This window comes from Neodiprion virginianus, chromosome 2, assembly GCF_021901495.1.
Source record: "Neodiprion virginianus isolate iyNeoVirg1 chromosome 2, iyNeoVirg1.1, whole genome shotgun sequence".
Classification (NCBI taxonomy): Eukaryota; Metazoa; Arthropoda; class Insecta; order Hymenoptera; family Diprionidae; genus Neodiprion; species Neodiprion virginianus.
In genome coordinates this window covers 19,602,291-19,674,379 of record NC_060878.1, presented here as the reverse complement: position 1 = coordinate 19,674,379, position 72,089 = coordinate 19,602,291, and the positions used below count along the sequence as shown (strand labels likewise).

The following is a 72,089-nucleotide window of genomic DNA, read 5'->3' as shown; positions in this document are numbered from 1 at the left end:
TGTTGAGATTTTCTGCTGTATTGTCGTCTGTAGTTGTGTGTGTTGTGATTGTGTGAGTTCTTGTATTCCTGCGCATATCTGTGGTTCGGTTTCTTTGTCGGTTTGTGTGTCGTCTGTTGTTTGTGCGTTTGTGGGTATGATTTTTTGATTTGTGATTTGTGTGTTCTGTGGGTTGTCTTTTTGGGGGGTGTTTTCCGGTGGTGTCTTTGTGCTGGGTAGTGTTGATGTTAGTGGTTTTTGTTTCATGGTTGTTTTTTTTGTGTTTTCGTGTCTTTCTGTTGTTTTCCGGTTCGTTTGTTGTTTCGTTGCTTCTAATTTTTCTGCTGCTTTTGCTTGTTTTGTGTGTGTTTGTGTTGATTGGTGTCGTGTTTCTCGTGTTTGATGTGTTTGTATGTATTCTTTGAGTGGTGTTGGTAGTTTTTGTGGTCTAGCTTGCATGTGGTAGTGTGTCTGTGGGTCGTCTATCAGTGACCATGTGTTTTTTCCATAATTTATTAGTATTCCAAATCTTATTAAGTCGCTGTTCCCAATGATACCTTGCGAGCCTAAGTTTGGTATTAATCCGAAATTAATTTTTTTTGTTATGTTGCCGAGGCGTATTGGGAGTGTTACTGCTCCTTCTATCGTCACTTGTGTTCCGTTTCCCATTGTAGCTGTTCTGTCGGGTGTGTTGTTTATTTGTGTGTCTGTGTTGTGTAGTATTTGTATTACTTCTGCGCCTAGGTATGAGTGTGTTGCGCCTGTGTCTATTAGTGCGTTAAATTCGTGACCGTGTATTTCGATTCTGATGTGAAACCTACTTTCCGTTCTGTTGTTATCTGTTGTAGGTGCTACTGTCTCGGGTGTGTTTGTGTTGTTTGTGGGGTTGCCCTCCACCCTTGCTGGGTCAACCCTTACTCGTTTCCCTGGTTCTGTGTTTGTGTGCATTGCCATCTGAAGTGTCCGGGTTGGTTGCAGTTAAAGCATCTGCGTGGTGTTGTGCCTGTGTTTGGGTTCGTTTGTGTTTGTTGCTGAGTGTAGTGTGGTGAGTTATACGTGATTGCGGGGTATCGAGTCTGTTGCGTGTTTTGGTTTGTTTGGTTTCGTCGTATGTTGTCTGTGAGTGCCGGTGGTATATTTGGTGTTGGGAGTATTGGTGGGCGGGGTTGTGTTTGTGTGTACTTGTATGGGATGTATTGTGTGTGGTGTGTTTGGTGTGTGTAGGTTTCTCGCGGGTGTGTGTAGTTGTTTAATATTGTTTGTCTCGTGTTTTCCCATTCGATATTTGCTTCCCATTCTTTTGCGGCCATTTCCAGTTGGTCGAAGTTCGCGAAGTCGTATGGTTTTATGTATGCCTTGTATTCTATTTTCATGTTTCTGTATGCCAGGTCTAATTGTGTTCGTGGGTGGTATGGTGGTTTTAGTTGTGATAGTAGTGTTCTAAATTGTATTAGGAATTGTGTGATTTTTTGTGTTGGTCCTTGTACGTAGTTTTTGATTTTTTGTTCCAGTCTGTCCCTATGTTGTGTGTCTTGAAATGCGTGTGTAATGTCTCTTTCGAATTCTTCCAGTGTTCGCCATTTGCCTCTATTTAATCTGTACCAGTTTTTTGCGTCACCTTCGAGTATCGGGCTGAGGTTGTTGATTAATTGTGTATCGTGTATTTCATAACCCGTTTGATAGTCGCGGAGATTTTGTAAAAATTCGTCTATGTCTTCGTTTGTGTTTCCTGAGTATTTTATGTTCCATGTTTGTATTGTTTTCATTGCCATTGCTGGCTGATTCCAGTATGTACTGTTCGGGTTTGGTGTGTGGTTTAGGTGTGTCGTGTTTTGGTTGTTTGTGGGGTGTATTGACTGTGTGCTGTATATGTGTGGGTCTTCGTATTCGTTTCTGTCGCTTGGTAGTGCTCCGAGGTCTATCAGATTTTGTATAAGTCGTGTGTTACGAGTGTTGGTGGCTGAAAATGTGTCTGTTCCCGTGAAGTGTCGGTTCGATTGACTGGTTGTTACCGTGTTAGTTTGCGTGTGTGTAGGTGTTGGGATTGTATTGTATGTTTGTGTGGGATTTGTTGGTTCTGGGCTTTCTTGATGTTGAATTTGTGTACTATGTAAATTGTGTGTATTCTCTATGATAGCTGCATCGATTATATTTATTGCGTTTGGTGAATTTATCGAGCGTCTTCTATTTATTTCCTGCGGTTGGGTCGGCGTTTGTTGATCTCGTGTCGCGCGCGGCTCGCTCTGTGTCGAGTTGTTTTGGTTGCGTTCGGGTGTGTGTATGTCCATGTGTTCGCGCGCTAGGACTTGTGGTTCTCTGTGTCCTTGGTCTGCCATTGTGTGTCTCGTGTTTGGTAGTGTGTGTGTTCAACTGTCTTTATTCGAATTTTCGTGACTGTGTAGCTTTGTTTTGTGAGTCTGTGTGTACTTTGTTAGCGTTTATTCCTGTGTTTTGTTTCTTAATTGTTCGTATTTGGGGTAAAAATGTGGGTAATTTACGTTGGGCGCCAATTTGTGACGGGTTTTGAGTCCGCACGAATAATATGGGGGGTGGAGAGACAATTAGAGACGGGGCGGATATAATTGGTAAAACTTAGTGTGTGTATTTTTGCACCAGGGGGTCGACTTAACCTAAGAGATACAAAAGGGTTGTAGACTTGAGCGGTGGCTGATCACGCCTCAGCCCTTAGCGTTATTTAATACTAACTTACAGATACGCGCGCGGCGGAGGGGAGGAGTGTGGGAGATGACGGGGAATATGAGGTCGGAAGGGTTGATATGGCGAGGGGAGGGTGGTGTAGTGTGATGGGGAGTGTGTGGTAGACAGGGTTGGTATTGCGAGGGGAGGAGCAGATCGGCGGTAGAATGCAGGCTAACCTGGTGTCGTCGGCGTGTGGGTGGGTGTCTCGAGGTGTGGTGGAGTGTAGCTGGGTGTATCGGTGTGTGTGGGTGTGACTCTCTCTCTTTCGTTCTCTCGGTGTGGTTGAGTGTAGCTGGGTGTATCGGTGTGTGGCTGTGACTCTCTCTCTTTCTTTCTCGTTCGCTCTTAGGCTGGGCTGCTCAGGTGTTGCCGCTATTACTTCCGTGCTCGTACTGACTCTGGCGCTCGGCTCTGCCGAGCGTCGGGGGGCTTCGGTGATGTTCGGGTCTTTCCCGACGGGACAGGGCTCACCCGTTCGGCTCTTCCCCGCGGGTTTGGGGTTTGTTATGACTTGCACTCTAGGTGCAACGTCACAGTGTTGTTGTAGGACTTCATTAAATCAACCCAAAATATTAATCCACTTGTGAAATCCTAGGAGAGTAAACCACATCCACATTTTATTTTTTCAATGTTCGACTAAAAACGTTCGCATATCGACGCCTTTATGTTGCTGAGTGTCAAATACATGTTGATATTGTGCTGCATCATGAGGGCTTTCAATTTGCTGTTGTGAAATTCTTTGCATTGATCAACGTATAGATGTGCAGGTATACGGCTCTGGGGTTAGTACAGATTTCATAGCAGCAGCCGCATCTTTCCCCCCCACCACGGATGAGGATGAAACAAAAATGTGACAACGGTGTTAAAGTGGGTAAGCGTGTCAAGGATGCGAAAACTGCAACGATGAATAACATCACGTTTAATGATTATAAGAACCGTCTGAGGGGCTTACCAAGAGTTGATCAACCCCACAGTGCTTAGTACGTAGTAAAAAAATGCGAGGTTAGCTCCAATGTACTGAAAAAATTGATCATGAGTTGACAAGACGGTAATATGCAACCGATACCTGGGCAAACAGGCACCAGAACTTGGAGAGTGTGCTGCAACCCCGCAATAAACTAGCCGTAGGCTGGAACTGAGGGCATAGAACCGTTGTAAATATATGCGTTTGACACCCATGGCGATAGTTCATGAGGCAGAGACGTTTCGCCGGCAATACGATATTGAGCAGATCGAAGTTTTAAAATTCGAATACCGTGTAATTTCATGTATTCATCAATTATTTATTTATTTAATATTAATATATTGAACAATTATTCATATTTATCCGCTTACCACGAGAAAAGTTTCCAGAAAATGGAAAAAAGTTTCCAGAAAACGAAAAAAAGTTTTCCGAAAACTTTTTTTCCATTTGATTAACACGTGAAAAAAGTTTTCAGAAAATGAAAAAAAGTTCATCAAAAAATAAAATGAGCATTAATCGTATCGAAAAATTATATATTATCATTATTATTATTATCATCATCATTATTATCATCATTTGAAGGCCTTTGATCACGGCAGGCGATGGTGGAGGTGTCCCCTGCTACCAGGGTCCGGCACTATCGACGTCGAGGCCGCCTGCAGCCCCTCTCTTCCGCAGTCTAGGAGGACCGCGATCCTCGCCCCTTCCAAGGTCGTCGCAAGAGCTGTCATTGCTCGCGTAGTAATGACCCCTGGATTTAGAGTTCGCATGATTGAGGTACGCATACGACGTCCTGGCGCGGAGCTTCAGGGGCGGCTGTGTCCTAGGATTTCACAAGTGGACCAATATTTTGGCTGTGCCGCCCCGAAGCTGCGCGCCAGGACGTCGTATGCGTACCTCAATCATGCGAACTCTAAATCCAGGGGTCATTACTACGCGAGCAATGACAGCTCTTGCGACGACCTTGGCAGGGGCGAGGATCGCGGTCCTCCTAGACTGCGGAAGAGAGGGGCTGCAGGCGGCCTCGACGTCGATAGTGCCGGACCCTGGTAGCAGGGGACACCTCCACCATCGCCTGCCGTGATCAAAGGCCTTCAAATGATGATAATAATGATGATGATAATAATAATAATGATAATATATAATTTTTCGATACGATTAATGCTCATTTTATTTTTTGATGAACTTTTTTTCATTTTCTGAAAACTTTTTTTACGTGTTAATCAAATGGAAAAAAAGTTTTCGGAAAACTTTTTTTCGTTTTCTGGAAACTTTTTTCCATTTTCTGGAAACTTTTCTCGTGGTAAGCGGATAAATATGAATAATTGTTCAATATATTAATATTAAATAAATAAATAATTGATGAATACATGAAATTACACGGTATTCGAATTTTAAAACTTCGATCTGCTCAATATCGTATTGCCGGCGAAACGTCTCTGCCTCATGAACTATCGCCATGGGTGTCAAACGCATATATTTACAACGGTTCTATGCCCTCAGTTCCAGCCTACGGCTAGTTTATTGCGGGGTTGCAGCACACTCTCCAAGTTCTGGTGCCTGTTTGCCCAGGTATCGGTTGCATATTACCGTCTTGTCAACTCATGATCAATTTTTTCAGTACATTGGAGCTAACCTCGCATTTTTTTACTACGTACTAAGCACTGTGGGGTTGATCAACTCTTGGTCAGCCCCTCAGACGGTTCTTATAATCATTAAACGTGATGTTATTTATCGTTGCAGTTTTCGCATCCTTGACACGCTTACCCACTTTAACACCGTTGTCACATTTTTGTTTCATCCTCATCCGTGGTGGGGGGGAAAGATGCGGCTGCTGCTATGAAATCTGTACTAACCCCAGAGCCGTATACCTGCACATCTATACGTTGATCAATGCAAAGAATTTCACAACAGCAAATTGAAAGCCCTCATGATGCAGCACAATATCAACATGTATTTGACACTCAGCAACATAAAGGCGTCGATATGCGAACGTTTTTAGTCGAACATTGAAAAAATAAAATGTGGATGTGGTTTACTCTCCTAGGATTTCACAAGTGGATTAATATTTTGGGTTGATTTAATGAAGTCCTACAACAACACCAAACATCGCACGATTCGGATGAAACCGGTGGATGTTAGCACGGAGAATGAAAAACAGCTGTATCGTAGCGTGTACAAGCCTCGGCAAATCAAACGAAGTGATCGAGCGCGGAAATTCAGTGTAGGCGATCGAGTTCGAATCAGCAAGTACAAGAATGTATTTGAAAAAGGCTATACACCCAATTGGACGACTGAAATATTCACCGTGAGTGAGGTGAAAAATACCAAACCACCCACCTACAAACTTACCGATTATCAAGATCATCCCATCGAGGGGGGCTTCTACGAGGAAGAGCTCACCAAAGTGAAATATCCCGACGGCTACCTTGTGGAGAAAGTGTTACGCAAACGGGGGAATCTGTTCTATGTGAAGTGGTTGGGTTTTGATAATTCGCACAATAGTTGGATAAATAAAACAGACATGTAACATAATTTGTATGTATTTTCCGAATTACAATAAAAGATTTTGAATATACAAATATTTCCACATTTTATCTCCTTTGTGCGCACATGTGCCATACTCTGTACTACGAAAATAATAATAATAATAATGATAATAATAATGATAATAATAATGATAATATGAAATTTTGTCATACGATTATTACACATTTTATTTTTTGGGAAACTTTTCTTCATTTTCTGAAAACTTTTTTCATTTTCTGAAAACTTTTCTCGTGGTAAACGAATAAATATGAGTAATTGCTCGATATATTAATAATAATAATGAATAAATAATTGTTAAGTATATGAATTCACATTTTTAAATCCATTAAATATCGTATTGATGGTGAAACGTTTCCGCCCGATGGTGGATCCTTCGAGGCGTCAAACATCAAATATTTTCATCAATTCTATGTCTACAGTTTATCCTATAGCTATTGGGGGGCTGGGACAAACCCCCAAGGTACGGTGTCGGTCTGTCCAGGTATCAATTGCCGCTTGTCATCCTGCCAACTCAGAGCCAATTTTTTTTGTACGATCGTGCTTACTTCGTGTTTTTTGCTGCGTATCAAACACTGTGGAAGAGTCAACTCTCGGTAAGCCGTCAGACAGCGCTTATAATCATCAAACGTGATGCTATTTATCGATGAATTTCTTACACCCTTGGCACGCTTACTCACTTTTACGCCACTGTCATATTTTTCCCCATCCTCACCCATCGTAGTAAATGTGTACAGCTTTGCTCGCAGTCCCACAAACTCTGTCATAATTTTACCATTATTTTCATCCTTCATTAGCCCTAGTTGTTTTTTGTTTTTAAGGGGAATACCATACACATTGTCGGGCGGATAGTCAGAGGTGTCAAACATTGTATCTACATCACGTTTAATGATATCGTAGATATTAGGCACATTGAATTGATAAATAAGGCTGTCTGTGTCGGTATACATCAATTTAGCCTGTTTATTCGAAAAGTTGGTTTTAATATAATTATAGTGGAAATCGTAGAGAAAGATTTTTGACAGATTTAGAATTGATGCGCCGACGTAAATAGGTTTGGCGAAGTGAACTTTGACACTATTCATTTCAATGATAACCATATCAGTGTCAAATATGGTGCAGCTGTGAAAGTTTGCTCGGGCAATAAGCGTTCTCGCACCACCTTTTCCCTCCCATTTTGCAACCAATTTAACATCTTTATGATTTCGCACATTTTCCATAGTCTTGCCGAACACAGCGTTATTCATGAGTTTGTCAAAGTTTTTCTCAAATTCATTCCTAGATTGCTTACGCATGTCTGTATTGAGCGTGATGTAAGGCTCGAGCCATGGAGATTGTGCAAACTTCAAAATTCTATGCACTTTCGTTAATTTTAATCCTAAACTCAAACACTGTTTCAAATTTCTATAGTGCAATATATACTTTGTTTTGGGGTGAAGGGTGGTCGCGAGTTTGGCATTTTTACTACCTGGAGGAGTAAAATGTTCGGGACAAAGAGGTAACTCTTTGTGATCCTTGTGGAGTTCCACAGGGTAGTCCAAATCTACCTCCAGAAAGTAGCCGATCGGCGAATCGTCCGGATGGTTCGTTATATCGATGTGCTGATACTCCCACTCGAACGAACCGATTGGTAAATGCACGCTCATAGCTGCACCGTACAGGTTATTCACGTCAAAATACATGAGATACGATTCCGCTTTGTTTGGATCAAAATCTGTTCCCATGAATCTATTATTGGCCCGAGCGTGTCGATTGGAACATTGCGCTACGCCCCCTCGAATGACTCTTTCAACAAATAACACCATTTCAGGGTTGTCTCAAAGTTGCAAATTTACATTAGTATGCTTGAGCATCGCGTCAAAAGCAAGCCCCGGTGCAGTGTAGTAGTGCAACGGATCTAAATTGTATGTTTTGAAGCAGCTAGCGCGGAAATTTTCGAAAATATCTGCAAGCAAAAGAACATCGGTCTTTAAATATAAATCTGAGTAGCCCCCTAATGACTATAAATGGAATTCCCTCCAAACAGTTTTCGCGTGCTCGTAATCGGTGTCTGAAATATTTGCATCGCAGAGGTGCGAGTAGAAATGCTTCTTTGCAGGTAATCGCGGTTCATCGAGTTTCCCCCAACAAACGACGTATTCATAGGGAAAAACGCCTTTGCGGGTCATCAAACTGAACTGAGTCGGGTTATTATAAAATTTGCGTGTTATGTGTTTATCGGTATCGGTCAAATATGTGGAAAATTTATCGATGCTGCTAGCCATAAATCGGAACGAATCGATGAATCTCAAGTGCATCATTGTTCCATCGACGCGTTTCGTGAAGGATATATATTTTACCTTATTTATGGGTAGCAGTGTAATTTTACCGGGAAAAGTTGACGCGAGGGATTTTATTAAAAAATGAGAATCGTAACCGGACAAATTGTGGAAAACTATTGGAATTGTGTGCGACTCTCTGAAATTCAAATTACACCGATTATGAGCAGGACCACGATATTTACCCGTGAAGTGACAGTGATCGTAACACTTTTACTCCTCAGGGGTAAACGGTTTTTCACAAATATAACAATTCTTTGCGCGCATGTGACGATCGCGTTGCACTTGGGTAAGAGACTTCATCGGAATTATGTTTTTGATGCGTGACTCTACTTGAATTGATAAATCTTTAAGCTGTTTCATAAACCAATCTATGCAATCGACACCGCGTTTACCGTGGAACTCCGATAAAGTCTCATCGTACGCGCAATGTACATAGTACGCTACACTGTGCGGGATATGCTTTTGAATTTCACAAGTCTTACGAGTTTCAAATTCATCCACAGGTTCAGGGATTAATATACATTCGAGATCGGCGTATACGACAAATGGAACGGTGCCTTTGTTTTGAAAATTGGAAAATACTAAATCTTTACACTTGGGAAACTCCATGCGTACTTTATTTAGCGTAATACAATCTTGTCGGTGATTGCCGTAGACATGTTTCGCGCTAAAGTGGCACAAACATCTGTCACATAAAAACGTTTTGTGTTCATGAATGGACAATTGTTTGCTCACCAATCGGGAAAGATCTTTAATCCAAGCAAAGTGGAATCTCGGTGCAAACTCACCAGTCATATCGTTGATTTTGCATGATGCGAAAAAGTTTGAGATTCTATTCCATATACATTGATGCGCAAATTATTCAATCTCTCAAGCTTTTTCACATCATGTAGAGTAGCAGGGAATTTGATACCTGTACAGTCCAACTCGGAAATATATCGATGATAACGGCTAGTCCTATCGGCGTTGATCTTGACCGGGTGGAGGGCTGCTATGACGGACCATAGAAGGCATCTTTCGTCCTCGTTCCTCACGTTCACCACAGCCTTCTTCCGTTGAATGTCTTGGGGCAGCTCGACGAATGTTGAAGCCTCCGCGGCGAGAGGCTGGTAGCGATTGATATTTACAGCGAGGTTAAGGATCTCAATCATACTCCAGCCGGAATCGCGTTGCTCGAAATCTTCCACCTTTGACTGCAGATCACCCCGTGCACGTATAAACCAACCATTTATATCGCTTGATGGGAGGAGAATCGCCACGTTGGAGGTGTTGAAACTCTTAACGTCGGTGGAGATCTCTTCGTGCTTGGCATTTTCAAATTTGCACGATAATATGAGGTTAACCTTCACATTTCCCTCCTCGCGCAGTATCAGCTCCAACTTCTCGGTGACGACGCGCTGCACATCGTCCAGAAAGGCGTCCAAATTTTTATGACGGAGATTTGTGACAACCCCCGTTCTGATTCGGCTGGCAAAAGCGCTATCCACGTCGTCCCATTGTACACCCGCAGGAGTACCGATATTTCCACCCATCACCACTGGGCGCTGCTGCAACTGCTTGATCTTCGTCACCCAAGATTGCAGGAGTGTGATCGTATGTTGGATCCGTATTTTCGCACCAACGGTTGTTCCTCGTTGCATGGAAATTGTAATGTATTGATATACATTCCTAGTTGCATATGTATGTGTGATACCGTAGCGCCTCTACTCTCACGTTCAGAGAGCGAGTCAGTTGCGTGCATGGCTCCGACAAGCACATAGGTACTCCGGCATGCTCGTAGCATAGCCGTATCTTTATACATAATAAATCCATACGTTAAATATCATCCAGCTGTGTTGTGAGTAATCATTTATACCCTTACGTTACACCATTGATATATAATAATCGCGCAGAACTTGGATATTCGCAATTCCAATATCAATCCAATGATTGATGACAGCGTCATTCTCTTCTCCGGGTGGTTACTCTCTCAGCAAATTGTACGTCCTCTCCATCTGCTCCGCAAGTCCCATATACGCTTCGACTGCCATGACTTTGACGTTGATATAAGCTGAACTTTGTATAACTTTTTTGACTTGCTCGTATCGTGTAAGACTGACGAGTCTGCATCGGATGCGTTGAGCTTATATGTATATAGGCCGATAGATCGCAAGAATTTGGGAACGATGCGCACTGCGTTCTGCGCATATCGGAGGGTAAAATGACGTCAGAGATGCGGTGCGCACTGCGTTCTGCGCATCTCGGAGGGAAAAATGACGTCAGAGACGACTGGGCCCACCCTTTATCCGACCCGCCATCCCTAAATTTTTGGGTTTTATTGCTCTCCCGGCTCTGCAGAGATGATGAAATTCATGTAAAAAGTGACGCCAAAGACGGCTGGGGTCCGCAGTCCCCGCCCCCACCATCCCTAAATTTTTGCGGTTTATCTGCCAGTTTGAAGTCACCCAGTTCCGCAGCTGCATCTTGCCTAAAAGCGTGTTGGAACAGGTTTTCACCCCCTCCCCCTCTCCACGAACCCACCGCCGCCTAATGTAGTTTTTGAGTTTTATGAGTCGTTAAGCAGCGTGGGCCATGTGGTGGGAAAAATCGGTCAACGAAAAGCGGGTGGCGAACAGTGTGTGGTGTGAGAAAAATCTTATCTTGCCCGCTCTTCACCGGATGGTATGTGTACACACAGTTTTGGGTTTTACCACTTTTTATAGCGAACAAGTCCAAGCCTGCACACCCCCCGCCATTCTCTATGATATGTATGTTCGGTTTCAAATGAGCTATTATAACAAAGAAGCTGAGCCTTTGCTATCGAGGCGTGAATTTATAAAACCCAAGCTCCCCTTATCGTCATCGATTGCTCCAAGCAGAACGAAACATTGAAAACTGGACCTGTGGACATTCGATTGGAATTTGACTGTAGCATTACGTTCCCACCACACACTTCTGCCTACTGCGTGATCTTGCATGATCGCATTGTTGAATATAATCCGATCAGTGGTACTGTTAAAAAATTGGTATAAGTGAATTTTGGAATAATAATATGTTTAATTAATATGGATATTGAAAATAATATGTATAATTTTACTCGTTAAAATTTAGAATAAGATAATTTAGAATAGAATAAGAAAACTAAATATAATTGATGTTGAATAAAAAAATTGTTAAAAGCATTCAAAACGTCGTTTTAAACCTTTCTTCAGGGGTCATTTCCTGGAATTTTTTCAATAGATCTAGCGGGTTTTACCCTATCCGATTTATGTGCGGCTTTCCTGCGCCAAACAAGTCTCGACAGTAATTATTTTGTGTGTGTGTGTGTGTGTGTGTGTGTGTGTCAAATCCTATGAAAACAGCGACCGAAAATGACCGGGGGGCGGGGGCGTCGTGAGTCGAGGGGGGGGGGGAGCTAGGGGGGAGCTAGGGGGGAGCGCCGCCATCTCTGAGTTAGAACCGGCATATATACACTACTCTGGCGGTTCTCGAAAAAACTCGGGCAACAACGCTTAGTTTATTGCCTGCACTGAAGCAAGCTTTGCCGCGTATAATTCCAGAGGAAATGCATCAAAAAGTCGATGATGAGTGAAGAATACTACCACAGTATGAAATATCGCCTCACGTCAACATTTCTGACGAGCCAGATCTATTTTAGCACGAATTATGTCAATACGAAGAAGAACACCAAGTCGGATTTTCGTTTAAAAATTTGTCCAAATTTGTATTTGACGTTTTGGCACTTCCGCATGCTAATGCCGACTGTGAGCGCATTTTCAGTGCAGTAAATTTGGCAAAGACGAAAACACGAAATAAATTAATAATTCCGACACTTAATGGAATTATTTTATGAAAATATGTAAATTTGAACAACTGGTGAATTTGAAAAATTAACGACGGAGCCAGGAATCAAACCTGGTATCTAGAGATGCTTTACCGGAGACTTACTCCACTAGACCACCTAGCCGCCCTGATTCTATTGTCATTAATTTCTTTAATAACCAGTGAGTTCAAATTTGTTTTCATGTGCCAACTTTATGTGTTGAGTGAGAATTTCATCTCTGTATGCACGATGTAAGGAGACTGTAGTGTGTAGATGTTATGTTTACCCTTTCAATCCTTTGCTTCCGATGAGAAGCCCGTAGGAATTATTTTATCCAGACAACGCATTAAAGATAACTGTGTGACATTATAACCAGATAAGGATGATTATAATAGAATGACAAAGAATATATTGTACCAAGCTAGTCAGGAAAAGCTTGCTTCATCCCAAGACAGAGAATCGGAAGATGACGTCGATATGCCGAATTAACATTAATTTTAATTGTTGAAAGAGATGATTCTATATTAAAAATTTTAAGAAATTGTAAAATCCAATTACCGTACCTACTAATGATAAAAAGTCCGATTTATTGATATTCGTCGGAATAAAATGCATGAACTGACGTTGTTTGTGGTTTTTATTTAAAATAAAGAAATGTACGATAATTTTCTTGTCAGTACCATAATTTTACGGCCCTGATACCATAATTTAGTCTATCAAGGTTGTGAACACTGGTTGACTGGCACAGCGCCGAACTGACTCACTGTTCAGGTGTAGATTTTGTAAAAGAGCAGTTGACCGGCATAGCGCCATAGGTGTTCCTCGTCTGGAGGGCATCGAACTTATTGTTAGCTTCAGTGAATTGTATTATCGAACTTCAAGCAAAGCGCTTAGTTCCGATTTCGAAACATATCATACAAGTAGAATCCACGATAGCACGGGATGTCTGGAGTGATAGGAATTACTTCATAGAGCACAGAATAGAAATTAGAACCATGAAAAGAACACGGAGCAGAACATATAAATTCTGTCAGTATTATTTTATTTCTATATTTTTTGTTTGTTAATTTTCACGGTTGGTTTTAGAATTCAGTTAATCCAAACGCAGAGGGCGACACTGTATCTGATTTGTTGAGTTAAACTTTGTTTACCTGGATTAAAACTTATTTGGGGTGGTTTTCAAAATTTACACAACGCGTTTGTTTCTCTGTTCTACACATAGAGGTATTATAGATAGAGCAGACAAGCAAGCTCTCAACGCGGCCGTGTCGAAGGGAGAGATAGCTGCAAATCAGGGTGGCTGCTGTCTTTCTCTAATGGCGCATGCGCAATGTACCGAGGTAGTAGCATATACGCAATTGCAAACGGGAATATCATATAACGGTTGAATTGTTTTGGAAATTGAAGATTTTTTTATTTTTTAATAAAAAATATGAGAATAAATAATCTACTATTTTAACATTCTTTTGATGAAAATGTTAATTCATTATAGTTCATAGATTACATATAATGAATACATTTCAATGCGTAGAAATACTTTATCGTATATAGACCTACAGTAGATTAACGTTCTGAATTTTATTCACTCACCTTTAAATATTGTTAATTTATTATATTTCATACGAGTACGATATTTAATGTCTGCTAATTTGTGACTTTCGTGTTTCAGTCTAGTATCTATATAAGTTTGTACGATCAAGTAAATAACTTTGTGACGATGGTCGTTCAAAAACTCTTGATCAAGAGTATGATTGTTATCATCTAAAATTCATGGCGGTATAATTGTTAGAGTTGCAGTAACAATTTTTTTGAAAATACCTTTTGTAAACATAAAGCTTTTGAAACCGCGTATAACTTTTTCAGTACATCGACAAATGAAATTAACATCGTCAGAAGCAAAGATTAATTTTCCTCTATTTTTTAAAACAGTTAGTTTTGATTTAGATGTCGTAGGACCATTTAACATCTCCAAACATTTTTCACAATGAATTTTGCTTGTTGCTGATCGTACAATAAAACCAGCCGTCTGTCTTATAATATCATTTAAATACTCAGATTCCATCCATGCTTCACTTTTAGTTGAGTCATCAATATTATAATTACTACACGGAAAAAAAAATTCTGTTCGGCGAGCTGTATTCTACAGCTCCAGTAACTATACGCACTCTACGGTCTATCTTGTAGTTACAGCAACTATATATTAGTCAGCTCTGATAGCTGCAAGTTGTTCAGCTCTCACAGCTGAATGGTTTTGCTCTAAGAGCTGTAAGTTGCGCTGTGCTCTGGTGCGTTGACATATTTCATAACCTTCAAATTTCATGAGTATGATTTAAATACAGTTGATGGATAATTGTTTAAATAGTCCATTCAAATATGTAAATGACACTGAATAAATAATGATAATAATGATGAAAAATAATACTAATAGCAATATAATTGTACTATTTAATAATAAGCGCTGTGAGCGGAGCCGAAAAATTCTGGTCTAGCTCTTCGAACGAAGCTGTTTAGCTGAGAGAGCTGAACAACGTACAGCTATGACAGCTGACTAACAGTCAGTTATACGAACCATGCAGTGCTCTTCCAATAACAGAATGTTTAGTTCGACGAACTGTTTACAAGTAACTATCTAATATTTAGTTCCACGAGCTGAATTTTTTTTTCCGTGTATGAAAATAATCTTTAATGTCAAATTTACAGAAATTTTTTTCTTTTTCGCTCTAACTCTTTTATTTGTCACAGTAGCATTTCCGTGTTCTCAACATCTTTTTTTTGCTTGACCGAAGTTTTATTAATACTATTTATATCGATAATATCGGAAATCAACAAGGTATCATCTTGCGGCTGACGATTTGCAGAACGAGACACTAAAACGTCTACGCTATTTAATAGTAACTTTTTAAATGCAGACCTAAATTGTTCGGTCGTAGGGTTATTACAAAACCCAATCATTCTACGGACCAATGCAAAGAACATTTCAAGATGATCTTGTGAGAGTTTATATGATAAAACATACTCGCATTTATTTTCTTTAAATAACGTTTTACATAAAGAGTAAAAATTTTGTAAATCTGATAAAAACCCAACAAAACCAGTTCGAACATTTGATGTTTCAATAACTTTTTTTCTTACAACATTGAAAGTAAGTTCACCGCCGCTACAATTCTTATTTACTGTTATCACCTCACTATTATCACAATTTTCATTTATTACGTCAGTCTTATTACATATTTTCTCATTGAATAAATTTTGTGATTTATTATTTATCGTAGTTTCCCTATTGACAAATAAATTTTCATCTGAAAATAGTTGTTGCAGATCACATTCATTATCACAAAACTCATTTTCATTCGAACTATCGACAGTATCACAAACTTTTTTATTTGGCAATGTATGACTTATCTCGCTTTTATTTACATCTTTTATCAGTATTTCATTTTTATCTCTACTTTTTTTACTTTTGCAAACTTTTTTTTTTTTAATTAGAACTTGAACATCGATTTCCAAGCTTTCGATGTAAGCAACATGTTTGTCAATTTTTTGTTTTAAATCTCCTAAGGTTTCTTTTGTAACGGCACACCTTCCTGGTAATTTGCAAAGTTTATTTTTTATATTTAATAAATCACTAATGTCGTTGAATTGCAAGCAAAAATCAGCAGTCTCAGCAGCACCTTCAAACTCTGAATCTCTTTTCAACTTTTCTAAATAATGTGAAGCTTTTGATGTACCAGAACTTAAAACTTGTTGAGCAAGAATAACTTTCATTTTTTCATTTTCAAATTCGATATGCCGATTTTTTATTTTACTAGTACAATGCAACGCTTCGCTATACTGTTTTCTGTTTAATTTAACCATATACTTCTACTCTATAGGATTCGAATTTCTGTAAAGTGGACCTTTCAATGCAAAGAAGTTTCTTACTAATTTAAGCATGTGACATGAATCGAAAAAATATATACAGGTTTAGATGTCGATTCGCAAGGAAACCAAGGATGAAAATCTTTATCACTGTACTTGAAATTTGCCCCTAAAATTTTACAAGAATTTTTGTTCGATTCATCACCGTGAAATATAACACTTGATACATCAATTTTTTGTTTGTGTGAATTAATAAGTAGTTCTTTTAAAAGTACACTTTTTTCTTTGCCAGTTAGAGAATTAGTCAAATAGTACGTAAAAGGAGCTTTGATATTGCCATTAATACTTACAAGCATAAAAACTAAAGCTTCACTCGCTTTGATAGGATTTCCATCCTTATCTACTACTTCCTTTCTACTTAATTGTCCGCCTAAATCCACTAGTCCTTTTCATTCTTTTGATGCTTCACAATAACACGCCCACTTTTTAATTCCCATTTAATTAAATGTAACATTGAATTTGAATTTATTACCTTTTTTTCTTCACTATTGACAAATGTAGATACCGGGACAATCTCTTGAAACTATACACACAATGCGCATGCGCCAAATAATTCAATCTCATTGGTCGGTGAAATCGCCCCGCGGTGATGTTGTCGTCTGTTGAGCAGGGGGCCAACGTACACAAAATGAGACAAGATTCAAGAGTTGTAAATCTCTCGTGCATAAAACCGCGGATTGAGGTTATGTTGCTGTTTATTTTTACGTAGCGTGAATTGTCTAAGAATACTATCGTTTAGCAATACCGTGGTCGATATCGGAAAATATTCAACCGACGCAAATATCAAATGATACAGAAATTGGATGTTATTTATTGAAAGAAAAAATCTGAAATTCAATGTGAAATTTCATTAACAAGTGGGAGTCTGGACAAACAGAGGTAGGTGAGTAAAAACAATGTTTATTGTGAACAGATTCTTTATTTACATAAAATTAAAAATGCGACTCATTAACGATTTATGTTGTGTGCATTTTATTGGAAATTAGTTGTATCCAAAAATACCAAAAGATCCAGTCTGATAATAATAGCTTCTAATATTTTCAGGTACGGAATAATTCATTGTCAAAGCGGAACTAAGTTTGTCAGGCATCGAAGCATGTAGGTAAATTTCTAATTACGTGATCTTTGACAATTACAATATTTTAACATGGATTCAATGATAAAATTCAAACTAAACTTCAGTTAAAAATGTCTTTAAATTTAACTTCAGTTGACGGTGTCATCTGGCTAGCTAGTTGCACGATAACTTGAAACCCAATTCAATCTTTCACTCTTTATAGGGTCCTACGCTAAGACTGAAAGCTTGTGAATCTCCATTTAGCGCAATTATTTCTGCATTTCATATTAGCATTGTCTGGAGCAAGAAAAATCTCATTTTGAGATTGGAAATAGAACCTGAAACGCAGAAGTTATTCAGTAGCACGAATTGAAAACCAAGAATTTTATAATGCTTCCTGCAACAAACGGACTCTTTCCAAATATCCTTGTTACAAGGTGATGTTCGGAGGACTATGAACAAGATATTGTATCGGATTACATTATTTGGAAAAAAATCTTCATGAACTTTGTTAAAAATTAGATATTCATTTATTTTGATGGAACAAGGGGCACAATCTTGAATCCGATAAGTCAATATCCTTGTAATAATGTTCTGACATTACTCTAAAACATGATTGTCCTTGAAGCTAATTGTGACGTTAGGGCGCATTTTGAGAAAGTTGATTTTCAACTTGTGTCACAGTATGTGATCTACGTTCCTGGGTTCTGCGCCTCAGATTAGATTTTCTTTATTTCGAACCGTACTAACATGTAATACAGAAATCATTTTAATAAATCTAATATTAGTCGAATTTTTAATTTGAGTATTAGGTTCCCTTCACTTATTTAATTGAACATCATTAAAACATCATTAAAAATACATTGACTATCGACTATTTGTAAATTTTGTTGAACTATTTTCGAGAAAAAAAAGATTCACAGTTTTGTTACAGATAGTGCGATATTTAAATTTCTTGAACACTCGGTTTAAGGGGACCCGGTGGTCTAGAAATTTCAAAAAATCGATTTTTTTTTTTGGTATTTCGAAAGTATAGTATCTTAAGAATATACTGTGAAATTTTCATGCGGAAATTCCCAATATTATAGCTTCTACAGCCCATTCCAGGTAGAGAGCGGTCCGCGCGCTCCTAACGGGTTCAGCACTCGGAGCGCGGCAGCTGTCCCGACCCTTCTCCGCATTTTACCTTTACATTTGTAACCGTCACCTTTACATTTGTAAACCAATTTATGAAGAATTGACCGCCGAAAATTTATTGGAAAGGTGTATTGGCAGCAATACGCAGAACAACAACGAAAGTTTCAACGCTTGTGTGTGGCACCTTGCGCCGAAACATATGTTTGCCGGCAAAAAAATCGTGGATATTGCCACCTATCTTTCCGCGTGTATATTCAACGAGGGCTTTGCATCGCTATTAAAAATAATAGAGACCATGGGCATAACAATTGGGCCACAAGCGGAGCAACTCGCGCGAAACCGAGACGAGCGGCGAGTATCGAGCGCCAACCGTAGGAGCACCGACAACTCCAAAGAAGCTCGAACAGCTCGAAAAAATGAAAGAAGTGACGAAATCGAGGGATACAAACGTTCCGAAGGGATCCTCTATGGTGCCGGAATCGCGGATTAACTGTAAGTATTCAAAATTTGCTCAATTTTTGAAAATATCTGTACCTCAAACTTTAAACTCATTTATCTCGAAACGACTTTTTTCGGCACGGCGGGGGTGAAAATAAAAAAACTATTCAACCGAATGACTTGAAATTTGGATATGTTATTCACAACATGTATGGCTATCGTCGGAACTAGAATTATAATTTTATTTAAATAATTTCCTATTGTTTACACTAAAAAACTAGTGAAAGAAAACCCGATTTTACAAACTTTTTTTTTCAACGCCCGCCATTTTGTCAATTTTCAATTTTTTCGATTTGTTCTAGTTCCGACCATAACTGCACTCTTTCTGATTAAGAATGTCTTTGAATTTTTTGTTTCAGATGAGTAGAAGTCTCGAAATCACCTCCGCAGTCCGGATCCGATTTTTCGAGAGGGTCATCTTTAGCGGCATTTTTATAATAATAAATATTGTTTTCAAAAGAGAAAAAAAAATTTTTTGTATGATTAATGAACGTAGTAATAAGCTCGAAAAGTTAAAACATCGTTTTTTTTATTTTTAATAGCAAAAAAAAAAAATCGTGAAAATAGGTGTCATTTTCGTGCGCTAGACCACCGGGTCCCCTTCATGTCCCATTTTCAAAAGTGATAAAATTCAATATTACCGCCTGAAATCACAAGCGAGTTAGAAAGTCGCTTAGTTGCTTGAAAATGGCGATGATCTTTGGTAGTATAGCAATAAAGGTTCTGAGTACAAACACCTTCTTTACTGACTCAGCTGCTCCGCGCACACTAGACGCAAACCCTTGAAGGTTACACCCACTCTCGTCAGATAAAACGTGCTCTGCCGTACCGACTTGGGGTCAAAAACGTGCAACCTTACCGACAGATGTATCGGTCGACGATGAAAAATCGCACTGCCTTACCGACAATTCTTATCGATCGAGGGTCAAAATCGTGCTGTTTTACCGACCGAAGGTCAAAGTCTTTGTGTAGTGGTCGTCTGCCAACGGTAGAGGGTGCAGCGGGGGCGAGAACTTTTTTACCGTCCCGCATTCTTTTCCCACGATAGGACTGCTAATGTGTAACATTAACCACTTCAAATTCCTTTCCCACGGTAGGACTGCTGATGTGTAACATCAACCACCCCCACATTCTTTTCCCACATTATCGACCACGTGACATTCCATAATTATTAGTTGCGAGAATTGTTTTTTATCCACTCGGATATCGCTAATGTGTAACATCGACCACCTTACATTCCTTTCCCACGTTATCAACCACGCGACATTCCAAAATTAATGGTTCTGAAAATTGTTTTTCACTTATTCGGTTGCCGGTTTGATATCAACCACGTGACATTCTTTAAGGCTTGTAACTATCATGTGAACTCAACGATGAATTTTGAACGGGTTCAGTCAGGACTAGAGTGCAAGGTCGGCCGATGGCCGCGGTACGGTCAGAGACATGGATCTGCGGTGTTGGGTTACTATCGCTCTAAGAATGCTAAAAAGTGCACGCGCATACACCAACATACGTACAGCTGCCCTATAAAAAGGACGCTCATCACTGCAAACGATCATTAAGCCACAACTTGTTAAGTATACGTGAGGAAAAAGCTCAAGATGGAATCCGCGAAGTGTTTGAGATTGATCGATATTATGGAATCGGCGTACAAAATCTTGGACAAATCATCATCAACAGCAGAGATTCAGAAATAGGTAAAATTTGGAAGTCAAAATATTCGGCTTCTGAACAAAATTTTTCGAAAAGCATTATCGATTGGAGAAAAGATGAGAATTATCACAACGATCGGACTCTTGAAAGCGCTCGCGGAAAAATTCAAACGTTTTCAGAAAACAGGTGGAGGTACACGGAAAGTAAGAAGAAGCGTTCGAGTTCACTGGGAAGATTTGGAATCAGCTTTCAAGGGGAGAATTCGAACTGGATCTATCGTCAATTTAAAGCATAAAGATGTGGAGAGATTTCCAGAAGACGCAAAGGTACTAGCTGTGACAAGACTAAAAAACGCTCTGAAGAAAGACAGGAGCTTGAAAGCCAACGTCAACCTGGCTTGTAAATTTTAAGTTAGAAAAGATGATCACACGGTGAAAGGGATCAAATTTTTCAATACGAGAAATAAAATCATCCTCCAGACAACAGATATCAACGAATGGTTCATCGAAAACGCGACGGAGCGTTTGTTGAAAACGGTGGAAGATTTCCAGAAAAGGATTCAGGCTGGTCGTTACTTGAAATTATAAATCTTACCGTCAACATTAACAAGTACGTGCCACTGCGAGGTGGTGTCTTCACATACACATTACTACCCAAAGATATTCAAGATAAGAAGGCTGTCGTCAACATCCGTAACAGCGACTCGTATTGCTGTCTTTGGTCGGTCACCGCAGCTCTGTTCCCAGCCGACAACAAAAATCCCAGTAAAGTTACTTCATATCCGTATTTCAGCTCAGTGATACAATACGAAGGTTTGCATTTCCCAATGTCTTTAGACCAGATTCCAAAATTTGAGGAACTCGACAAACTTTCAATGAACGGTTATGGTATAGATAGTACGGAAGAACAAAAGCGCAGTGAAATCGTACCCATTTATTTGAGCCGAAACAAGTCTGACATACTTGTTTCATCTTTTAGCGATAGAAACTGAAATCACTGACGATGACGATGATGATGTTGATATAGAAAATTATGAAAAAAATAGAATTTTTCATTTTACTTGTGTTCGAAATATGTCTCGATGAATAAGATCTCAAATTTCTAAGCATAAATGTCGTACTTAGTTATGTGATGGATGTTTGACTTACTTTCATTCTGAAAAGTGTTTGACAAAGCGGCATGTAGATTGCATGAATTTAAACAAAACCAAAGTTATTCTACATACACACGAGAAAAAAAAATACTAAAATTTAAAAATTTCAAGCACAAAGAAACCGTTCCATTCTGCATTCACGCGGATCTCGAATGTTTACTGAAACCTACGCTCAAAAAGATGGGAACAAGAACAATTTATCAGAAGCATCTTCGGTATAGTATGGCTTACTATCTACATTGTGCGTTCGACTATTCGCTTTCAAAATTCAAAATTAATCGTGAAGAGATTTGCATTCAATGGTTTGTGAATGAGTTAGCGGAATTGGCACATTCGTTAGAAGTTTATTTCAAAACTGTTGTACCGATGAAACCGCTCAATTTCAATCAAATCAACGAATTTCATTCAACAACAGTGTGTCACATTTTTGAAAAACCGTTGACACTCACAGACGTGAAACATCGTGATCACTGCCATTCCACAGGAAAGTATCGTGGTGCTGCTCATCGAGGTTGCAATCTAAATTACCAAAATTCGCACACTATCCCAGTAATATTCCACAATCTGTCGGGTTACGATTCACATTTTCTGATCAAAGCACTGGCTACATCGTTCGTAGGCACAATTGAGCTTCTACCCGTAAACAAGAAGAGAATACATTTCTTTTACGAAATATGGTCAAGGGGACAGATGTAAAGTTTAGATTCGTAGATTCGTACCGTTTCATGCCCAGTAGTCTTGGGAAATTAGCAACGTATCTCGGTGATGATCAAAAATCAATCACACGAATATATTATCGTAGCTCAGATGAATTTCAGTTATTGACCAGAAAAGGAGTGTTCCCGTACGAATACATAGACAGTTGGGAAAAGCTCGAGGACAGATGACTACCATCCAAACAACAATTTTACTCAAAATTAAATGATCGGGATATATCAGACGACGACTATGCACATGCATGTAGTGTTTGGCAAACTTTTAACCTTCAAACTTTGGGAGAGTATTCGAACTTGTATTTACAGACGGACGTGTTTTCAATAGCCGACGTTTTTCAAAACTTTCAACAGAGCTGTTGGACGACGTACAACCTGGGTCCTTTACATTATTACACCGCGCCCGGTCTGTCGTTTGATGCGATGTTAAAGTGTACCGACATCGAGCTCGAGCTTCTCACCGACATAGATATGGTTATGTTTATCGAAAAAGGTATTCGAGGTGGTGTGTCACAGTGCTCGAACAGATACGCAAAGGCCAACAACAGGTACATGGGAGAGGCATCCAATCCCGAGGTCGAAGAATCTTATCTCATGTACTTACACGTTAGTAATTTTTACGGTCCTGCTATTAGCTTTGCTCTGCCATACAGTTCCTTCGAATGGGTATCAGACTTCGGACAATGCGACGTTCTTACGATCTTGGACGATGCGGAGTTTGGTCACATGCCGGAGGTGGATTTGGAATATCCTGAGGAACTGCATGAAATTCATAAGGATTTACCACTGTGTCCGGAGCACTATATAACTCCGATCTCGAACAATGAAGAACCGAAATTGACGCTCACGCTAGTTTCCAAGAAAAACTGCGTTGTTTACTATAGCGTTTTGATACAATGCTCACAATTAGGCTTTAAATTACTCAAAATTCACAGAATTCTCAAATTCAGACGAACCCCATGTCTCAAAAAAAAACATAGATTTGAATACCCATTCGCGGGAAAAATCTCACAACGAATTCGAGAAAAATTTTCACAAACTGATAAACAATGCTGTTTTTGACAAAATAATAGAAAATGTTAGGAAGTATAGAGATGTCAGGCTGATCACGAAATGAGATGGAAGATACGGTGCTAGAGCTACTATAGCCAAACTTAATTTTCACAGCTGCACCGTTTTCGCCTAGAAGATGATTATCGTCGAAATGAGTGAGACGAAAGTCAAATTGAATAAACCATTGTATGCAGGTTTCTCCATCATGGATCTGGCTAAAACACATATCTACGATTTTCATTATAATTATATTGAGCAGAAATTTGGCAACGGAGCAAAATTAATGTATACGGATACCGACAGTTTCATTTACAACTCTACCTTCCCCGACATGAACGAACATATGAAGGAGGACTTGCATAAATTCGATACGTCTGATTATCCGCTTAACAACGTTTGTGGAATGCCTCTAGCAAACAAAAAAGTTCTCGGCTTGATGAAAGATGAGAATAACGGAAAAATAATGCTGGAATTCGTAGGATTAAGAGCTAAATTTGACGCATTCCGAGTCTTGGGAGATGAGAAAGACAACAAACGTGCCAAAGGTGTCAAAGGATTAGCGTTGAGAAAAATTACTTTCAACGATTATTTGGAATGTGTTTTGAACCGTGAAAATTTGTCTACAAATCAGCATTTGATATTGAGTCGAAAGCACGAGGTATACGAGTACACCGTAGAACAGCAGAAAGTGGCACTGAGCTGGGATGACGACAAGCGGATCTTGTTTCAAAACGCAACCGACTCACGTCCGTGGGGCTACACGCATGCACCTTAGCTTTGTAATTTATAACTTGTGACGTGGTATTTCGTACCCCGTCACTTTGTTTAATTATCGCATTCCCCTAGGTGCAGATATCGCTAAAAATAACGAAAGCACGTCTGAGGCCAATACTCCAAAAATGAACGACCAATTATCTTTAAGTTGAATTCTCTTTACTAAGCTAATTGTATGCTATTTTCTAATTCTGTAACGCTCTACGAGAACCATATGCGAGACCTTCGCGTCAAGATACCAGGACACTGCCTGACAGGGGTCACGTACCAGCTCAACATCGACCACCACCGACTACAGATGAACGAATACCGCTAAAACCACTCCCGATGGATGCCTATCTAGTTGTCGAACAGGGTCGTGCGTGATGCACAAACAGTACCTCTGACTATTTAAGACTTATCGGCCAGGAGCCGAACCACGAATGAATGCTTCTACCGCTCGGATGCATCGTTAGGCAGCGTACAGGGCTGTGCGTCAAAAACACAACAAAGCCTTCCGTCGACGATACTTATCAGCCTGGAGCTGAACCGACCCCAACATCTACTAAGTCGTTGTCTATCAAATAGAGGACAGTTTTCTCTTCACGAACCGTCCTATCGAAGGACTGCGGCGTGAAATAGGCTAATGATATGCTGACCACGTGGATCTGGTGGATCTAGTGTGGGGATCCGGGTTGAGGGCCATCACCACCAGATTGTTCCGGCATAAGGGCTTCAATGAGCGAGGGCCGGGATGCAGCGCCGACGAAATAGCTACAACGGGGAGTACCAGTAAAGCAAGGAGTGAGTTACAGTCGGTCGCAAGTCCGAAGGACCGGTGACGTACTATTGCCGCACACCTCAATATCGCAATACATGAGCAGTACGACCCCCCCTCTCACCAACGATACCGCACAGCTGAAGGAAAACATCTCTGACCACCTTCCGACGTCCCGATACCTCGATACCTGTCGTCGAGGGAGAAGAAAAACAAGCGGCGAGGGATTATCGCCGCCTACCCGTAGACCAGACCTACGCGACCTGCTGGTCCAATTAGAATACCGCAAATTTGAGGAAGAATCACGTGACAGCAGCTCGACGAAAATCAGGATCATCACTCATCTCGTCACTCTACGTTCAGTTTTTGACTAACCAAGACGTGCTATCGTAATATTCAGTGCCATTATCGCTATCTATCGACTTAGTTCTCGCTATTGTACCGCATTCGCTAGTACCTGCTATATCTTCTTTTACGTGAGTGAGGTTCCTTTTCTATTTTGTGAAGCCACGAGATTACTTGCAATATATCGTACCTTTGCCTTTATCTCTTTCTCTCTTTATCTTGCAATTGGTCTGCTTGAGCCACCTGGGCTCGTACCTTATTCTCTCTTATCTCTTATCTTGTCCCTTTCTCTGTCTTATTGCAAGTAACTTCGCGACTGGTTGACTATTACTTACGCATTGTAGTGACTATTGCTTTATTTTATTATCTTTCTCTTCTGGAATATTTGAATGTCTAATATCGCTGTCTAGCAGCGCGTTCCGTCAAAGGATCAAATTTTATCTTAGCTATTGAGCATTTCTATTTCGTTATATTTTCTCCGATTAGTTCATATCTGTCTCTTGACCTATTACCGTTGATTATCGTATCTTAGTGAGTGTACCGTGGGAGCGATCTTACATCGCTGCGCGGTCCCGCTCGTCGTTCATTTGACATTGGAGTATTGTGCCGTATCGCATAACATCTTTTTCATTATTTTCTTCGCTAATATCGCTGATCGTTGTTGTCCGTAGTCTATTTGGTTTGCCGTACGTTGCATATTAATTATCTTGAATATTGTTTGCCTTATCTTGAATTACCTTTTATCGTACCGAATATTATCTCTCTTTCTCTCGCACTTACCGCAAACTAGAGACTACGTATTATCTGTCAGTACCTATATTTTATGATAATTTTCTACTTGACCTGTTGCTTGAATTTACCTTGTAATTCATAATTCCCTGTCTGCCTATTTCTGATCATTCTGGTAATGTGATAACTATTACAATTGTTGTATTTCGCATGTGTTTATAATCGCTTCTCATATTTTATGGTTTATTTGCTTAATGCTTAATTTAAGTACAGTATATCTTTTTCTGTTCTGCCTATTTATCATAAAACCGTGTTAATCATTACCTTGAATCATAGTATCGCGAGCTTGCGCATATTTCCCGCTTATTCGGAAAACGTTCCGTTATTTGTTAAATCTCTCGCCTAACTCTTCTCTGGCTGTAAATATTGTTAATTACCGCATTTATCGTAGTTGTATCTCAATCTCTTCAGTTACTTGCTTGTCATTAAACTTATCGCTTCTTACTTAATATATTTGATACTATTCCTGCTTCACCTGTTTCTTATTTTATCTATTGGATTCGACCCCGCCCCTCCACCATTATCTTGTCTATCTGAGCAAACTGTGCAAAATCGTCGTAGAACCTGACCTTACCTTTATCTATTATCTTCACCTTCACCTTTATCTTTTTCTCTAATTATCTAATTTTGACGCATGTGCGTCTGGCGCCCAACAATCGTATCTTTCTCTCTTATTACCTCTCTCTCTATCTAATTATTTAGGTTAGTGACTGCGCCGTAGGGTAACCAATTATCTCGTTTCTATCGTTTTACCCTCAACTAACAAAAATTGGTTACAAACTGTACCATGATGTATAGAATATTATTATGTAGGATAGTGAATAGGAACGCGCCGAAATATAAAAAACTGTACAACGATGAATATGTCTGTCGATTGTCGAAAATATAAAGATGCATACTTGTGATGTGTCGGATATAAAATAAAGAGGCGCATACGTTTTTACAGAAAATTTATTTATTCAAATGTTACATGTCTGATTCGTTTATTCAACTGTTGTGTGTATTGTCAAAACCTAACCATGTAACGTATATTTTTCTTCCACGCTTCTTGAGCACCTTCTCCACCAGATAGATATCCGGATGTTCAACCTTGAGGAGCTCTTGTTTGTAGAATCCACCAGCGATGGGTCGATCTCGGTAGTCTTTGAGCTTGTACGTCACAGGATGAGTATTTTCCACTCGACTTATCGTGAATATCTCAGTCGTCCAATTGGGAGTGTAACCTTTCTCGAAGACATTTTTGAATTTGCTGATTCGAACTTTGTCGCCGGATTTGAATTTTGCCGACATGGTAGGTATCGCTCGAACCCCTCTGTACGCCTGACGTGATAACAGCCTCTCGTTTGCAACGGTGACATCCGACGGTTTCATTCTTACAGTTCGGTGTTTGGCGTTGTTGTATGCTGAAACCAAATCAGAAGAGATGTAGAGCCACTTGTAGCTTCCTTGCATGCTGAACCGTTTTGACATTTTACCTTTCAGCGTGCGATTGAAACATTCACAGATCGAAGCCTCCAAATTACTGTAACAGGGGTAAAGTTTGATTCCGTAGCGTGTCATAAGCGATTAAAATTCCGAGTTGTGAAATTCCGTTCCACTGTCGCCGTGTCAATTTTCCGGAACCCGTCCTTGGACAAGCACAGATTTTATTGCCTTCGTAGCATCATCTCCAAACTTGCTCCTTATCGGTATAGCCCACCTATGCTTTGAAAAAATATCAATAACTGTGAGCATGTACTTGTAGCCTTTGTTTTGTCCAGCGTACGACGTCATATCAGCAAGATCCGCTTGCCAGGTCCAGTGCTGGACAAAATTGTGATAAAAAATTAACAATTACAAATCACTAAGGATAATTTTTAATGACATCGAATTCCATTAAAATTATTTTCAGTAATAATAATTGAATCGGAGTTCAGTGAAATTACTTTTGATAATTGTAATTGACTCAGAGTCCATCGAAATTATTTCCAGTAATTGTAATTGAATTGGATTTCATTTAAACTACATTGCGTAATTTGATTATAATCAAAGTTTATCAAAATTACTTTCGGTGATTGGAATTTAATCAGAAATCATTTCAATTATCTTCAGTGATTGTAATTAAGTCAGACATTATTAAAATTCTTTTGAGTAATTGTAAACCACATGATGTGGTCCAATCGAATTTTTTTTTGCTTGAGAGAATTCCAGCATCGAAATCAATATCGCGTTTTTTTTCGTAAAATCGAAGCCTCGAGGATTGAGTTGAGGAAGGGAAAAAAATTGAGTCACGTTTAATATAATAATAGATATGTATTATAATAATACTTGAAACACACAAAAAACATATGGTTATATGTAGTAAGATAATCGTCTGGTTATTATAGTTTTCTCAATACAGCTAAAATATTTGTTTGTTTGCTACCGACAGTACTCGTCGTTTGAAATTAATATCAGAGAGTCGGTTGTATTTAGGGAGATCCATCATGGTCGCAAAACTAAATAAACGTTCGACTGGAGCAGAAGATGGCAGCGGAGTGTTGTACCGAATGAACACTTTCTTTACCAGCGGATAGCTATCCAATAATACCAAATCTGTAGAACGCTCCTTAGTAAACTGAATAATTTGTACCTCTGGATCTTCGTTACGAAATACCACGCTGGATCTCCCGAACGTAACACTCGTTGGCCCGAAATCGAAAAAGTCGGAATGTTCCTCAACTTCCGGATGAAGCGAAATAACGTCAGCTTCAAGCTCACGTTGAGCCGCGTTAATCACGACGGTACGGATCTTTTCTTGAATATTGTTTGCAAAAAAACCTAACCAATGAGCCTTGAACCGTGGGTGACTTATAGAAGTTATAGTAGCGTACTCGCCTTCTTTTTCGATTCGAAAGAAGTTCGAAAATCTAGTCTCCAAACCGACGATTAGAGCTTGTATGACAGGCAAGTACTAGTGCATTTGGGGTTTTTCCGTTAGGATCTTCAATTTCCTTGTCGTTGTAATCAGAGTTGGCAAAACATATCCGTAGTAGCCAAATTCTTCGCCCTGCAATTTGTCTATAGCTTCTGCTATTGGACGAAGACATTCTACATAGTTTTCTATGTATTTGAAATCGCTGTCTCTCAATGGATATTATGCGTATACCTATCATCGTGCTAGCATCTGGAAGTTTATCTTTGAGCGCGATTGATTGTAAAAAAGAATCGTACAAAGAATTCCATCGTACCACAACAGGCCTCAGTAATGCAACTTCCAGTGCTTCTTTCAGAATCTCGTAGTTTTTTGGGGAACGCGTGATTCGCCATAGCTCTGTGCATCTATCCATCACTTCACTGTGAGATGCAGATAACTGTTCGCTACATTTGATGCCTTTCAGTGCATCTTGCGTTGCTGTCAAATTGAGCGTGTGACTCGCGCAGCGAAAATGCTTAGGCAACTCGAAATTCTGGGAATCGTCATCAGGCATATTTTCGTATGCTGCTGTATCTTCCGCAATCGTTGTGTACTCCAAATCAGATGCCGAATTTTCATCTTCATTCGTACTGCCACCCGCATTTCCAGATGTGAGACCCGCTATATTGAGCGATTGTTAACATTCGATTTCGTTTGTGATAAACTTGTGGTATACAATTTTTGAAAATAGTTTTAGGTGTAAGTATTCTTTACCGTAAAAAAAATCGTCCGGCATATTCACGCCGAACACCCTGAAAGCTTTAATGAAGTTTGATCCATTATCCGTCACCACCGCCACTACTTTTTCCGGATTCAATTTGAAAGTCGAATGAATTTCTGTCAACAAAGCAGCTATGCGATCGTAGGAATGTGTGCCCGAAAAACGTCGACAGGCTATTGCAGCTGACTTTCTCTGTAAATTTCCTTGATCAATCTGTAATTCAAAATCATATCGTTTAAATATTGCACCTTTGCCTGAAATACTTGGGATTATTTATTTATTTCTGTTTTTTTTTTTTTTCATTGTGATGAGTACAAATGATTTAGTTTAAACCTCATTCATGAACACGATTTTTTTTTTTTCAATGTGTTTCAAGATTAGATCTCTCTGGAGCGCGAAAAATCGAAGCATTCTTTGGGAATCGTCATGATTTCTCCTCATTTCTCATTCTTCGTCATGATTTTTTACGCTTGAGAATAGTAAATCTCTAAGTAAATCTTATCTTACGTACCCACCCAGTGTACTGTAACACCCATGAACCGCCGACAATTATTACTCCACACATCTGCAGTTGTGCAGACCACGGTTGCTCTCTCGTCAATATGTCTTTTAATTTGTGTCATTCGATTATCAAAATTTTCCACGATTTTTCTACTGAGAGAACGTCTTGAAAGATGCTTCAAAGGTTCACCATTTTTTTAAATAGCGAAATCTGAAATAATAACAAAAGTGCTGCATGTCTAACTTATTCCAAAAATTATGGAAAAAATATTGTGTTAAATTTCAATGGTTTATTTGTTACATTATCATCGAATATTTTTCGAAATGATGCCATGTCTACTGTTCTCAATGGCGCCATATTTCGAGAACATAGTTCGTTACATTTTCTTCGAACTTTGCCTGTGAAAATTTACAAGCTGAACGCTTGCTTGGCTCTTCTTCAGCAAGCTTCGCCCGCTTTTCGCTACAGCACGTTTTATATCCCGCGTACTTATCGTCATGAGCTCGCTGTAACACAAATAATGAAAAATATTTGAATAATAACGAAATTTATAAAATTCGAAATATCTATTGAGATTATTATATTATTAAAATAATTAAACTCGTCAATTCGTTTATTACTATTTCATCCATTACTATACGATATTACAATTAATGAATCAAAATAATGAAAAAACCAATAGTGAAGACCCTTATATATTCTACGAGATTTTTTTCAATTCTCTTCGATGTATTTTATGATTCACGAAATATTGATACTATTTTAACTACTCTGAACGGATTTTTTGACGATTGATAAATACTAAATACTATGATTACATACTTTCAAATGAGTTGTATAATTCGACAAGACCTTCAGCGTGCCCCGTATTTTCTTATCACTTTTACACAACTGACATTTGGCTAAAATGGTACCGTCTATTCTTGATTCTTCCGGTATCACAACGAAAAACTTTCCATCCAATTAAGGATGTCGCTGGCATTGACGTTTTAACTCGATTGCTTGTGTGTCATCGTTATGGTCATTATCTGCATCCTCATGTTCAATGGAACGATCGATACGATCATTACTGTGATCTTGGTTAGTAATTCTTCCTTGCGAAGATGATACTTCATTTTCTCCCGAATCTTCACAGTCCATAACGTCTGAGAAAGTAATGGAATAATTGAGAATATTGACAAAATAACATTTGTACTATCTATGAAATCTCTGACTCAACCAGCATCGAAGTACGGGGAAAAAAATATGTCGCTTGTTAGCATACGTATGATAAATATGAAACTTGGTAAAATATAATTGCAAACAAACAATGAAAAATATTATAATAGAGAAAGAACATACCTGCAGAAGTACACGTTACAATAACGTCTATTCATCTATATACCGTAAAAAATATGGGAAACAAATCGAGATGGCGCTGAAATTTCTCTCACTGGTGGTCAAACTGAGGTATTCATATTAACACAGAAAAACGAAACAATGCATTCAGTATCGATCACCGGATGTAACTTTATCGGAATGTTGTTTCGTGAGCTGTATCGGGGATAACAATACACCAATATATTTCGATCGCTATGAACTTGGGACGAGAAGTGCATTTGCCGCGAGCAAGACTACCGCGGTAAGCTCTGTCAATGTTCGTCGTCAATATTCGCGACCAGTTGAGAAGGTTACGGTGGGGATAGGTAAAGAGTGATGAGACGCGCGACAAAGGAGGGCAAGCGTCTCAAGCATCACCGGACTTTGTTTCACCTCAGTTTTTGACGTGAACAAAGCATGTTTATTTTTATTTTGTATGATATTGAGACAAAGCGGTTCCGATGAGCGTTTTCGAAAAATAATGTGATGTTGTAGAAACTACACACTTTCAGTCCTACACACTTTCAGAACTTGATATTTTTGTGGCTCAATATTCGTAATTGTACCTATTGAAAACGATGTCTTATGGAATATAATTTCTATATTTATTTGAAAATTGTACTCCAAAAAAAATAAATTATGCTCAAAAAAGATTTTCAAATATTCAAATATTGACATTATAAAACTTTTGAAGAATTGTTTTTTTTTGGAGCACAGATATTTTGGTTCATTTTCTACAGTTGACATCGCTCTTGTCTTTATGACAATAAGTGCTCAAAAAAATTGGAATTGAAGTTCAATATTTTATTGTTGTCCTCGATAGTTGTATTTTTGAAATATGCATAATTTTTTTTTCTCTAACGTTATTCCTGCGAAATAACAACAAATAGACAAATAAATTTACTCCGTTTTTGGAGTATTCAAATGGTGTGATCGGAACGAGTCTTTTACAGTCAATATGTGAATGGGCTATGGTTACCAAAGTTTTTTGGGTAGCTGATCGAGGATTTCACATTACTTTGAAGAATTAATTTGTTTCAATAATTTGCTTGACCAGTCAATGTGAATATGAAAGCTCCATGAAGTTCCCGACGTTTTCGGAATTTGAAATTATGTTGAGAATTCGACATTACGTTTCCAAAGGTAATTTGTTTAAATAAATTATGAAAAACAACTGAAATTTGAAAAAAAAACATAATCATTTCCAGTAATTGTAATGGATAACAGAAAAATCACAATTGTTCCAAGTAATTGTAAGTAGTAGCAAAAAAATTACAATTTTTTCAAGTAATTTTAATTAACAACAAAAAATTTACAATTATTTGGAGTAATTGTAGTTGATAATCATAAAATTACAATTGTTTATACGAACTGTAATTGGTAAATCAAAATTTATAATTATTTCCCGCAATAGTAACTAGTTACTAAATATTGCAGTTATTCACAGTAATTGTAATTTACGGGTAATGAAATGACGAAAGTAATTTCTGCTGCCCAATTCTGGCCAGGTCTCGTCGATGCCGCGCACGTCTACACGTCGACGCGGGTAATTCCGGCGTGCAAGCTTATGCAGTTCCGTCACCAGTGCTTGCTTTTCCTCGTTCATATTCCAACGCTCTTAGTCGGGTGTCTAATTGAGAAATGTAATCAACGTTTCGAATCGACAGGTCTCCGTCTGTTTTGAAGTCTGTGTAAAATGTATCCAAGGCTTTCTCCGTGGTGAGCTCCAAAGCTTCGATCATTTGATCGAGGTTGTCGATTTGTTTTTGCAGCACGTTGAATTTTTATCTCAAGATTTTCAAAGTTACAGCATTGTTCGGCTCTGCGGGATCGGCGACATTGCACAGTCTTTTTTCCGTACATCGTAATGCCCGTTCGCTGTTATTTGAAATCCGACATCTGGAGGACCGCGAGTGCTCGCGGCCGTGTTTTCATCCAGATGCCGTCCAAACACGTCAACGCTCATCTCGGTAATGAATGCAAAAACGATGGGAGCTGCTTAATAAATGATTCCTGCTTTGCGTAGCTCTTTGACAATGGAGATTATTCCGTCATTCTGACTCGGATTTCCCGCTGTCTGAGATGCCAGGAGTAAACGAAGACGCTTCACTAACTCGTTCGGATCATGTCAGAAAATGTATTCTGTTTTAACACCTTGTCGAGTGATCATAGCTTGCGGAAGAAGACCTTTACCCTTCCGGCGAGGTGATGGGGAATAATCCATCAATTCGGCAAGACATTTTTGAATCTGTAATTGTTATCGTTTCGAACAGCCCTATCGGATGAGTAATACTTCTTATGCGCGTTCGTTGCGAGGATTATGTTTTTGAAATTTTCCCGATCTCCGGCGCTCACAGAAGAACCGTCAAGCTTTATTTTGAACAAAAGTTCCAGCAAACCCTTCGTTTTCGGGTAAAGCGTATCGCCAATACGAATGTAGTCACTCTTAAAAGATATCAACGAATCACGAATCATTAACCCGTTTGAGAGGTGGCGTACACCCTACACTTTGTCCAATTCACCTTTTGTCTTTGCATCTCTCATCGGTGCAAAATACTCATCCTCGATTTTCTCGACCGGTGTTTCTACGATTGTTTCATCTCCTGTTGAAGCAAAGGCATCGTCCATTTCCGAGACAGTTTCATTTTCCGTTTCATTTTTCATCTGCATCGTATCTTCTTTAATTTCTTTTACCTCTTGTTTCACAGGTTCAGTATCTTTTGTAACATTAACCAGTTTTGGCAACGGAGTCACTACTGGTTTAAAAACGTCACTCAATTTCTGAGTCGTAGATTCCTTGACCGACTTGAGCAATCTGTGTTTCCGAAGGATCGCAGCACTTGCTTCAGCGATCTGATGTAGGACATTTTTTAGCTTGGAAATTTTAGCGCTCTGCATGTTGACGCAACTGAGTCTGCAACGCTACTGCGTCTCTCGCTCGGAAACGTTAGATTCTATTTCTTTTCCAGGCTAACAGAAGGATCAAATCCCCTCCTGTATCTTCCTTCGTTGAGCTCACTGTCTTTGTCGATCACTAGAAACCCGTACTCCTCACCGTTCCAGCATGCAGAGCACACACTTTTAAACTCTGTGTAAGACATACCGGTGTTTCCATGGTCGTTGTATACGTGTCGCAGGTTCATATCGTCTTGTTTAAATAACACGAGTAAGTTTACGTTGTCGCGCACGAGATGTTTCGGAATACGCGCGTACGTCTGACAGAAATAGAAGCAGTCAACGTCGTGATGTCTACCCATGCAAAAGTAGGCTCTAATATTGTCCTGCTTCTCGTACGCTACATTGTCAAATATGATTTTTGAATTGGGCTGTGCTTCTTCGGGTGTAATCACTTGCTTATGCTCGGTAAACGCAAAATACTCCGTATACTCAACATGATTCAACAATTGCTTCTACAATTGGTATTAAGGTTGGTTGAGAGATTTCGAGTAGATGTAGATATTTTCAAATCTGAGTCCGTTGGGATGGGTTATCAGTGTGAGCAACGCATTAGTTTCACCACAATTCGACGGTTCACAGAATATTGCACGTACACTATTCGGAAGTAATTCACCGTGCCGTTTGTGCCTTTTGACATTTTTCTTCGAAAGTTTGTCAAAATTCATCACGGGAAGCTCAGTAAGTTGTTTCTCAAACCGCATCTCGGACATGACTGATCGGATTTGCTATAAATACCCCGTTTTGAAGCACTTTTCTTCAGTCAACGCACGAACATGATTGTGTACAGAGGTGAACGAAGCAGCAGGCGGCAACATCGTGGCAAGGGTCTGGTGAATAAAATCATGAACAGCCTTCCAATCGAATTGCATGCACGTGGTTATCAGTACTGTGTGCCTTTTACAAAACTAACAAAGAGACTCGCGTGGGGTGATCTGGGAATCAATTTCTTGACGCAGCTTGCAAGGACCATGACATTGCTCACTTGCAGAATCGTGAAAATCTTGAAGTTAGAAACGAGGCTGATAGGGTGTTTGCTGAGAAAGCTTGGAAACGGGTTCTCGCAAAGGACGCAAATTTGGTTGAGAAGGCAGCCGCTTGGGCGATAGCTAATACAATGGAAATCAAATCAAAACTCGGAATGGGAATTCGAAAGTGAAAAATTGAGACATTAAAAAAAATAACAAATGCTGCAAAACATTCTATGGTTCCAAGCAACGATGCAAAAGTAGCTATCGAATCTGCGCTGAAGGGTGCTGAGAACGCCGTTAAAATGCGGGTGGTAGATGTTAAGAGCGAACACCTCGCGTCCTACCAGTACCTTCAAAAGTCAGTGGTTTTATACCGTTTCTGATTCCCATTCTCGCTGTACTTGGTGCTACAGGCGCGTTAGCCAGTGGTGCGGCAGGTATAGCGAAAGCTGTGAACGATGCAAGTGCTGCTGAACGAGAACTGGGAGAGAGCAATCGACACAACAAAACTATGGAAGCCATCGCGTTGGGCAAAGGGCTTCATATGAAACCGTACAAAACAGGTCTTGGTCTTCATCTTTCAAAAAACTAAATGCGATGCTACCACGTCGAGCGTTGACTGATTGGGACCTGTTGAAATATGCAAAAATCTTCAAGGTTCCGCATTTCCGTGGTGTTTTGATGTGAAACGAAATGACCGAAAACGGTCCACGAAAAAACGAGTCAGCTATAATCAACCTTGACGACAAAGACGGTCCGGGAACACACCGGGTTGCACACAAGAAACGTGACAATAATATCGAATACTTTGAAAATGTCGGCAATCTTCAACCACCCTCAGACCTCGTAAAATACCTCGGCGTTTGTCGTGTTAAATGCAATCATGAAAGCTACCAGGATTATGATATTGTAATAACGGGGGAAATTAAGAAAGGTCTAAGAGAATCAAAGAGTTCTCTGTGCGATTTAAGCGAACGCCGAGCCAAAGAAGTCTCACGAACAAGGAATATTTTAGAAAGAAAATAGATGTATTTGGATACGGAGTTCTCCTTTTAAAGTCTAGAAACTGACTGTTTTTACAATAATGTCGGTTGACGCAGCAACCTTATTCTTTTTTAAAGACATAAGAGGTTTATAAACGTCTTTCATCTATGATGACTACTAGATCATTTAAAAGAGGACAAAACGGGTGATTTCACCCTTTCTAACAATATATTTGAATCCGGACACTTGTGTCTGGAATTTCTAAGTCGTGAGCTATATAAACATGGTGCGTGATTCATCAAAGTCAGTCTACCACTCGCAGTCATGGATGATTCGTTGACGTTAACGATTTCGGGAACCTTTCTGATTCTCGAGGCACAATATTTCCCATCGATCGAACTTGCTCGTGATAAAAGTTATGCTTTTGGCTCGGGGGAATTGTTAACTTTTGATTCGATTTCAAATGTTGATGTTGGTCACAATAAAATTTACGTAGCTGATAGAGAGATCGTTATACCTACCAGCAACTACAAGATCGGGGACATAGAGAAGTATCTTCCAAACGTGCTAAGAAATACAGATATCAGGCTCGCCATCAAACCTAACAATGATACATTACGCAGCGAAATCACATGCAACCACACGATTAACTTTGAGTCGAATGATTCCATTGTTCAACTTTTGGGATTTACACCACGTGTATGGAATTCAACAATTCGACTGCTTTTTCTTCCCGCTATCTGTGCAGATTGCTGTTTCTCTACGCTATCCAATACACTCGGTCGTAACAAATCAAATCTAGTTTTAATTTCCCGTTTGTACATCATAAACGATGGTGATCTGCCAGTTGTACAGTGTTCTATTGATCGATAGTCGAATAAGAAAAGATTAACTGCGTAGTCGAGAGGTTTACCGGTTTGAACAATTTTATCGACTTTGTCCTTAAACGTGCCTACAAAGTTCTCAGCTGCACCATTTGTTGCTGGATGGTGCGGTGCTGTAAAACTCTGTCTAATACCATTTATTTTACAAAACTCTTGAAATTCTTTACTTGTGAATTGAGTACCGTTATCGGTAACTACGTGTCTTGGTAAACCAAATCGTGACAACACTTTTTTTACCTCCTCGAGTACTCGCGGTACTGTGGTACTTTTATTCATATCAATGACCTCTGGCCATTTCGAGTACGCATCAACAATTATCATATACATATGTCCGTGGAATGGGCCAAGGAAATCGATATGAATCCTACTCCAACAATTATCTGGGTACGGCCATGGCGTTAACGGAACACTCGTAATCTCTTTGCCGAATACATAATTATAAAATTTCTTAAAGCCGAATACAATTGCACTCGCTTCCTTATCAATTATCGCACGGCTCGCTTCTTTCTCCGGAATTATTTTAGACGCGAACGCTATCGGTCGCTCGGTACCGTCTTTGTATTTATGTGACAGGATCGCTCCTAACCCGTATGTGGATGCGTCGCAGGACAAGATCAAATCGGTGTTAGGATCGTAGTGTGCTAACACTCGTGGCGATACCAACTCCCCCTTGACCCACTCAAACGCTTTGTCACATTGTTTTGTCCAATTAAAATTATCTGCTTTCGTACACTCATAAAGACATTTTAGTTTTTCTGCTCTCTGTGGCAGAAATCTCGCGTAGTAAGTGATCAACCCAAGAAATGAGTCTAATTGTTTTTTGTTTACCGGCGTTGGTGCTTCTATCATTGCTTTGACTTTAGTTTTTGATTTGTGAAGCCCATTCTGGTCTATAACAAAACCCAAAATGTCCAGCTTTTCTTTGAAAAAATCACATTTGCTAATATTTACTTTGAAACCATAGTCTTCGAGTCTTTTAAATACAGCGTTCAGCGCTTCTAAATGCTCTTTATCGTCTTTGCCAGTACAAAATATGTTATCAATGTACGGAATTACTCCGTCAATTCCCGCTAAGCATTGCTCAATCTTCCTTTGAAAATCACCCGGGCCCGACGCAATACCTTCCGGCATTTTAGTATACCTGTAGAGGCCTTTGTGCGTTATTATTGTCAAGTAATCTCGACTGCTCTCCTCTACCGGGATCTGCATGTAAGCATGCTGGAGATCAATCTGCGAGAAAGTTTTACCGCTTCTTAGCGCTAAAAAAATCTCATCGATTAATGGAATTGGGTGTCTATCTTTAACTAAATTTGGGTTTAACGTCAACTTAAAATTTCCGCAAATTCTTACTGTGCCGTCTGTCTTTATTACCGGTACAATGGGTGTAGCCCACTCGCTGACGTCCACCTTCTCTAGATGGCCTAATGTTACCAGTCTATCAATCTCGTTTTCGACTTTACTCGCTAATGCAAATGGCAAGTGTCTAGCTTTCAATGCGACTGGCTGAGTATTTTCTTTTAACGTTAATTTTAACATTCCTTTATTATATAAACCTGGACCTTTACCAAACAATTTTGGAAACTTCGTTGGGAACCCCATCGTTTCATTTACTCCATAAATTTTGTTACACATATCTGCTCTCTTATTCAGTTTTAGAGGCCATAATCCAAAAACTTTTAGCCATTGCCTGCCAATTAACATTGGACCATCTCCTTTCATTACTCTCATTCCCAGTGAGGCTTTCTCATTGCCTATCTTTACCTGCAAATTATCCAGTGTTCCCACATGCTCTAAAGGTACCTTACCGTATGCGTTTAATGGACTACTAATCAACTTTACCTCGCAATTTGGAAAATATCTGTCTTTATCTCTCTTAGATATGATCGTTGCATACGAACCTGTGTCCATTTCCATTTTGAGAATCCTATTATTAATTAATACATCTAGATACATTGGTTCGGCTGTTATATTATCGCTACTGCAATTTGCGTTGCTGCTGGTCATCCTCGATGATTTTCTCTCGCGGCCAACATCCATCATGAAGAAATCGTTCTTGTCCCCTTGTTGATCCTCAGACTCCTGCTCAAGGTGTTGTACCGCCTTTTGTGCTGTACACACCATCTCCAGGTGCCCTTTCCTTTTACACGAGTTGCACGTGCTGAACCGGTGATAACAATCACGAGCCCAGTGGTTGTTTCTTCCGCAGCAGAAACATGCTGACGAGCGCCTAGTATTTGCGCTCGCGTTTTCACTCGTCGAGCGGTTACCCCTATTCATCGGAGCTCTGTTCAGGTAACGCTGGTTGCCGCCCCTTCTACCTCGATCTGCACCTCTTCCTCTTGTGTGCAATTGTCTCTTGTACTCTGGCTTTGGAGCCGAGCTTATTTTGTTTACTATTGTCTTTGATGGTTCTCCAGCTGCTTGGTCTGTCGATGACGCATACTTCTCGGCTGTTTCCAGCGCTGTTGCCAGTTTGTAGGCTGAGTCGTATGTTAATTTATCCTCGCGAAATAATAACGTTTTTGTAGTGTGATCTTTCAGTCCGCACACTAACTGATCGCGTAATGCTATTTTCGCGTCACCGAAGTTACAATTAATCGATAAACTTTTTAATCTTGCCGCAAACTCCGACACTGACTCTGTTTGCGATTGTCTCGCTTGATAAAAAGTACATCTTTCCATAGTCTCTGACGGCTTCGGGTTAAAATGATTATTTATTAATTTCACTAATTCTTCAAATGTTTTGGTGCTGGGTTTTTCGGGCGCACATAGATCACGAACAAGTTTATAGGTATCGGGACTAATTTTCGTTAGCAACACTGCCGCTTGTTTTTCTGCCCTGACGTCGTTAGCTACGAAATATAATTCGAGCCTTTCTGTATACATCTCCCAATCGTCCTTGCCCAGGTGAAATTCTAGGCGTGAAATATTAGAGTTGGTTTCTGCCATTGTGTGGAATTGTATTGTTTCCTTATTATCTTCTTGTACGCTGCCCTGCGGTTCGGTCTTGTCGACTTGTTTACTTTCTTTCTCTTCGTTCACCTTTCGTATCTGGCACCGTACAATTTTTCGTAGTACGTCGATATTTGCCGCTTCGTCGAATTTTAATCCCAATTGCGTTAAAATTGCAATTAGTTTAGGTTTATTTAACTCTTGAATCCACGACGTTTTAGAGTAATCGATATCAATTCCACTAGTGCCCGACATTAATTTTGTCGTCCACTTCACAATTTTCCCGGTTTCCTTTGTGTAGTGCTTTTACGCTTACGTGGCTATCGAATACAGCGTGTAACGCAAAAATGGCCACTAAATTTGCACTATTAAGCCAACCCTGCACTATAGTTCGAATGAACCTCGTCGCCAGTTGTAATGTTTTGTAATGGGGCTCTCAAATAAATAACACTCGGGATCAGGCTTAACACTATAGAATAATTTTATTAGGAAACAAGTAAATAAGGTGATTGCGTGTGTCACGCTTAGCGCTCGCTGACCAACTGCTTCGGGCTGTACCGTGACTACATACATTCTTACTTAGTAGTTGTACATCGAGTAACGTCGTGAACACTACAAATATAACTATAGTGGAAGTCGTAGAGAAAGATTTTTAACAGATCTAGAATTGATGCGCCGACGTAAATAGGTTTGGCGAAGTGAACTTTGACACGATTCATTTCAATGATAACCATATCAGTGTCAAATACGGTGCGGCTGTGAAAGTTTGCTCGGGCAATAAGCGTTCTCGCACCACCTTTTCCCTCCCATTTTGTAACCAATTTAACATCTTTATGATTTCGTACATTCTCCATAGTCTTGCCGAACACAGCGTTATTCATGAGTTTGTAAAAGTTTTTCTCAAATTCATTCCTAGATTGCTTACGCATGTCTGTATTGAGCGTGATGTACGGCTCGAGCCATGGAGATTGCGCAAACTTCAAAATTCTATGCACTTTCGTTAATTTCAATCCTAAACTCAAACACTGTTTCAAATATCTATAGTGCAATATATACTTTGTTTTGGGGTGAAGGTTGGTCGCGAGTTTGGCATTTTTAGTACCTGGAGGAGTAAAATGTTCGGGACAAAGAGGTAAGTCTTTGTGATCCTCGTGGAGTTCTACAGGGTAGTCTAAATCTACCTCCAGAAAGTAACCGATCGGCGAATCGTCCGGATGGTTCGTTATATCGATGTGCTGATACTCCCACTCGAACGAACCGATTGGTAAATGCACGCTCATAGCTGCACCGTACAGGTTATTCACGTCAAAATACATGAGATACGATTCCGCTTTGTTTGGATCAAAATCTTTTCCCATGAATCTATTATTGGCCCGAGCGTGTCGATTGGAACATTGTGCTACGCCGCCTCGAATGGCTCTTTCAATAAATAACACCATTTCAGGGTTGTCTAAAAGTTGCAAATTTACATTAGTATGCTTGAGCATCGCGTCAAAAGCAAGTCCCGGTGCAGTGTAGTAGTGCAACGGATCTAAATCGTATGTTTTGAAGCAGCTAGCGCGGAAATTTTCGAAAATATCGGCAAGCAAAAGAACATCGGTCTTTAAATATAAATCTGAATAGCCTCCCAATGACTCTAAATGGAATTCCACCCAAACAGTTTTCGCGTGCTCGTAATCGATGTCTGAAATATTTGCATCGCAGAGGTGCGAGTAGAAATGCTTCTTTGCAGGTAATCGCGGTTCATCGAGTTTCCCCCAACAATCGACGTATTCATAGGGAAAAACGCCTTTGCGGATCATCAAACTGAACTGAGTCGGGTTATTATAAAATTTACGTGTTATGCGTTTATCGGTATCGGTCAAATATGTGGAAAGTTTATCGATGCTGCTAGCCATAAATCGGAACGAATCGATGAATCTCAAGTGCATCATTGTTCCATCGACGCGTTTCGTGAAGGATATATATTTTTCCTTATTTATGGGTAGCAGTGTAATTTTACCGGGAAAAGTTGACGCGAGGGATTTTATTAAAAAGTGAGAATCGTAACCGAACAAATTGTGGAAAACTATTGGAATTGTGTGCGACTCTCTGAAATTCAAATTACACCGATTATGAGCAGGACCACGATATTTACCCGTGAAGTGACAGTGATCGTAACACTTTTTCTCCTCAGGCGTAAACGGTTTTTCACAAATATAACAATTCTTTGCGCGCATGTGACGATCGCGTTGCACTTGGGTAAGAGACTTCATCGGAATTATGTTTTTGATGCGTGACTCTACTTGAATTGATAAATCTTTAAGCTGTTTCATAAACCAATCTATGCAATCGACACCGCGCTTACCGTTAAACTCCGATAAAGTCTCATCGTACGCGCAATGTACATAGTACGCTACACTGTGCGGGATATGCTTTTGAATTTCACAAGTTTTACGAGTTTCAAATTCATCCACAGGTTCAGGGATTAATATACATTCGAGATCGGCGTATACGACAAACGGAACGGTGCCTTTCTTTTGAAAATTGGAAAATATTAAATCTTTACACTTGGGAAATTCCATGCGTACTTTATTTAGCATAATACAATCTTGTCGATGATTGTTGTAGGCGTGTTTCACGCTAAAGTGGCACAAACATCTGTCACATAAAAACATTTTGTGTTCATGAACGGACAATTGTTTTTGCTCACCAATCGGGAAAGATCTTTAATCCAAGCAAAATGGAATCTCGGTGCAAACTCGCCGGTCATATCGTCTTCCGGATTACTCTCAACCATTAGAAGATGGATCGTGTCAGTGTTTACGCTATGCAAATTTTTACTCAAATAAATTGGCACGATGACGCTTTTATTTGATTTTGCATCATGCGAAAAAGTTTGAGATTCTAATCCATATACATTGATGCGCAAATTATTTAATCTCTCAAGCTTTTTCACATCATGTAGAGTAGCAGGGAATTTGATACCTGTACAGTCCAACTCGGAAATATATCGATGATAAGGGCTAGTCCTTTCAGTGTGGGTGTTGACTGGGTGGAGGGCTGCTATGACGGACCAGAGAAGACATCTTTCGTCCTCGTTCCTCACGTTCACCACCGCTCTCTTCCGTTGAATGTCTTGGGGCAGCTCGACGAATGTTGAAGCCCCCGCGGCGAGAGGCTGATAGCGATTGATATTTACAGCGATGTTAAGGATCTCAATCATACTCCAGCCGGAATCGCGTTGCTCGAAATCTTCCACCTTTGACTGCAGATCACCCCGCGCACGTGTAAACCAACCATTTATATCGCTCGATGGGAGAAGAATCGTCACGTTGGAGGTGTTGAAACTCTTAACTTCGGTGGTGATCTCTTCGTGCTTGGCATTTTCGAATTTGCACGATAATATGAGGTTAACCTTTACATTTCCCTCCTCGCGCAGTATCAGCTCCAACTTCTCGGTGACGACGCGCTGCACATCGTCCAGAAAGGCGTCCAAATTTTTATGACGGAGATTTGTGACAACCCCCGTTCTGATTCGGCTGGCAAAAGCGCTATCCACGTCGTCCCATTGTATACCCGCAGGAGTACCGATATTTCCACCCGTCACCACTGTGCGCTGCTGCAACTGCTTGATCTTCGTCACCCAAGATTGCAGGAGTGCGATCGTATGTTGGATCCGTATTTTCGCACCAACGGTTGTTCCTCGTTGCATGGAAATATCGCGCAGAACTTGGATATTCGCAATTCCAATATCAGTCCAATGATTGATGACGGCGTCATTCTCTTCTCCGGGTGGTTGCTCTCTCAGCAAATTGTACGTCCTCTCCATCTGCTCCGTAAGTCCCATATACGCTTCGACTGCCATGACTTTGACGTTGATATAAGCTGAACTTTGTGTAACTTTTTTGACTTGCACGTATCGTGTAAGACTGGCGAGTCTGCATCGGATGCGTTGAGCTTATATGTATATAGGCCGATAGATCGCAAGAATTTGGGAACTGTGCGCACTGCGCATATCGGAAGGTGAAATGACGTCAGAGATACGGTGCGCACTTCGTTCTGCGCATCTCGGAGGGAAAAATGACGTCAGAGACGACTGGGCCCACCCTTTACCCATCCCGCCATCCCTAAATTTTTGGGTTTTATTGCCCTCCCGACTCTGCAGAGATGATGAAATTCATGTAAAAAATGACGTCAGAGGCGACGAGGTCCGCAGTCCCCCTCCCACCATCCCTAAATTTTTGGGTTTTATGAGTCGTTAAGCAGCGTGGGCCATGTGGTGGGAAAAATCGGTCAACGAAAAGCGGGTGGCAAACAGTGTGTGGTGTGAGAAAAATCTTATCTTGCCCGCTCTTCACCGGATGGTATGTGTACACACAGTTTTGGGTTTTACGACTCTTTATAGCGAACAAGTCCGAGCCTGCACATCCCCCGCCATTCTCTATGATATGTATGTTCGGTTTCAAATGAGCTACTATAACAAAGAAGCTGAGCCTTTGCTATCGAGGCGTGAATTTATAAACCAAGCTCCCCTTATCGTCATCGATTGCTCCAAGCAGAACGAAACATTAAAAACTGGACCTGTGGACATTCGATTAGAATTCGACTGTAGCACTACGTTCCCACCACACACTTCTGCCTACTGCGTGATCTTGCATGATCGCATTGTTGAATATAATCCGATCAGTGGTACTGTTAAAAAATTGGTATAAGTCAATTTTGGAATAACAATATGTTTAATTAATATGGATATTGAAAATAATATGTATAACTTTACTCGTTAAAATTTAGAATAACATAATTGAGAATGCAATAAGAAAACTAAATGTAATTGATGTTAAATAAAAAAATTGTTAAAAGCATTCAAAACGCCATTTTAAACCTTCCTTCAGGGGTCATTTCCTAGAATTTTTTTAATAGATCTAGCGGGTTTTTACCCTATCTGATTTATGTGCGGCTTTCCGGCGCCAAACGAGTCTCGACAGGAATTATTTAGTGTGTGTGTGTGTGTGTGTGTGCGTGCGTGCGTGCGTGTGTGTGTGTGTGTGTTAAATCCTATGAAAATAGCCACCGAAAATGACCGGGGGGGGGGGGGGCGTGAGAGAGGGTTCGTCGTGAGTGGTGGGGGGGGGCAGGGGGGAGCTTGGGGGGAGCGCCGCCATCTTTGGATTAGAACCGGCATATATACACTACTTGTGCCATCTTTATGTTTCATATGTAGTGTAGAATCTGGTTTGCATAGTTTAACAGGAACGGTTACGACGTATCTTTTTCCTTCCTCTGTATTGACTCGTCTGGGAAGAAGTTTCAAGTATAACCCTAAACGACTGATACTATATCCTTGTTTACAAAGTTCGGCTTGTAAATCGTTCAGTGTTTTACAGCACCTTATAGCTTCATTGCGACGTCGATCATCAGCTGCACCACCGAAAATTGCAATCTCCTGTATGACTTCAAGTATACCGGACTGGTTTTCTTCTACTCTAGGCCGACCAACAGAATCTCGAATTTTCAGAACTGCTTCAAATTCGGTATTGCTTTCACAAAGCTCTAAAATTTTTTGTTTTTTCGAGTCGCGACTTTTTTTTTTGGCGATCTGCTGCGCTCATCTTTTACTTCAATATGTTTTTTTCCTGCTGAATTTCTTTCCTCAAAGTTGCTATTATTTTTATTGCTTCATCTGGAGCTATACCAGTATCGCGCGCTTACAACAAGCTATTGAACTCAGATTCTAAAACTACTATTTTATTGCTAGAAGCGCTCTGGCTAGGCTTTGGTTTAGGTACAGGTTGTAACTGGGATTCACTGGATTGTATACAGATATCTTTAGTGTCTTCTGGCGTTTTTTCCTGAGAATTTCTCTGTAATTATAAGAAACATGTAAAGTGTTGTATATGGTCATTTCATAATTTTCATAATATATTTTTCAAAATCACCCACTATAATACAATTAGAAAAATAGTACCTTTCGGGAGTACCCCTATTGATAGACAGAAGAAGACACTATTCGTTTAGAAAATTTTATATACGAATCTATTTTATAGGTCTTTGAAAGTCTGTATATTACAATAAAATTAATGTATATAGCACTTTTCATATAACAAAATCAAAATAATTACAATTAAAATAAAATAATTTTGCCGAAAAACACAGTAACGTCATGGTGACGTGCCGTAAGTATACCTATCTTTGTTCGCTATTTGTTGTTAGCTGGTTGTTCGACCGAGCCGCGTGGAAGGAGTAGATCACTGTAGTCAAAGATGAGTTTTTTTCTATTTATTATATGTACATCTTATTTATTAATAGTTTCATTTACATACATACACGATATAATATAATGGTTGCCACGCGAGGGAAGGGGTGGTCGTCGTCCGATTGTACCGCGGTGGAGGCTGTAGTGAAGACGTGATGCGCTGAGTGGGCTCGGTCCTCGGGGGCGGCGTATACCGGCTTTCCGGAGAGCTCGGCGATGTCGGGGGGCGGCGATTCTCAGGTTCGGTGGTCCTTTTCGGAGACTCCCACTCGCTATCCGACTGGGTCGTCTGGGTGGCCGTTGAGACGTAGGCGCGCTGCGGTTCGGGGAACGGAGAGACCGCTGCTGGAATGCGGCGAAAATAGCTGGGTGACGTCACTCTCGCTCTCCTCGCGTCCCACAATGAGAGCAGCACCGCCGGGGGCCTGGTGAGAGGCCTTGATGGGAGGTCCACTTGATGCAACACCCACGGAGCTGGTGGATTGCAGGCTCTTGTGCTTCGGAGTGGGCTGGCTGGTGCCAGGGAAACAGGGTCCGTCATGCAGGAGGGTCTGCGTGCAGCTCTGGAGTGTAGCGTAGCGTAGCGTCGTAGCGTATCAGTTAATTTCGGTCAATTCTGGCGGACCCGAAGTGTCCTGCCGATCGGTCCGATCGGTCGTCTCTTATCGTAGCCTCAGTTGGTCTTCAGCAGTGGGAGACCACGTTGGCTGATTACGCGACGCGCTCGGCTGCGTGGGTGGCGTAAGCGGCGCGCGTGACGTAACACTTTCTTCTGTGTCGCGCGACTAGAAAGTGTGAAATGCTTGTTGCGGCGCGTGGGTTGTAAGGCGCGCGACCGACTAGTTGCTTTCACAATGTTGTTGTGAACAATCTTATAAATCTGTTTATAGTAGTAGTAGTAATCTTTATTGTTCCCCTTGGGGTTACAAGAACTTCCCTTTTCCTCTTCCTTTACAATATTTTTTTACATGTTTTCTTAACCTATTCTTACCCTAATTCTTACTTCCTACCTTATCCTTACTTAATTTCTAATTGCCTGTGTCCTGTGCCATTGCCTTGCCATTCCCTTACTTTCCCTCTTATCCTTTTCTTACTTTTTATCCTTATCTTTACTTAACCTTATCCTATTTTACCTTATTCTATTCCCTAATTCGTCCTTATCCTAATCGACTTCCATTTCCCATTCATCTCTCACTCTTTCATTCTCTTGTACATCCCTGATCCTTTCCAATTCTCTCATCCAGACTTCTCCCACCCCCTCCTCACCTAACATCTCCCTCACCACCTCCTGCCAGCTTTCCTCCCTTCTATCCCAGCCTACGCACCTTTCCCATACGTGCTCCCATGTTTCCTCCTCCCCCTCGCACACCCTACACCTTCTCTTTTCCTCTTCTTCCCAGTACCTTGCCTCCTTCATCTCGCTTCCTAACCTAAATCTTGCCACCCTTATCCACCTGCTTTCTCCCCATCCCTTTCCCAGATATCCTGGTATCCCTTCTCCTTTCACTAGCCTGTACCATCTGTTGTACCTCGATTCCCTTATTTTCTCCCACCTCTCTTTTCTCTGTTCTTCCCTCTCTCTCTCCTCTATTTCCCTAAACTCCATCTCGCCCCTCTCCCTTCTCGCGACTACCTCTCTACTCTCTACTCCCCTTTCCGCAAAGAAACTTTCCCTTTCTCTTTCCCACCTCGATCCCTGCCTCCCAGCTTCTGCCTTGTCCCTTATCTCTTCCCAGCATCTCCTAGCTAACTCGCTACCCTCCCCTCGCTCCATCTTCCTTTCAAAATTCCATGCCCTTCTCCCTGCCCTAATCCTTAGTTTCTCCCTCTGTAGTTCCTCCCTTACTAGATATCCCGGTGTTCTCCCATCCACTCCTAATGTCCATCTCAAAAATCTATCCTGTACCGCCTCGACCGCCCTCCACTCCCTCCACCCCCATATCTCCGATGCATACTCTATTACCGTCCATACTAGCCTGTCAAATAACCAAATCCTTTTTTCCCAATCCCTCCCAAACCTTCTTTTTCCTATTCCCCATACCTGCCTCATTACTACCCCTGCCTTCCGTACTCTCTCTTTCACCTGCGCTTCCTGTCCCCCATTGCACTTTACTCTATACCCTAAATAGCTGAACTCTTTCGACTCCTCTATCCTTTTCCCTTTCCATCTCCAATCTATGTTTTTCCTTCTACCGCCTCCTTTCCTAAATCTCATAATCTTTGATTTCCCTACATTTACCGTCAGCCTTTTCCTATCCATATACCTTTCTAACTTCCTAATCATTACCTCCATTTCCTCTTCACTTTCCGCTAGTAACACTATATCATCCGCATAGGCTAAAGTGCATACCCTGCAGCCGGCTAACTCCACCCCCCCAACCCTTCTCCCTCTCCCCATTTCCTCTTCTAAGTCCGCCAGCAGCAGGTTGAACACAAGCGGACTGAGCGGACATCCCTGCCTTACCCCCCTCGCTGTCCAAAACGCCTCTCCTAGCTTTCCCCCGCTCCTTACTCGACTCTTTGTTTCCTTGTAAATTTCCTCTATCCTTACCCTTAGCCCTTCCCTCACCCCTCTCCTTTCCATAGTCTGCCACAGCACCTTCCTGTTCACTGAATCAAAAGCAGCTTTCAGGTCCACAAAAAACGCCACCATCTTTCCCTTATCCTTTCCCACCTGCCTATTGATTAAATAATTAAGTACGTATATATTGTCAATGGTGCCCATGCCTTTTCTGAAACCCGTTTGGTTTTGTGGTATCAAGCCCTTTTCTTCTACCTCTCTTTCTAACCTATCCGCTAATGCCATCGCATACACCTTATATAGAGTTGGCATCAAAGTCACCCCCCTATACTCTTCTACCCTTTTCCCCTCCCCCTTCTTAACTATCGGCGCTATCAATCCCTCCCTCCAATCCTCTGGCCAGCCCTCCCCCACCCAAACTCTGTTACATGTTTTCCATATCCACTGCTCCATTTCTTCCCCCCCATACCTCCATACCTCGCTAACTATTCCATCCCCCCCTGGTGCCTTTCCATCCCTCAGCTTTCCTATCACCTTTTTAATCTCTTCCCTCTGCAGCTCCCCTTCTCCGTCCCCCTTCCTATTTACCGACTCCCCGCCTTCTGTTACCTTGCTTTCTACCCCGCCTAATAATCCCATGAAATACTCCCTCCACTCCTGATCTCCTATTTCTTCATTCACCCTCTTCCACTTCTTTCTTTCCCTATTAACTATCTCCCATACCTTGCTTTCTGTCTTTGCTTCCGCTGCTTCTTTTATGAATCCCTCATTTTCTTTCTTTTTTCTCTCCTCGCATAGCCTATTATATTCCCTTCTTCCCTTTCTATACGCGTCCCCTTCTCCCTCCCCATTTCTCCATTTCCTTAGACTCTGCCTAACTTCCGCTTTTTTTCGCCTACATTCCTCATCCCACCATCCCTTTTTCGCTTCCCTCCCCCTCCCTCCTACATCTAAGGCTCGTCTAAACTCCCTTATTCTTTTCTCTATCTCTTTCCCTACATCCACTTCTCCTATCCCCTCCCATTTGACTTCTGTTCTAAACCTCATCCTATCCTCCTCCGTCCAGTCTCCTCTACTAGTTCCCCCTACTCTTTTTCCCTTCCTTGTCCTAGCCACTGCCCCCCTCAACCACACTATTACCGGGTGATGATCCGAGTCAACCCTATCCCCAATCTCTATCCTTTTGACCCTATCCCTCACCTCGATGTCTCCTATAGCGTAGTCTATCACTGTCACCCCTGCCCCTCCTACATACGTAAATTCCCCCTCCTCATCCCCCTCTATGTTCCCGTTCATTATTGCCCATCCTGTCTCCTCTAAAAATTGCACCAGCTGCCTACCTTCCGAGTTTATTTTCCTGTCCTTTGATTTCCTACTCCTACTCTCCTCCTCTCCTTCTCCCCAGCATCCTCCCCCCTCCTGCCCTGTCCTGGCATTAAAATCCCCCCCCACTAACACTTTTACCCCTCCCTCTATCTCTTCTGCCCGCTCCTTCAATTCCCCTATCTTCTCTTTTAGGTCCCCATTTATGTATATTCCTACTACTACCCATTTTTCCCCCCCTACACTTATTTTCCTTGCTATCATGCCCTCTTTTACCTCTTCCCTCCCTCCCTCCCCACTTACTATCTCCCTTCTTACCCCTGACAGCATTCCGCCTATTGCTTTTCCCTTCCTATTTTTTCGCACCGCATACTGCACTTCCCATTTATACCCTACTGGCAACTTATTTCTAATCCTTTCCCACCCCTTCTTTTCTATCCATGTCTCCATTATAAATATTACATCCCACTCCCCTAGCCCCCTCCAGAAATCTTCATCCTTTCTCGCGAGCCCCGCCACATTCCAAAAAGCTACTTTCCACCCCTCCCTTACTGTCTCGCCTACTCCCCTCTCTCTCCTCCTTATCTCCCTCCCCACCTGCCTCTGTCCCCCCCCACTACCCACTCCCCCGACTGCCTTTCACTACGTACCCTTCCCTGTGCTTCCATACTTCCCTCTTGTCTTTCCTCGCTTGCTGACCTTTCCCTATCGCTTTCCCCTACTTTTCCCCTCCCCTCCCTTTGCCCCCCTTCCCTCGCTCTCCCTGTACCATCTCTAAGCACCTCTCCTATCTCATCCCACTTCCACATTTTCCCTTCTATCCAGATCTTTGCATACCCTATTTTTACTCTGTTTCCCCTTCTCTCCTCAATAGCTGCTATCTCCCTCAACTTCCATTTCATTCTTCTCTCTGCCCAGGTGAGATCCTCGTCTATTCTCTCCTCCCTCCCTTTGAGTAGGCTTTTTCTTCCCATTACCTGCTTCTTTTGCTCCCTATTTCCTAGTCTTGCTATCCATATCCCCTTTTCTCCCCCCTTTTTCGCGCCTACCTCCCACATATCCTTTACCTCGACCTCTACCCCTATCAGCTGCAAAATCTTTTTCAACTCTTCCTTTTCTCTTCCCTTCTCAAGTCTCGCTCCTCTCACTACTATATTTCCCCTTCTTTCTTCCCTTTCTTTCCTCTCTATGGCCCACTCCATCTCTTTTAATCTATCTATTGCTACCTGCGCCACTTCCGCATTCCCCTGTACCTGCCTTTCTCCCCCTCCTTCTGCACTCTTCTTTTCTAATTCTAACAGCCTCTCCTTTACCCTTTCCATCTCCCCCCCTCTCTACTTCCCACTGCTCTTCCCTTCTAGTCATTTCGCCTTTAATCTTTTCCATTTCTTCCCTGATCCCCCTTCCCTGCCCTTTGACCTCCTCTAGACCTATCTTTAGCTCTTCCCTAATCAACCTTAGCATATCTTGTATACCCCCTCCCTCTGCCTTCCCTTCCTCCCCTGTCTTACCCTCCGGCGACCGGTGCACTTTCCTGCTTTTCCCAAATACTCTTTCTCTTTCCTGCAACCCGTCTACCTCCTCCTCCCCTTTTTCCCCTTCCTCCTCCCGCTTTCTCTTCCATAAGTCTAGCACCGTCGCCGATCCCAGGCTATGCCTCCTATCCCTCCCTAACGCTGCTACTGCCCCCGGCCTACCTTTCTTTTTCTCCTCCTCTTCGCTGTTCGCCCCTTCTTTTTGGCCACCCGCGTTACTCATACTCTTTCTCTCCTTCGCCGCTCCCTACCTTATCTATCCGCCGCCTACCTGTCTACTCTATCCCCCTTCTTACTCCCTAGGTGTCACTGCCTCTTCCTATCTTATCCGAATCGTTGCCGTCCGCCAGCTCTTTCTGCCTAACCTCAAAACTCTCCCCCTTCTTTCTTTTTCACCCGCCCTTCCCTTCTATCCCTGCCTCCCTATTCCCTTCACCCGACCTCCCGTCTATGTCTTTCCCGCTCCTTCTCTGCCCTATTTCCTTTTCTCCTCACCTTTGCTATCCCGCTAAATTCTCGCCTTTTCTCTCGCACTCTTTCGTACACCTGTCACTCACATTCAAACGGAAACGGAAGTCTATAAATCTGTTTATATTTGTTCAAATAATAAATACAGTCTGACCTCCAAATAAGTAACCCGGCAATGAGAAACTTTCCCCAGTTCCTTACTCGAGCGCTTTCCCCACTCCGACTTGAACTCCGAGCTCGAGATTTTTGTGCGCGAAACCTCTGGTTAAGGGCGTTGCCTATGCCTCGAAGAGCGCGCGCGAACAGAGACTCACGATTTTCCTTCTCATTTCCTCAGTTTTGAAGATAATTAGGTTCTTAGGAGGTCATTTTGAAGATAAACAATAGATCTGTGTCGCCTCTTTTGCCGAATTTTCGATTTCGCTTTCAGATTTGCGAAAAATGGACTTGAAAGTACGTTATCTTTAAAGCGAGACACAGCGGACAGTGAATTTTTTTTCGAAATTCGGCGAAAGAGGCGACACAGATCTATTCTTTATCTTTAAAATGACTCTCTGAGAACCTAATTATCTTCAAAAATGAGGAAATGAGAAGGAAAATCACGAAGCATAAAACAGCAAATTTTTCGCGCCAAAGACGGGTGGCTGCTAGCGCCACGACCGCGTTGGCCGGCGACCATGCGAATTACAGGCGAGGAGAGTAGACTCAAACCCCCCTACTACAATTCCCCTCCTTCGAATCCTCGTCGCTCGGCACGTGGATAGTGTTCCGCGCTTTTATTTTTGTTTGTGTCTTTCTACAGTGTTTTTTATTATTTCGAGTCAGTATTTATTCCCGCGATGGCTAAGAAGAGGAGGAACCTGTCTTTGAAGAAGGAGAAATGACCCGGCATAAAAAATTGGCTATATCTCAGGAAAAAATGAGGTAAATCGAATTATTCATATGATTTATGTCGCATTCTCTCCGACTTTAAGGGCGTTGCCTAGCTAGAAAGCGTGGGCTACTCCGCTTTCCGCGTTAACTGTGGCGAGAGAGAGAGTAAAGAAACAAGTGAGACGGAGCAGCCGAGCTGTCGCCGGAGTGGGACGGGTGACGCGGGCTAGCCTCCACCTCCCCTCACGGGCATTCGGTTTCAAATACTTTTAAACAGCCCAGTGTGTCGCGCTCGGCACGCCGCAGCACCTGATGAATAATTGAAAAAAAAAGTAGACTCCACTTGAAAATTTACTGGTAATACAGAATTTAATAAGGAACCCGAAACTATTTTTTTTATAATTCAAAAACTTGTCATTAATGAGGTAAAAATCGTCAAACATTTGAATTATTTATAAAAATTGGGATTTTCAATAATGTTCAACATTGCATTTTTTTATGAAAACTTATTCGTTCACCTTCCGAATGCACTGTAAATAAAGTCTTTACGTCGAATAGAACCGGATATATGCGCGCTCGTTTTGCATGAAAATTGAATGATTGTCTTGTAACTTTCGAAAACAAACATAATTCGGACGAACACCAAAATGCGTATCAATTCTTTGTACCTTTATTTCGTGTGAAAAAAAGTATGAATAGATTGAAAAAATACGAAGCCATTTTTTGATTGACGTAACGTAGAATTCCTTATACGTATGCTGATATAGATATACATTCTTAATATTTCAACGAAAATTATATTCGCCGGCGTCCGTATTTCTACGCAATGCGATCACGTGACTGGTAATAGTCTAATAGCCAGTATTCATAGTCAGGTTCGATTTGCAGGACTGTCTTGAGTCAGCTCAAAGCATAGCTTGATCGGCTGAGAGCTGTTCCTAATACAGTCTCGAAAATAATACGTCAGTAGTATAGGGGCACTTTGACTCGTCACAACAAACTCCCCTCGCACCCCTCTCCGGTGCCAGCCCCGCGCCAAGGAGTGACTTTGGGGCGCCTTCCCCTTCCCCCGCCGCCCCTCGCCAAGGAGTGACTTTGGGACGCCAACCCCTTCCCCCGCCACCCCTCACCCAGGAGCGACTTTGGGACGACTTCCCCTTCCCCCGCCGCCCCTCGCCGCGGAGCGAATTTTGGGACGCCATCCCCTTCCCCCGCCGCCCCTCGCCATGGAGCGAATTTTGGGACGTCATCCCCTTCCCCCGCCGCCCCTCGCCGCAGAGCGAATTTTGGGACGCCATCCCCTTCCCCCGCCGCCCCTCGCCGCGGAGCGAATTTTGGGACGCCATCCCCTTCCCCCGCCGCCCCTCGCCGAGGAGCGAATTTTGGGGCCCCTTCCCCTTCCCCCGCAGCCCCTCGTCTAGGAGGTATTTTATTCTAGAAGCTTCTCCGGATGACCACCCCTTTCCCGCAACCCCTTACCAAGGAGCGGTTTTTCCGCCTCGAAGTTCCGCGGCTCGTCAGCCCTTCGCCCGCGACCCCCTCGCAAAGTGGTGAATATCGTGTGACGACCCCTTACCCCGGTTACCGTTGACCGCGAATCAGATTCCGGACTCTACGGGATGGCCTCTGGGCCTGTGCACCCTGACCATGGGACGATCTCCTTCCCCTTACCTTGGTGCCCCTGGCCGTGCGGCCGACTCCGGGGCCACCTACCCATCTGGCCCCGCTACCGCCGTTCACGGAGCGAACTCTGTGACTTGGACGTTTGGGGTTACAGGTCTTCCACCCCGGCTCTCGTTCTTTCTCCATCCCTGCTCTCTGTGTCGGGTGCTCGTGTCACTGACCTTACACAGCCGTCAGTGTTTATCCCAAGGTTTACGTGTGCTTGGAAAATATAGACCTGGTCACTCTCTCTCTTTCTTAATGCAAGACTATAGGCATACTTAGATGTACGAGGATCAGGGCGGGTTGGTGAGGAAACAGAACTCAATGGTGGATTGCGTGGAAAAATCAAATTTCGTCCTCGCAGGTATATTCGGTTAACACAGGTGCAAATACATACATGATTATTACAGATAACGAATAAATGATAATTACAATGTTCTTATAATTACACAAGATATGTTATCAAGGTTTTTTATTTACCAGCCTTATAATCAGCAACATAACAATTCTTAGAGGTACAACATTGAAGACAACTTATAGGATAAATGTGATTTGAAATGATGGTGTTAGTTTTGCGTTTTGTGACATGGGCTATTCGGTTGTGGAGTAATTCTGCGATACGATCGTTTCTTTCGAGGTCAGGAGTAAATATATTGAGAAAATCCCGCAGAGAAAAACCAGCAGCCATAAAGTGCATAAACATAATACAAAATTGTCCACATACATCAGATGTGAGGCTTTGAAGCTGTCTGTCGTTCCAGTCGTATCGTCTACAATTTTTTCGTAAAGTCCGCTTATGGTGAGGGACGAATGGTGGTAATCCGAAGCTGTCGAAGTATGTACCGTGTCCCGAGGGACTGACGAAAAATGCCACCCAGTGGCTACCGGAGCGTGTGTGATCATCCGTGTTTGACACAAAGGCTGTCGGGCGTGTCCAGATGAGGGGTATCTGATCCGCTGCAAAAACCCCGGTCTTCCCGTTCGGAATTGCCGGCATCGCGCTCTATATCTGTAGACTGTCCATTTTGTACCTCGTCTTCTTCTCCTTCTTCTTCTTCTTCGCCCTCGTTATCGGAGATAATCATACCACTCGTAGAAGATTGTGAGGAGGTATGTGAGTCAATCGCAGTAGTAAGTATGTCGTAGGAAACGGTAACTTCGCCCTCTGACGTAGGCGCAGACGGATCAGGAGAGATTTTCAGTGAAGCGACTGACTCTGGTATTACTGCCTGTAGCGTGAAATTTCTTTTTTGTACCTGCAGTGGCTGATTACTAGTCGAACTCTCCTCTCCGGTGATTTTGGGCTTACTGGCTGACAATGCTTCTGTATAATCGTATTTAGTTAAAATATTGTTATTGTTGATCCATTTCTTCAGTTTGAGTGCGTTGTTCATCGCACATTTGAAAAATTCCTCCTTCTTAACGCCGTGGAAGAAGCACCATACCGAAGACCGTTCCAGTTTGTCGAACGCCGGGCAATCGATGTCCTCCAAGTTAAATGTTTGACGCGCGGTACTACTTTCAATATATTTACATTTATCGTGTCCACGGGCAAAGATTCGATGAGCGTTACGCGCGATTTCTCGGAGGTTAACGTCTAATCGAACCAGCGAGATATGAACTTCAAACCACTCGATGCCATGATGGTAGCAGGTTACGTAATTGTTCACGCCACGTTCTTTGAGCAGCAGATTCGTGAAGGGATATGGCGGTTCTACTAACCAATGTGCCGAGTAGCGGTGATCGATGGTGACGACTTCCACCTCTTTCGGTATAAATTTACCATAGATATTTCGAAACCCGTGAATATCTATCACGTAATCCATACTTGAACTTGAAAGAATGTAGTCGAATGAATAGAGAGCTGGAAGAGCGAACCTGCAGTGACGTAGTTTGAATGCTGACTGGCTCGGCACCGTAGTTACGGGTGTTTGTATACAGCCTTGTGTTACAATCCCCGTCTCAATTTTTGTTTATCGGGTGTCTCCAGCCGGTCTGTTGCTCCCCTTGAAGACGTTGGCTTGGTGTAGTCACAGTGTTTTCTCTCTACCTCTCTTTCTCTAACGGAAAACACCACCTTTTATGTCATAGAAGCGGTCGTGATAGGAGGGGCGTGATCTCCCTCTCTTTCTTAGCCCGAAAAATCTGTAATGACCTGACGTGCAGCATCAACTTCAATAAGATTATCAAATTCAGCGTACACTAGGCAATTCACAGTTTCTTTGAGAGCATCGTCGAACCGCACTTCGACCCTGAGAGTTCCATGTTTGATGAGCGACCAGTGCGATGTACAGTTGGCCGAGAGATCGGGGGTTAGGTCAAAAGCCAATAGACAATTTCCTTTAGCGAACTGCTGCCGGCCGATACCGTTTTCTTCGTTCAGAAAATGAAACCCCGTACCGGAGAAGAGGGTGTGATGAGCGTCCACGTAGAGATCGTCTTTGCCAAAACTCATCTGTAGCGGCTTCGATGGGACTTGCACCCCGTCGACGTACAACGACAGGAAATTCAAAGACTAGTTTTGAAAATTGAACGGATTGCGCTGTCTGTCGCCGTTGAAGGCTTTATTGCTGACAAAACCGATCATCACTCGTTTCGGTAATTGTCCGAGTATGACACTGTCTAGTGTTTTTGCCTGTACTCCTGCGTGTATGGTGAAAGACTTCACCTCGACTCTGGTTACGGGATATTTTGCCGTACCTTTGGCTAGCGTCCGTGCGTGCGCCAGCAAGATTCCAGGGCTGATCTTCATTCGGCGAACGAGCAGTGAAGTTTCCAGTATGTGCAGCTTGTGGCGATTTTCGGCTTCCATGATGCAAAAACTGTCTCTTGATCCTACAAGTCGAAGACGCAGTTCCACACCGTTGATTAAAAATTTGTCTTGATTAAATACGTTACAGTGCAGATGTCCAATCAGATCAACGGTACGTGCATTGCTCATGATCCGTTTGCGTTCGATGAAACCTCGGTCAGCACTGACGGCGTCGACGTCGTATACATCCGATACTCCATCCTCGCTGTCGTACCATGGAGCCGAAGAAAGATGGGATTTTTTGGCGGGCGGTGCGTAATTCAGTACAGTCTCTATATATGCTCGATAGGCGTAAGAGTTGTTGGCTGGTGAGACTAGTTTTTGATTGAATAATACATCGACTTGATTGAACATCGAGTGAAGCAGATTGTTTACCGGAGCGGCATGCGGAGTAGCCGCGTTGCCTTCGCCTTCCGGTGGGGTAGGAGCAGACGGTTGTAGCTTCACTCGTACGCTAAGCATAGTGTGTGCCAAATCGATGTACTCATCACTGTTTCCAGGTACAACAAATTCAATCGGGGAATCGTCGGTTAGAGATGATACGGGCTTGTAGTGTACCCATTGACCAGCCTCAATAGACGTCTGCGTTGGTGGTGGAGAAAACAAATCCAGTTCCGACTTCATACACTTACCCGAGTGCGCGTGCAGGAAGGCCATTGTTGATGTTTAGATTGAAGACGAGCGGCGCGTGGGCTTACCGGGGTCCGAATATGTCTGTAAGGTCCCGTTTTTTACAACACTTTTTCCGCTTAGTTTTCTTGACGGTTCCGGCACGCTTGGGTATCTTGGCCGATGTTTTCTTTTTCGACCTTCGTCTAATTTTTCTCGTAGTAACAGCTGCTCGGTGCGCGCCGACAAGTCTGTTGAGGCGGGCAATGTTTGACTGACGCGCTAATCCGCCGGCTCGGCTTTTATAACCGCTGCCCTTCATGAGTTTATCAATTTTTTCTTCAGCAGCAGTAGATAAGCAAGGGGGGTTCTGGATAGAAACACCTTCTTTACCGACCAAGCCGACCAGTCCGCCTATAGTTTGCCCCAGGCGAAAAATAATATTTTCCACGTACTTCGAATACATAACCAGGTGACGTAACCATGTGACGTTACCGGCTGATGTGCCCACGGCGGTCATTTTGAAAATAGCGGTCATTTCGACGGCAGCCATTTTGATTTTTTTGATGGCGACCATTTTGATTTTTTCGATGGCGGCAATTTTGATTTTGTGATGGCGGCCATTTTGACGGCGGCCATTTTTGATAGCGGCAATTTTGATTTTGTGATGGCGGCAAATTTGATTTTTTGATGGCGGCCATTTTGACGACGGCCATTTTTGATGGCGGCAATTTTGATTTTGTGATGGCGGCCATTTTGACGGCGGCCATTTTTGATGGCGGCAATTTTGATTTTGTGATGGCGGCCATTTTGACGGCGGCCATGATTTTTTTGATATATAGCCAATAGTTTGCCCCAGGCGAAAAATAATATTTTCCACGTACTTCGAATACATTCTTTTACGTTAATCGACCGGATGGTGACATCGCAATTAGATAGACAGGGAATGCCGATGACGATCCGTAAACTTTCACGCTAATAGTTTACCCCCAGAGCGAAAATTTCACATTCGAAAAAACTATTAATAGAATTTATTGTATCGGTATCGTCCGACGGTGAGCGGCATGCGGTCAAAGGATTGCGGTGCGACGTTGAATTCTGGAAGGTTCTGAAATAAACTCTTAACTAGCGGGACAGAGGTGGAAAATATTATTTTTCGCCTAGAGCAAACTATTAGCGTGAAAGTTTTACGAATCGCCATCAACATCAGGTTCTGACGTACAATCGATGACACAACATTTCGGTAGCTTCTAGAAGTTTCTCAAGGAATACGGATATAAAAGGCTGAAATTCAGGACCGAAAGACAGTCTTGCACCTTCAGCTCTCATGAAGAGAACTCCAAGTAAAGCAGAACTAAAACAGCGAATCGATCTGTTCCTAAAAAATATTCACGACTTGAAAACCATTGTGAATCAGAAGTCAGACCTAAGCACAGTGACAAAAAAGTTTGCAAATCTAAATTTATCAAAAAACACGTAACTGTTGAACATTAAAAAAATGGATTTCACAAAACTGAACAAAGTGGCAAGCATGGCCGAATTTCTACCGACAAAGAAATTGACCGAGCTAGAAATTTTCAAAATATACAAAGTCACCAATATTCGACGAGTTCAAACGAGGTTTGGACAACGTATCGTCACAGATCTGAACGACGAATTCAGCATATTCTTACCGGCACGGATTGTGCGAATGCTCAACGAGGACGAGACTCAGTACCAGAAATTGGTGCAGACGACGGAGGAGGAGCGGCTGCTCTTGCAACATCTGGGCGGCCATGTGCAAATCGAGTTCAAAGATGCGTCGGCTCTCGCCTAACTTGTACACCGTACCAGGACAACGTGTACAGCGTCTCCTCACACCACTGTTCCAATTATATATATATATATATATATATATATATATATATATATATATATATATATATATATATATATATATATATATATATATATATATATATATATATATATGTATAGAAGAATCAATTACAATAATTAACATTGATCGATGTAAAAATTTTTTTCAAAAAAAAAAATGTTTTATTAAATAAACAAAAAAATGCGTATACATTTTTTTTTTTGTTCTCTTCAACCTTTTAGTCCACTAATGATCTGAAACAGAGAAACGCAGTGATTGCGATTTCGATCCCGTGCGTTCTCCATCGTTTTGACGATATTTGAGTATGTTTCAGCAGCCATGACTTTGACCCTGATATTTGCAGAACTTTGATGAACTTTTGACTTGCATGTGTCGTGTAAGACTGATGAGTCTCGACGTTGAATTCTGGAAGGTTCTGAAATAAACTCTTAACTAGCGGGGCAGAGGTTCTGAATAAACGGTTGTTATTGACGATGCAAAATATTTTATTGAAAAAAACAACTCAAGATTACAGTTTTGCATGAAATTCGTAATGCTAATGTATGAGTGTTCTTACTCAACGGTATCGCATCCATGCTTTAGACAATGAGAATGAATAACTGTTCGAGGAGATACCGATTGTCTTTTGTGTTTGAGTAAAAAATTTCGCAGTAACAATACGTTTTGGGCTGCACAGTTTGGACGTAATATAGCGTGATGCGTACAGTTTGAATTCGTGTCCGACATTTCATTCAACTTCTGCAACGACGGACAACTCAAATCCATCATTTCAACGACTTCAACTTTTTCACCCAGAAGTTTCTGCAGCCAACTTTTCTTCTCCAAACCTTTTACGTAAACTGTTGAAGCCTCACGCAGCAGCATACATTTGATGGTGAAGTCGAGCTTCTCGAAAGGTAAATCACCACCTTCCCAGGATAGTCCATGATAATTCCGTGACAGCCACAAATTGTCGCTTTTGAACGGAGCAAGTAAACAATTCCAATCGTACGGAGGTTCGAAGAGAAAAGATGACGGGTTGGCCTCTTCGTCGAGTGGCACAACTGCCAACTCTTTTGGTGTAAAACCGGAACCTGGTCTTCTGAATCCTTGTATGTCGACTATGAACTCCATCGTGAAAAAATACTGAATCGATTGTCACAACGTTCAAGGTTTTTATACCAATTTTCTCACCCCACCACTGAGCGGGTTATATTCAATTATCCGATCATGTAAAATCAAGCAGTAGGCAGATGTACCGGTAGGAAAGTTATTCTTCGCCTCAAATTCGATACGAATATCTACCGGTCCAGATTTCAGAGCCTCGTTTTGTTTCGAACAGTCGATGAAAATCAAAGGTTCGTACTGTAGAAATTCGCTCTTCGTCAACAGAGGCTCGGGTTCTTTGCCGTAATAGGTGGCTTGAAAGTTTGCGTACATCTCGTACAGTAATGCAAAGCGATTGTGACTCATGTCCAAGTTCAGGTTATCGTACGGATAATACTCGGAATTCAAGAAGAGCTTGACGTCAGTAATGTTACAGTGATCAAGATGACTGGCATTTTTGCCGGCTTTGTTTTTTCGATTCGTTTGAAAACCGAGCATGACAAATCGCGGTTTTTCCAAATGGGTGGACGTTTTCACAGTCCAAACGTGTTTCGTGGTTGCCGGTAGCAAAGGATATTCGTACAACTCCCAACTGCGGAAGCTCATGGAGACTGGTGTATCTTTCTCAATGAAATTCAACAGTGCGATTTTTCGTTGATCCGAGAGCTTCACGTAGGGTACTAACCATTCCACCTGATCGATCACGATTCTAAAGTCTTCGTCTTGATTTTGCACGATGGCATTTGGATCACTTTTTGATCTTGTAAGTATCAGCTCGTGTTTCGCGTTAACGATGATCTTGCGATAGTCTTCAGCGAAGCCCAATATCATGCTCAAGGGAATAACTACGTCAAAGTTACCATCGGCATCAGTTAATTTTTTCGTTTCCTGAACATCGAGCCATCCAGCATTTTCCATAAGCCAACTTTGACCAGGGTTGAGCGAAGCGAAACCTTTCAGCAAGCTGGTCAGACCAACGTTTTTACATTTATCAATCTCTACGGCGTTGAGTTCGTACCGTACATCTTCGAACAAATGGCAGATGGCGTTATTGACCAAAGTTGTGATCGCTGCTGCGGTGCCGTCCGATTTGAGCAATTTTCCAGAGATATGCAGCGAACTCTTGCTCGGTAATACGCATAAATCCTGATGCTGAACGGTGATTCCAATCTCATCGCTGTTGTTGAAAGTTGACGATGCGTACGGTTTGTGTGCGTGTATTTCTTGGTGTGCGATTGATTCGTCAAAGACGACAGGTGTTTGAATGCTCAAGATTTCCTCCTCCATGGTACGTAGCATACAACGAAACAGCAGAATCGCAGTTTTATTTGTCGGAAATTCCTTTTCCAAAAGGTGTCAGCTTTAGACCCAGAGCTATCAGGAACTCTACGTTTCGACGTGTTAGCGGTTCGGGAATCGATCGATGACTGACTTGATCGGGACATGCTGACTTACTGATATAACTCTTTTTGGTCAATCTGTTATATACAATACCCATCTTTTATTGCGATTTGATGTGCAGTCTCACAGTTATAACTTCTCCGCGAAAATTAACCAGATCTCCGTCTTGATCGACTAACCGAAGCTGTACGTGATCTATGGTCTTGACGGTGATCGGAAGGTAAATGACGTGCGACGGTACTTCCACGATCTTATATCCCGGTGGAACGATAGGGAAAAATTCGTGAATAGTATGCACTTTATGTCCATTGACGTAGGTACCCGTTGTGATGCTGCATTCGACTTGCAACGCGTTGACCTTGAGAATAGTTACAGGCATATCCGAATGGTGAGTTTGGTTAGCTGCCAACACGCGCGGTGTAAATCCGAGAAGCTGACCAATAGAATCCTCAGGTTCCAAATCTACGATATGGTTACATTTGATTTCGCTGCGTAACGTATTATTGTTAGGCTTTATGCTGATTTCAATGTCGGTATTTTTTAACGCGTCTTGAACATACTTTTCAATATCCTCAATTTCGTAGCTGCCAGTGGATATAGTGACTACCTTGTCAGCTACGTAAATTTTATTGCGACCGACATCGACGTTGGGAATGGAATTGAAGGTTAACAGTTCAACGAGACCGAGAACATAATTTTTAATTAGAGCAAGTTCGATCGGAGGAAAATATTGCGCTTCGAGAATCGATGACGTTCCCGATATCGTTAATGTAAACGAATCATCCATGACTGCGAGTGCTCGACTGACGTTATTAAATTACGTGTCATGTTTATATAGCTTATCGCTTAGAAATTTCAGACACAAGTGTCCGCAATCGAATGTACCGTAATCTTGATACCTTTCGTCGTTGCTACCAACACCGAGATATTTCACGAGGTCTAACGGCGGTTGAAGATGACCGAAACTGTCGAAGTAAACTACATCGCTGCCGCGTTTCTTATACGCAACCCAGTGTGTCCCAGGACCATCTTTATTGTCGAGATTGACTACAGCTGTTTCGTTTTTACGCGGCCCGGTTTTGGGCATTTCGTTGCGCATAAAGACACCTCGGAAGTATGGAATTTTCATGATTTTTGCATACTTCAGCAAATCCCAGTTGGTCAACGCTCGGCGTGGTAGCTTGACATTTAGTTTTTTGAAAGATGAAGACTGAAACCCTTTTTGTAAGGTTTGAGATGGAGACCTTTACCTAAGGCGATCGCTTCCATCGTTTTGTTATGCCGTTTGCTTTCCTCCAATTCTCGTTTAGCCGCGCTCGCATCGTTTACAGCCTTTGCTATACCCGCAGCACCTCCCGCTAACGCACCCGTAGCGCTGAGACTGGCAAAAATAGGTATGAGAAAAGGTAGAAATCCGCCAACTTTTGAGGGTACCGGTAGAACGCGCGGTGATCGAACTTCATGTTTACCACCTTCTTTTTTTACAGCTTCTCGAGCACCTTTGAGTGCAGACTTGATGCTCGTTTTCGCGTCATAGCTTGGAATCATAGACTGTTTTGCCGCTCGTATGATTTTGTTCAAGAAAACGTTCTTAGGTTTTCGACACCCCATGCCTAACTTTGTTTTCACCTTCATCATGTTAGCTACAGCCCAAGGGGCTGCCTTCTCACCCAAATTTGCGTCCGTTGCGAGAACCCGTTTCCAGGCTTTTTCGGCTAATATTTTATCCACAACGCTTCTAGCTTCAAGATTCTCACGATTTTTCGAATACGCTATATCGTGTTCCTTACACGCTGCATCGAGAGGATTGATACCGGAATCGCCTCTCGCGAGTCTTTTCGACAACTTCGTGCCAGGACCGCAGTACTGGTAACCGGGAACATGCAACTCGATCGGAAGTTTGTTGATAATGCTATTTACCAAACCTTTCCCACTTGATCGCTTTTTTGACGATCGCTTACGATCACGTGTGTGCACAATCATGTCCGCTCCGCGACTGAGAGAAAGTTGTTATAAACGATGCATTTATGGAAAAATCCAGCCAGTCACGTTTGAGATGAGGTTCGAGACACAATCGGCCAAGCTGCCCGTGATGAATTTTGACAAATTGACGCAGCAGAGTACAAAACGGAAAAAACGCAATGGCGAATTGTTGCCGAGTAGTGTACGTGCGGTATTCTGCGGACCATCCAACTGTGGCAAAACCAATGCATTATTTGCGCTCATAACGCATCCGAACGGCTTGAGGTTCGAAAACCTGTACGTTTACTCAAAATCTCTCAATCAGCCGAAATACAAGTTTCTGAGTCAAGTGCTCGAAAATGTCGACGGTGTTGAGTATTACCCCTTCAACGAGCATGAGCACGTCATTGCACCGAACGAGACGCAACCTAACTCGATCATGATATTCGATGACGTAGCGTGCGAGAAGCAGGATAACATACGCGCGTACTTTTGTATGGGTAGACATCACGACGTAGACTGTTTCTATCTTTGTCAGACGTACGCTCGAATCCCTAAGCATCTCGTGCGCGACAACACCAACTTGCTGGTCTTATTCAAACAAGACGAGATGAATCTGAGGCATGTGTACAACGATCATGTAGACACCGATATGTCGTACGTAGAGTTTAAAGACTTGTGTGCGGCGTGCTGGAACGGTGACAAATATGGCTTCGTAGTGATCGACAAGGATAGAGAGCTCGGTAATGGTCGGTATAGGAAAGGTTTTGACAATTTCATAAACATGACAAAAGAATAAAATACACGATCGTCGAAGACGACGGAACAGTAGCTTTCCAGAACTAGTTGTGTCAACATGCAGGAAATTCGTAAGGAAAAAGAAGTCTTGCATCGTATCGCTCAAGCGAGTAATGCGATTCGTCGTAAGCACAGAATCCTCAAGACGGGAAAAGAGTCGCTGCAGGAAACAATGAAGGATGTCTTCAAACCTGTGGTAACCCCGCTGCAGGAATTAGTCAATGTTTCTCGAGGCACGAAACTTGTCAAGGAAGAGGTGAAGGAAGAACTCAAAACTGAAACGAAGGATGAGCCGAAGAACGAAATGAAAGATTCTTTTGCAACTGCAGAGGAAGAGGATCAAACCGTCACGGAATCGTCGGTGAGATCAGAGGATGAATATCTTGAGATGCTCAACGATAAACAAAGACAGCAGGAGTTGGATATCGTGTACGGGGTACGGAGACTTTCTACTGCCGGGCTGATGGTTGGTGATTCACCGATAAGCTTCGAGCGCGATTTCGTTCGCATAGGCGACACGCTCTATCCGAAAACTCAAGGACTGCTGGAGCTGCTGTTTAAAAAGATGCCCAACAGCGCTCACGTTACCCGCAACGACAGGGAGAATTACAGAAGCATCCTTCTTGCAACAAATGCTCACAGAAAGTACTATAGCGCCACCGAGCCTATCCGAAACGCTCAGAGCGTCAAATTCAAACATTTAATTGCTGAGCTGCTGAATATTTCTACGTCAGGCAAAGACGTATCACCGTTGTCACAGATGTCGAAGCGTACGGGCAAAGGTGTTCTGCTACCTCAGGCTTGGGTTACTCGACAAGGTGTTAAAACAGATTATATTTTCTGGGACGACGCTAACGAGCTGGTGGAACGTCTTCGTTTACTCCTGGCATCTCAAGCAGCTGGGAATACAAGTCACAACAATGAAATTATGTCGGTTCTGGAAGAATTGCGGGAAGCCGGAATCATTTATTAGCCAATACTCGTCGACTCTGCAATCATTTACGAGATGAGCATCGACGTGTTTGGACGTCAGCTGAATAAAAACACAGCTGCGAGCACTCGCGGTCCTCCGGGTGTCGGGTTTCAAATAACAGCGGATGGGCATTACGATATACGGAACAAGAGACTGTGCAACATCGCAGAACCCACAGCACCGAACAATGCTGTAACTTTAAAAATCTTGAGACGAAAATTCAGCGTGCTGCAAAAACAAATCGACAACCTCGATCAAATGATCAAAGCTTTGGAGATCACCACGGAGAAAGCCTTGGGTACCTTCTACATAGACTTTAAAACAGACAGAGACTTGTCGACTCGAAACGCGGAAATCATTTCCAAATTGGACACCAGACTAATAGCGTTGGAATATGAACGAGAAAAAGCAAGCACTGGTGACGGAACTGCATAAACCTGCACGCCGGAATTACCCACGTCGACGTGTAGACGTGCGCGGCATCGACGAGACCTGGCAGGCGGATCTTGTTGATATGACGTCGTACGCTGGACAAAACAAGGGTTACAAGTACATGCTCACAGTCATTGATATCTTCTCAAAGTATGCGTGGGCTGTACCGATAAAGAGCAAGTCTGGAGATGATGTTACGAAGGCAATGGAATCTGTGCTTGTCGAAGGACGGGTGCCGAAAAATTTACACGTCGACAGAGGAACGGAATTTTACAACTCGAAATTCCAATCGCTTATGGCACGCTACGGAATCAAAGTTTACTCCACGTACAGTAATTTGAAGGCTTCGATCTGTGAACGTTTCAATCGCACGCTGAAAGGTAAAATGTGGACACGGTTCAGCATGCAAGGAAGCTACAAGTGGCTCGATATCTTATCTGATTTGGTTTCGGCTTACAACAACACCAAACACCGAACCATAAGAATGAAACCGTCGGATGTCACCGTTGCAAACGAGAGGCTGTTATTACGTCAGGCGTACGGAGGGCTTCGAACGATACCTACCATATCGGCAAAATTCAAATCTGGCGACAAAGTTCGAATCAGTAAATTCAAAAATGTCTTCGAGAAAGGTTACACTCCCAATTGGACGACTGAAATATTCACGATAAGTCGAGTGGAAAATACTCATCCTGTGACGTACAAGCTCAAAGACTACCGAGATCAACCCATCGCTGGTGGTTTCTACGAACAAGAGCTCCTCAAGGTTAAGCACCCGGATATCTATCTGGTGGAGAGGGTGCTCAAGAAGCGTGGAAGAAAAATATACGTTTAATGGTTAGGTTTTGACAATACACACAACAGTTGGATAAACGAATCGGACATGTAACTTTTGAATACATGAATTTTTTTGTAAAAACGTGTGTGTCTCTTTATTTTATACCCGACACATGACAAGTATGCATCTTTGTTTTTTAGACAATCAACAGACATATGCATCGTTGTACAAATTTTTTTATACTTCGGAGCGTTCTTATTAACCATCCTACATAATAATACATCATGGTACAGTTGAAAAAATTAAGCTCTACATAATAATACATCATGGTACAGTTATAAATTAAGTCCTATACAGATTACGGTAATTTATAAAGCTACGGTGCAGGCTTGTAACCCCACGGAAGCGTATCGGCCGTGTTTTGAAACACGATCCGCTTGTCGTCATTCCAGCTCAGTGCTACTTTCTGCTGTTCTACGGTATATACCTCATGCTTTCGACTCATGATCAAATGCTGATTTGAGGATAGATTTTCACGTTTCAACGCACAGTCCAAATAATCGTTGAAGGTTATTTTTCTTAACGCTGATCCTCTAACACCTTTGGCACGTTTGTTGTCTTTTTCATCTCCCAAGACTCGGAATGCGTACACTTCTGCTCACAATTCTACAAATTCCAACATTATTTTCCCGTTAATCTCGTCTTTTATTAAGCCGAGAACTTTTTTGTTCACTCGAAGCATTCCATAAGCGTTGTCAAGCGGATAATCAGACGTATCAAATTCATGCAAGTCCTCCTCTATATGTTTGTATATGTCGGGGAAGGTAAAGTTGTAAATCAAACTGTCGGTATCCGTATACATTAATTTTACTCGGTTGCCAAATTTCTGCTTAATATAATCACAATGAAAATCATAGATATATGTTTTAGATTGATCTAGGATGGAGAAACCTGCATACAATGTTTTATTCAACTTGACTTTCGTCTTACTCATTTCGACGATAATCATCTCTTTGTCGAAAATGGTGCAGCTGTGAAAATCAGGCTTGGCTACAATAGCTCTAGCACCGTACCGTCCATCCCATCCGGTGATCAATCGAACATCTCTGTTCTTTCGTACGTTTTCCATTGTTTTGCCAAGAACTGCGTTGTTCATCAGTTTGTCAAAATTTTTCTCTTATTCGTTGTGAAATTTTTCTCCGCAAATCGGTATTCAAATTTATATATTCTCTGAGCCACGGGGTTTCCCTGAATTTAAGAACTCTGTGAATTTTGAGTAATTTCAAGCCTAATTGTAAGCATTGCTTCGAAACGCTGTAGTGAACAACGTAGTTTTTTTTGAAAAATAGCCTGGACATTAATTTGGCTGTTTATTATTCGAAATCGGAGGTACATAGTGCTCCGGACACAATGTTAAATCTTCATGAGTTTCACGCAGTTCCGCAGGATATTCCAAATCTACCTCCAGCATGTAACTAAACTCCGCATTGTCCGAGATGGTAAGAACGTCGCATTGTCCGAAGTCTGATACCCATTCAAAGGAACTGTATGGCAGAGCAAAGCTCATAGCAGCACCGTACAAATTCTTAACGTCAAAGTACATGAGATAAGATTCTTCGACCTCAGGACCGAATTCCTTTCCCATATATCTATTGTTGGCCTTTGCGTATCTGTTCGAATGCTGTGACACACCACCTCGAATACCCTTTTCGATAAACATAACCATGTCTATGTCGGTGAGAAGCTCAAGTTCGATGCCTGTACATTTTAACATTGCATCAAACGACAGACCGGGCGCTGTGTAGTAATGTAACGGGTCCAGTTTGTACGTCGTCCAACAATTCTGTCGAAAATTTTGAAAAACGTCAGCCAGTAAAAACACGTCCGTCTGTAAATACAAGTCCGAATACTCTCCCAAAGTTTGGACGTTAAAAGTTTGCCATACGTCGCACGCATGTGCGTAATCGTCGTCTGATATATTCCGGTCGTTCAATTTTGAATAAAACTGTTCTTTGGCTGGTAAATGTTTCTCCTCGAGCTTCTCCCAACTGTCTATGTATTCGTACGGGAAGACACCTTTCCTAGTCAATAACCGAAATTTGTTCAAGCTACTGCAGAATTTACGTGTTATTGTTTTTCGGCAATCGTCCAGATACGATGATAATTTATCGAGGCTGCTAGGCATGAAACGGTACGAATCTATGAAACGGAACGTTACATCCGTTCCCTCAACGAATTTAGTGAAGGAAATGTACTTTTCTTTGTTGACAGGTAATAGTTTAACAGTACCTTCGAATGACGTACCCAGGGCTTTGATCAGAAAATGCGAATCGTAACCCAAAAGATTGTGGAATATCACTGGGATGGTGTGCGAATTTTGGTAATTTAGATTACAGCTGCGGTGAGCAGCACCACGGTACTTTCCTGTGAAATGACAGTGATCCCGATGTTTCACGTCTGTGAGCGTAAACGGTTTTTCACAAATATGACAGACCGCCGACAGATCAAATTCGTTGATCTGATTGAAATTTAGCGGTTCCATCGGTACAACAGTCTTGTAATATCCCTCTAACGAAAGTGCCAATTCCTTTAACTCGTTCACAAACCATTGGATGCAAGTTTCTCCGCGATTAATTTTGAATTTTGAAAGCGAATCGTCAAACGCACAATGCAGATAGTAAGCTATACTATGCGGAAGATGCTTCTGATAAATTGTTCTATTTTCCCCAAAACTTTCATGTGTGGGCTGCAGTAAACATTCTAGATATGCGTAAACGCAGAACGGAACGGTTTCTTTGTGCTTGAAATTTTTAAATTTGAGAATCTTGTCCTCTTCTGTTGGTAAGATAACTTTGGTTTTATTCAAATTCATGCAATCTACATTGTGCTTGATCAAACACCTTTCAGATTGGAAGTGTGATAGACACCTATCGCACAACCATGTACGACACTTATGTTTAGAAATTTGGGAACGTGTCAGCCGTGATAAATTCCGAATCCATGCAAAATGATGTGTTACATTCTTTTCAATATTTTCCATACTATCATCGTCATCGTCGTCGTTTTCAGACTCTATTACTAAAAGGTGGATTGTAGGCTTATCAGACTTGTTTCGACTCAAATAAATGGGTACAATTTCACTACGCTTTTGTTTTTCCGCACTATCTATACCGTAAACGTTAATTGAGAGTTTGTTAAGTTTCTCAAATTTTGGAATCTGGTCTAAAGACATTGGAAAATGCAAACCTCCGTATTGTAGCACTGAGCTGAAATGTGGATACGAAGTGATTTCGCTGGGATTGTTGTTGGCTGGAAAGAGGGCTGCGGTGACCGACCAGAGAAAGCAATACGCGTCTCTGTTGCGGATGTTGACGACAGCCTTCTTATCTTGAATATCTTTGGGTAGTGGTGTGTATGTGAACACACCGCCTCGCAGTGGCACGTACTTGTTGATATTTACAGTCAAATTGATTATTTCGGTCAGCGACCAACCAGAGTCTCTCTCTTGAAAATTTTCCACCTTGGCCAACACTTTTTGCTTTACGTTCTCTTCGAACCACCCGTGTATGTCAGCTGGCTGGAGGATGATTTGGTTTCTGGTGTTAAAATATTTCATTTCCTCAACATGTTCAGCGTTTTTCGTTATATTGAATTTACAACACAAGACACAGTTTGCCTTTAAACTTCCCACTTTTCGTAGCATTTTCTTCAGTCTTGCAACGACGAGGTGTTTCGCATCTTCCAAAAACCTGTTCAAATCTTTATGCCGCAGATTGATAATGGCTCCCGTTCGAATTCGACTCTCGAAAGCTGTCTCCAAATCTTTCCACTGTACTCGATCGCTTCTTCGTCGGCTTCGTAATCCGTCACCCACTTTTTGAAATTGTTGAAATTTGACTGTCAACGATTTCAGAATTCCAATTGTAGTCAAAATTCTTGTCTTCTCCCCGATCGTTGAGGCGTTGTTGCGTAGGATTTTATTCAAAAGCCTGGTATTTTGGGTTCCGAATCGAATCCATTTTGCAATTTCTGCCGGTGACGATTTTTCAGATAAAATCTTGAACGCCGTTTCCATAATTTGTATTAATTTCAAACACTTTTCGGAATCCATGTTTCTTCTTCTTTCGATCACACACACTTGACAAAGATAGAGTTGCGAAGCTTCCTCTAGAATGATCGCTCTACGCTGACCCGGTCTCTTTTATGGGTACTAATTTTAAGTAAAGCTGGGGATGTTGATGGCGATTCGTAAAACTTTCACGCTAATAGTTTGCTCTAGGCGATTGGAATGTGAAATTTTCGCTCTGGGGGTAAAC

At 41.7% G+C, this 72,089-nt stretch overlaps 3 protein-coding genes across 3 annotated transcripts; all 3 read right to left on the bottom strand.

Moving 5' to 3' along the window:
- Positions 1-29,092: 29,092 nt before the first annotated feature.
- On the bottom strand, positions 29,093-30,489 carry LOC124297738 (uncharacterized). Its single transcript, XM_046749050.1, has 4 exons — positions 30,332-30,489; positions 29,810-30,029; positions 29,288-29,716; positions 29,093-29,211 (listed from the first exon to the last, which is right to left on the bottom strand). Exons 1-4 carry the CDS (start codon positions 30,437-30,439, stop codon positions 29,093-29,095), a joined length of 876 nt encoding a protein of 291 aa, XP_046605006.1. The 5' UTR covers positions 30,440-30,489.
- A 3,690-nt stretch (positions 30,490-34,179) lies between these two features.
- Positions 34,180-40,678, bottom strand: LOC124297737 (uncharacterized protein K02A2.6-like). The gene is made up of 2 exons (XM_046749049.1): positions 37,501-40,678; positions 34,180-34,280 (listed from the first exon to the last, which is right to left on the bottom strand). The coding sequence occupies exons 1-2, from the start codon at positions 40,676-40,678 to the stop codon at positions 34,180-34,182; spliced, it is 3,279 nt and encodes a 1,092-aa protein (XP_046605005.1).
- Positions 40,679-57,558: 16,880 nt separating this feature from the next.
- LOC124297736 (uncharacterized protein F54H12.2-like) lies at positions 57,559-58,512 on the bottom strand. The gene has a single exon (XM_046749047.1). It carries the CDS (start codon positions 58,510-58,512, stop codon positions 57,559-57,561), a length of 954 nt encoding a protein of 317 aa, XP_046605003.1.
- Between the last annotated feature and the right edge of the window lie 13,577 nt (positions 58,513-72,089).

Bases quoted from the DNA above. Each gene is read 5' to 3' on its own strand.
- LOC124297738 (XM_046749050.1), bottom strand. From the start codon at position 30,439: ATGACACAAATTAAAAGACATATTGACGAGAGAGCAACCGTGGTCTGC. The intron at 30,030-30,331 runs GTGGGTACGTAA...TTTGAATTACAG, and splicing joins TGGGTGTTACAGTACACTGG to ATTGATCAAGGAAATTTACA. The intron at 29,717-29,809 runs GTAAAGAATACT...CGCTCAATATAG, and splicing joins GCCGGACGATTTTTTTTACG to CGGGTCTCACATCTGGAAAT.
- LOC124297737 (XM_046749049.1), bottom strand. From the start codon at position 40,678: ATGTCGGGCACTAGTGGAATTGATATCGATTACTCTAAAACGTCGTGG. The intron at 34,281-37,500 runs GTAAACCTCTCG...TTGCTTCAACAG, and splicing joins CGATAAAATTGTTCAAACCG to GAGATGAAACAATCGTAGAA.
- LOC124297736 (XM_046749047.1), bottom strand. From the start codon at position 58,512: ATGGCCTTCCTGCACGCGCACTCGGGTAAGTGTATGAAGTCGGAACTG.